Source organism: Phoenix dactylifera, chromosome 10 (assembly GCF_051530095.1).
Source record: "Phoenix dactylifera cultivar Ajwa chromosome 10, Ajwa_hap1_PhDact_Kaust_v1.1, whole genome shotgun sequence".
NCBI classification, from domain to species: domain Eukaryota; kingdom Viridiplantae; phylum Streptophyta; class Magnoliopsida; order Arecales; family Arecaceae; genus Phoenix; species Phoenix dactylifera.
In genome coordinates, this window is record NC_143199.1 from 7,720,361 (window position 1) to 7,792,449 (window position 72,089).

At 38.8% G+C, this 72,089-nt stretch overlaps 1 protein-coding gene and 1 long non-coding RNA gene across 2 annotated transcripts; both read right to left on the minus strand.

Moving 5' to 3' along the window:
• Nucleotides 1–28,445: 28,445 nt before the first annotated feature.
• LOC149752677 (uncharacterized) lies at nucleotides 28,446–36,983 on the minus strand. Its single transcript, XR_016396601.1, has 2 exons — nucleotides 33,035–36,983; nucleotides 28,446–30,491 (listed from the first exon to the last, which is right to left on the minus strand). It is a non-coding gene; the product is annotated as an uncharacterized LOC149752677 (long non-coding RNA).
• A 9,736-nt stretch (nucleotides 36,984–46,719) lies between these two features.
• LOC103720072 (uncharacterized) lies at nucleotides 46,720–55,441 on the minus strand. Its single transcript, XM_039119806.3, has 3 exons — nucleotides 54,364–55,441; nucleotides 47,205–47,401; nucleotides 46,720–47,061 (listed from the first exon to the last, which is right to left on the minus strand). The coding sequence occupies exons 1-3, from the start codon at nucleotides 55,225–55,227 to the stop codon at nucleotides 46,941–46,943; spliced, it is 1,182 nt and encodes a 393-aa protein (XP_038975734.2). The 5' UTR covers nucleotides 55,228–55,441; the 3' UTR covers nucleotides 46,720–46,940.
• Nucleotides 55,442–72,089: the final 16,648 nt, after the last annotated feature.

A 72,089-nucleotide genomic window follows, 5' to 3' on the forward strand; every position in this document is an offset into this window, starting at 1 on the left:
ACCTGCACTATTACTTCAGTGTCACCACACTGTGGACTCGAGTCTCGTCCATCCATAAGGAAAGCAATGTGTGCATTGATCGGATCGATCACCGTCCTTGTGATGATTCATTGATCAGGAGCATTCAGAAATTAATCACCAATGATGCGTGGCTCAAATTCTTAACTCTTAAGAATACGCATCATCATCTTATTAATTCTTGGACGATTCATAGACACATAAATAATATGAATAGAAAGATGCCTTTATTTATTCAATAATAAATAGTCAAGTACAAAATTATGTCCCTAGAATTAATAATGTGTCAGCCAAAATTGGCTTCTAGGGCATACATCTAACAATCTCCCACTTGCACTAAAGCCAATCAGTCATATATCTGAGTCCCATCTTCTCAAGGTGGGCTTCAATCTTTTGTTGACTTAACTGCTTAGTGAATGGGTCTGCCACGTTGTCCACGGAGTCTACTCTCTGCACCTCGACATACTTCTTCTCAACATAGTCGCGTATGAGGTGGAAGCGCCGCTCTGATGATCCTCCAAAAACTAAGAATAAATCTTTAGTTCTTCTCAAGTACTTAAGAATATTCTTCACAGCTGTCCAGTGTTCTTCACCTGGATTCGACTGATATCTGCTTGTGACACTCACAGCAAGGGCTATATCAGATCGTGTACATAGCATGGCATACATGAGGCTCCCTATTGCTAATGCATAGGGGATCTTGCTCATGCGTTGAATCTCTTCAGATGTGTTGGGGCACATCTTCTTGGAGAGATGAATTCCATGCCTTAGGGGTAAGAGACCCCTTTTAGAGTTTTCCATGCTGAACCTTTTCAGCACTTCCTCTATGTACATCTTCTGTGATAGGCCAAGCATCCTTTTAGATCTATCTCTATAGACCTTTATTCCCAAAATATAGGATGCTTCCCAAGGTCTTTCATGGAGAACTCTTTTGACAACCAGACCTTGACCGAGGTTAGCATGGGAATATCATTCCCTATCAGGAGGATGTCGTCCACGTATAGTACGAGAAACACGACAGCACTCCCACTAACCTTTTTGTAAACACACGGTTCCTCTTCGTTTTTGATGAAATCAAACGTTTTGATTGCGTCATCGAAATGAGTGTTCCAACTCTGAGATGCTTGCTTTAGTCCATAGATGGACCTTTGCAGCTTGCAGACCTTGTGATCTCCATCACTGGAAGTGAACCCAAAGGCTGTTCCATATAGATATCTTCATCAAGATATCCATTCAAAAAAACAGTTTTCACATCCATCTGCCAGATTTCATAATCATGAAATGCTGCAATGGCAAGCAATGTTCGGATGGATTTTAGCATGGCTACAGGTGAAAAGGTCTCTTGATAGTCAATGCCTTCGCGTTGACTGTACCCTTTCACCACTAGCCTTGCTTTATAGGTCTCTACCTCTCCATCCGAACCTATCTTCCTTTTGTAGATCCATTTGCATCCAATAGGTACAATACCTTCTGGTGGATCTACTAAGGTCCAGACTTGGTTGGAATGCATGGAGTCTAACTCTGACTTCATAGCTTCCAACCATTTCTCGGAATCGATATCAGATATCGCCTCGTCGTAGGTTTTGGGATCCTTGTATGTGATCCCTATCTCCCACTAGGAACATTTCCTTCGGTATCCTCTTCTAGTATACCTAAGTATCTATCGGGAGGATGGGAGACCCTACGAGATCTGCGAGGTGGTTGAGGGACATCGTGTACTGGCTCTGTATGAATGGGTTCGATAGGATCCATGACTCGTTGCTTTTCAGAGACTTTCTCTTCAAGCTCAATTTTCCTCCCACTGCCTCTATCAAGGATAAACTGGTTTTCCAAGAAGATGGCATGACGGCTCACAAACACATTGTGATCCTCTGAGACGTAAAAATTGTATCCTAATGACTCTTTAGGATATCCTATAAAACGAGCACTTATGGTCCTAGCCTCTAGCTTGTTCGCCTGTAGTCTTTTGGCGTGGGCCGGACATCCCCAAATCTTGAGATGACCAAGACTTGGTTTCTTACCATGCCATATCTCATACGGTGTGGTAGGAACGGATTTAGAGGGAACTCTATTCAGTAGATATACTGCGGTAAGTAAGGTATCTCCCCAAAGAAATATAGGTAAATCAGTGAAGCTCATCATGGACCGGACCATATCCAATAGAGTCCGATTTCTTCTCTCTGACACCCCGTTGAGTTGAGGTGTACCCGGAGGAGTCCATTGTGAGACTATGCCATTGTCCTTGAGATAGTCCCGAAATTCTCCACTAAGGTATTCTCCTCCTCGATCTGATCGAAGAGCCTTAAGAGGTTTTCCAGTTTGTTTTTCTACTTCATTTCTGAACTCTTTGAACTTTTCAAAAGATTCAGATTTGTGTCTCATAAGATACACATACCCATACCGTGAATAATCATCGGTAAAGGTAATGAAGTACGAATAACATCTCCTGGCTAGCACATCGAATGGGCCACATACATCTGTATGTACTAGGGTAAGTATTTCAGTGGTCCTCTCCCCATGTCCTACAAAGGGCAATCTAGCCATTTTTTCTTGAAGACAGGACTCACAAACTGGATATGACTCGGAAGTCAATAAGCCGAGAAGCCCATCTTTATCCATTTTGTTCATTCTGTCCTCTCCAATATGGCCAAGCCTGAGGTGCCACAAGTATTTTTGGTTTATCTCATCCCTGGATCTCTTGGATCCTTTGGCACTCACTTCTTGCTCAGACACATTTACAGATACATCCATATGCAAATGATAGAGACTGTCAATCATAAAACCACGTGCGACTATTTTATTTCTGAAATAAATAGAACAGCAGTCTTTGTCAAATGTAAAAACATGACCTTCCTGTGCTAGACATGAAACAGAAATCAAATTTCTGCTAGCAGCAGGTACATAATAGCAGTCTCTAAGTAATAAACTAAAACCAGACGGTAGTCGCAGATGGTAGGTGCCCACAGCCACAGCAGCAACTTTTGCCCCGTTGCCAACCCGAAGGGTTACCGCACCTTCCGCCAGCCTTCTACTTTTCTTTAGACCCTGCATGGTAGTGCACAAATGAGCACTAGAACCAGAATCTATAACCCAACTAGAAGTAGAAGAAACCGTTAGATTAGTTTCAATTATGAGCAAGTCTATACCTTCTGAAGGTGTGTCACCTTTCTTGTTCTTCAGGCTCTCGAGGTATGAAGGACAGTTTCTCTTCCATTGGCCGTCGACGTTGCAGTGGAAACATTTTCCTTTGTCATTAGCCTTTTTCTTTTGAACTTCCTTCTTTGGCTTCTTGTCTTTCTTCTGCTTCTTAGCAGGCTTCTTTTTCTTCCAAGTAGACTTTCTCTTGGAACCAGAAGTCAACTCAGCAGCAAGGACATTGCCCCTTGAACCTTTCAAGGCTCCCTCAGCAGTTACCAACATATTTATCAGTTCAGTCTTAGTGCATTCATTCTTATTCATGTGGTAGTTTACTATAAACTGTCCAAATGAATCAGGTAGGGATTGAAGGATCAGATCTACTTGCAATTCCTTGTGCATGTTCATACCGAGCTTCTCAAGCTCGTCTAGGTCCTTGATCATAGTCAGACCGTGATCATGGACAGACTGCCCCTCGCGCATCTTTGCTTTGAAGAGCCTCTTGGATACTTCAAAACGAGCTGTGCGACTCTGCTCACCATACAACTCTTGCAGGTGTGCTAGTATGTCCCTAGCAGTCTTCATATTCTCATGCTGGCATTGGAGTTCATTGGACATGGATGCCATCATATAGCACTTGACTCTAATGTCATCATCCATCCACTTTTGATGCATCTCACGCTGAACATCGGTAGCACGTGTTGGTAGTGTGGGGATATCTAAATCGAGTATGTAGCCTATTTTCTCACAGTTCAAAATAATTTTGAGGTTTCTTAGCCAGTCTTTGTAATTGGTACCGGTCAATCGGTTGGTCTCAAGAATACGGGTCAAAGGGTTTGAGGCTGACATTATGATCTGCAGAGAGTAAAGATTCTAGTTAGACTTTTGTACTTGATCATTAATCTGTTCTAAGGTCTTTTAGAACAAATGTATCTCCCACTATTTTCTCGAATTCCTTACACTCCCCTGGTAAGAAAACGGAAATCCTACGCGACTAGGGTTTCTAGTGGGTACTGCGGTCTCACCAATTTACATGGCACCTCACCTAACAGTTATTGGTGACACATAGATGGATGAGTGTACAACTCTTGTACAATGCTTCTCAAGTATGTTGCAGTGCTACTTGGTCTCTAAGACATGAAGACCTCACCTAACAGTTATTGGTCCCATTTCTTAGTTAAGTCAGACCCACCGTATAACTGCAGGAATAAGGTCGTCATTGGGTCCTCACCTAACAGTTATTGGTGCCCAACCCCACCTTTACCCTACAACATCTCATGTCTATAGAGAGGTCCAGCCCCCCGATGCAACTTGACCACTGTATCCAGCCGAGACAAATCAACATCAGAAAGACCTTAGCAGCTCTATTACGGCGGAAGACCTATGGACTTAATATCGGTTAATCAGGTCTTAGTGTTTGCAACTTGAGCTCTTCATAAGAGGTAATCGAACAATTGGCCAGGTAAGCAGGTGGGAGGCTCCCCTTACTCAGAGAGTAAGGTCCTAATTAAGTAACCACCTTTCATGCTTTCCTAGACACCAATTAGATCAATTAATCTAATATGACTTGCTCATGTTGGTTCACTCTTGACTTGATTGAGAAGGTTTTAATTTAGGTCTCAATTGGGTTTGTTACATCACATATAAACCTATCTACCCCGCTCTCATTCACATCACATGCAAACGGCACATCACAGGCAGTTATAATCGCAGCATCAAATAAAGCTAAACTTTAACTAGGTGATGATCATGGATTCTAATTAGGTCGTATTACAAGCACATGCACGTCAATCGATCAATTGGTCTTCAACTCTTGAATTGGTTCCAAGCCTCCTTGATTCGATCCTTGATCAACTCTTGATCCCATCGTCATCAACCGCTTAGATCACCGTTCATCTCATGCCTTGTCTTTAACTTGATCGTTAACGTACATCACATTACAGAAATACAACCAGATGTAAAATAAAAATAACAATAAATTACATCCTCTTTTAGGAGGCACGCAGGCCTCTCAAAACATCAAATAAGATGCATGCAAGCATCTGAAAAATTACATGACATTACAGATCACATTGCAGGTCATTATATTTGATACCAAAAGGGTTTGAATCCTATGATCATCACCACATGCAGCAATTATAATTTTCAGATCTGAAATCTAATTGATTATCTCATGACATAGGTTGCTGATCATGCTAATCATGATTCTAAACTTTGTAATCCCATTAACAATGCAATTAGAATCATCTTTTTATCACATAAAAATCAGCATGCAAAAATCAGCACCCTAGAAAAAATCTGCATGCAGAAAAATTTTCAGCATGCATAACCATTTAAATTTCAGATCTAATAAGCCTATTAATAATTAATCCTTACCTTAATCTACGATGCCTAGGCTCTGATACCACTGTTAGAAAACCCACCCATGCCGCAGAAAAATTTCAAAAATTTCAGATGCAGCGGAAGAGGCATGCGTGGGATCAACCGTTCATCGCATGAACGTTGTTCAAAAACCGTTCATAGATAGATAAGGATTAAAAACTTTTAAAAACATTAGAAGATCAGATCTTCACCTTGTGCGGGTAGATGATCACTGCAAACTGATGATCGTGGTTTTGGATGAAGGTTCGCTTGAAGCCGTTCAAGTGTCCGGCCTCTACGGGTATCCACACGAAGCAGGAACCGATCAAGCTTCTTTGTCTCCCCGGGGTGCTAGCTCCCTTGCAGAGACAACTTTTAATGGCTGATCTTCTCTCCTTTTTCAACTCTTGAATGTGCTTGAGAGGAGGAAGAAGAAGGATAAAGAATAGTAAAGGAACAAAACCTCTGCAGCCTTCTTTCTTTTCCTTGCGTTGGAAGGAGGAAGGGAGGATGAAGAGGCCACCTTTCTTTTTCTTCCTTTGCTTGCGGCTGAACCAAGGAAAGGGGAGGAGAGGGGGCCACGAATTGGAGAGGGAGAGGGCTTCAATGATACCCTAGGTCAGCCCCCACGCCTCCTCTTAAATAGCATGTGGAGCTCCTACTTTGTAGGAGCTCCTTGATAAACTTCCAAGAGGGGCGCCGGCCCCTCTTCTTTGCCGCACCAAGCAAGGAAAAGGAGGAGGGGCGTGTGCCCCTCCTTCATGGTTAACCTAATCCTCCTTTAGGGAGGATTAGGAAGGTCACTCATGGTTAGGTCCTAATCTAATTAGGCTTGGACCAAGGGTGAACCAATTTGGGTTTAATCTAGGTAAGTCCTAATCCAATTAGAACTTAATGAACCATGACTCAATTGACCCCTTCAATCCTAATCCAATTAGGAGTCTTGTTGATTCATTAGATTAATAATTAATTAGGACTTAAGAAATCCTAATCCAATTAGGACTTATTTAATTTTGGTCCTAATCCAATTAGGACTCTAATTTGAATCCGAAATCCTAATCCGATTAGGACTCTAGGAATCCTATTCCAAGTAGAAATCCAATTTTAATTCAAAAAATCCTAATCTAATTAGGATTATAGGAATCCTACTCCAAGTAGGAATCCTAGTCCTACTCCAAATAGGATTTCCAGTCCAAGTAGGAATCCCAGTCCAAGTAGGATTCCTAGTCCTAATCCAATTAGAACTCTACGAATCCTACTCCAAGTAGGACTCTTGTTTTAAGTCCAATTAATCAATTCCCTTTGTTCCTTCTTCAACTTATTATCAATCGAATTGATTACTTATGATTCCTAATCACGATTCAACCATCGGATCGGTCAATGCCTCTAGTGTGTGTGACCCCATAGGTTCTACTCTGACTGGTAGTGAGATATATTGTGATCTCTATCATAATATCATTGAAAACTCCTTTCAATGGGTCGGAACGATTCCAACTCTACTCATTAGGGTTTATCGATCATCAAGATAATCCCTATGAGTCCCACCATCCACTAGTGACACCTAGCAGCATGTAGTGGCTACCCAGCAGAATAGAATGATGAACCTCTAGGTGCAGTTATCATGTGATACAGTCCTTCTATCGTGGATCCCTACAGGACGGAGGTCATGGATAACTCGTCAAACCCCTTCGTCTGTCATATGTCAAGATTTATTCAACTTAAGTTCGAGAGTGAAAAACTCTTTCTCCACTATGCAATCTGCCCCGGCCGAGGTCTTACGAACTCAGTCTTATAAATCACATAGGATCTCTCCTTTTCTATCAAGGTCGATAGATTCTTTGTAGATGCATACCCTACTCCTACAGTGAACCTACTGCAGCCAATCTACACTGCATGGACCCATATGGCTAGAGACCATGTATTTGTGCAGTCAAACTACAATAACCTCACTGTGAGCAGCCGAAGCATCGCAGGTCAAAGGACTAGTCACACTACTGCAACATCAAGCAAGTCACTGACGAGTGGATAGACATCCAACTGACTTCTTGTGTTGGTCACACTCAGTACCCTTGTTCTCTAACAAGCACCTGCACTATTACTTCAGTGTCACCACACTGTGGACTCGAGTCTCGTCCATCCATAAGGAAAGCAATGTGTGCACTGATCGGATCGATCACCGTCCTTGTGATGATTCATTGATCAGGAGCATTCAGAAATTAATCACCAATGATGCATGGCTCAAATTCTTAACTCTTAAGAATACGCATCATCATCTTATTAATTCTTGGACGATTCATAGACACATAAATAATATGAATAGAAAGATGCCTTTATTTATTCAATAATAAATAGTCAAGTACAAAATTATGTCCCTAGAATTAATAATGTGTCAGCCAAAATTGGCTTCTAGGGCATACATCTAACAGGCTTGACTTGAGCTCGGGCTGCCGGGCATTGGGCTCAAACCCAATGTTATTGGGTTTCTTGGATTACTTGCACTCAAACACAAATACAATGTTAATTAGTTAATTTTATTATTAATGATTAGCTATAATACTAATTAAGATGGTATGACGATTGCACTTTTGTGCTCTCATCACATCCCCCCAACCAGCTTATTGCTAGTCTCTAGCAATTTAGTGCAGAAATGAGAGTGCAAAAGTATTAATTATTATTATATATATACATGAAATAAAATACTCACTTTCGTAGAGCATTATGATTACACTTAGCACGTGCAACAAGCCGTTAAACCCCTAGGTTACCCTAGTGGACGAGACAAACTTCAATCCCATATTTTTTTTTTTTTATGGAATGAAAGTCTAATTTCAAGTACATAACTGATAAGAATTTCAAAAGCACACAAGGTTTTAATTACTAAGTAGCCCAAATTCTAGATTAGTATGCAATTTAAGTTGAAGTCATTAAGTTTTCCATTAGGAAGTTGTAAGACTTATTTATACTTGAGTGCTCAGTGAAGTCTGGACCATGCATAAGCTAAGGTTTTGGATCTCCAAAATATCGCTAATGCTAGTAGTTTCCAAGAATTGGTCGGACAAGACCTATTTGCTGATTCAAAATTATCTTATCTGCAGGATTTCGAGAGCTGTGGATGTTTACTTTAATACTTCATGGGCTTTATCTGTAATATTCCAGTTTACTCGAATTTTTGCAACGACGGCTTTCACACTATTGTCTTCTTAAGGTCAATATACATAATTTTTTTTTCAAGAAACATGATAATGTATATATTGTGTACTTTTACTCCTATGATAATTCCTCCATGTAGCGAGCAATTAGTCGACAATTCTCACACCAGTTGGCATGAGGTGTCGGGCATCAAGACTCCCCTACGGACCTATGCTTGGGTTCCTCATCACAAGCCCGCTGACCTTTGACAATAGGTAGCCCTTTTCGATGTACCTGACTAAATCCACCATTTTTTTTTATTTTTTTTTGTGAATCAGAAAAAGATGGTTCATCAGGATTCAAGGTTGCTACCATATTCTCAACACAATGTTGACCTTATACCCTAGAAATGCAGGTCAGATGTGTTGTGAAATTCAAAGCACTAATTAGCTTACAACTCACTAAAAAGAACTTAATAAAAAGAACTCACTTTGCACTACTTCCGACTAGTCATTGGGCTCTTAGATTTTATATACCTTGTGTGTTGTATAGAAATTAAATTTTTTTTTATTTTAAATGCTTAAAAACACCCCCAATCCTAAATCTAACATTGTCCTCAATGTTAAAGAGAATTTAAAGCAGTAATAGGACAGAGGAGAAGTTACCTGATATGGATAGGTAAATTGACAATTGGGGCAAAAACCCCCAAACCTGCATGTTAGTAAATTTTTATTTTTTATTTTTTTGTATTATATATATATATTATAATATTTATATGTTGGGTTGCCTCCCAAGAGCGCTAAGTTTTATGTCTTCAGCCAGACAAAATGTAGATTCATTTTTTTTTCAACCATTATCTAAGAATGGTTTTGGAAGAGTTCGAGGAAGAACAGTCGGCTGATGACAATCTATGCTAATAAGGGGAACAGAATTAGGGAGCGCATGCTCGACCCCTTCCTCGGAATGGGCAAGGTAAGCCTCTAAAGGGTCCTTACTATAAGTTTGTAAGAAAGTCTCCTGAACCAGACTTTCAATCATGTCAACTTCATTGATTTCTTCATCGTCTGGTGGTTGTTTACTTATGTTGAAGACATGAAGCTCAACTTTCATGTTGCCAAAAGATAACTTCAGCATGCCATTTCGACAATTTATCACAGCATTTGCTGTGGCTAAGAAAGGTCTACCTAAAATTATAAGTGTGTGACTATCTGGATGTATTACAAATTCGGTCTCAAAGATAACGAAGTCCACAGGATAGTAAAACTCGTTTACCTTCACTATTACATCCTCTACAATCCCCTTGGGGTACTTCACCATCCTATCTGCTAAGGAAAGGGTAATATTTGTGGACTTTAATTCCCCCAAGCCTAACTTTTGGTATACATAGTAGGGAAGTAGATTCACACTGGCTCCTAAATCTAATAGGGCTCTCTAGATGATCGTCTCTCCTATTTTTATTTCAATGGTGGGGCAACTAGGGTCTTTGAATTTCGGGGCAATCTGTTGTTGAATGAGAGATGAGGCTTGTGCAGCCATAACAGCTTGCCTAGGGATGCTGGTTTTTCTTTTGACCGTGGTGAGGTCTTTCAAGAATTTTGTATAGGAGGAAATTTATCGTATGGTATCGAGAAAAGGTATATTTATTTGAACAGTTTTAAAGACTTCCATTATTTCATCAAAGTTAGATTATTTCTTGGAGTCCTGAAGTCTACTGGGAAAGGGAACGTTAGGTTTGCATGTGTCACAACCCCCGCCCCATTCCCGGCGGGCCGCCGCGACGGTCCTAGGGTGCGGGTAGGCATAAGGCCACCAGCCACCGCGTAGAACCCTACTACGTATCAATCATCAATAAATCTTGAAAAATTTGGCATGATGCATGCATGATAAGTGCTAAATAATGCATAAATTAATATCTTATTCATAGCACTTATCATTATTTTAATTCACATATTTTGTAAATTTAACTAAAAAAATGTATTACTTTCATCAACACCTTTTAATAAATTAGAGGTAATTCAAGTTTGATTTGATTATTTGTTGATCGAGTCTAATGTATACAGGTCAAGTCAAACTCATGTGGGATGATCACTGAACTCGAATAGCATGCATCCCGTGAAGTAGATTCTCTCGGTTCTAATTCGGCCATTCATCTCAATTCTTCTGCATCACATCTCAACCATTCGCATTTAATTTCTTCACATCATTCACTCATTAAAACAAGTCCCTTTCTTCCATGTGTGCATGGATCTTGTCCTAGCCCCCTGCTTCAAAATAGAACCAAACCGCATCCTATTCTTTTGGCTTCATCCTAGCATCCATGTTTGATCCCATGAAATGTCCCAAACAGAGACTCTTCCTTCCCTCCCATGTCCGAAGAACAAAGTTGTTCTAGATTTCTTCCCAACTGAATGGATATGTTCCAGGACCACATGATTCCCTGCATCTCAAAATAGAGTCCCATGATCCACGAGATGAACCCAAATCCCATCTTTCGGCTTGATCCCAGGAGTCATCCTCATCCCGTGAGCATCCCCTGTTTTCCAGCCATGCCGAGCATCACGGAAGAAGCTCACGCGTGCATGACCCACATCCTCCCGAGTCGACCCAATCTCCTTCTCCACATTTCCTCCACGTCTCTCTACCGAAACATCCCCTGTTCTTCGTCATGTGATCCCAGCCGAACACATTCATTCACATCTCAGCGTCATCTTCTCCCGCGACGCATGCCAAGCAAACCAACTTTTATCTTCATCCATGTCCTCAACCGAATCCAGACCCGATCCGGATTTGCGCCCAATCTTTACGTGATTCCTCCCTAACCTCTCAACTCCACGCTCCCAGCTTTATCCCTTCCGTATTCCAAATTCCAGCATCCCATGGATCATCTCCTCGGATCTCAGCCAACCGCAAATCAAATTCAAAGCCTCCCTTATCCCCCTACTTTGGAACAGAACCAGGATCTTCTCAACGTCCTTGGCAGCCCATGCATATGCGAACCAGCTTGCATCCTATCCCATCTTCGGAACAACATCTTCCCAGCTCCCCTGCATTCACGGCATCCAAGTTTCTCAGTTCCCGTGTCCCACAACAAGACCTCCCGCATGATCCGGGATGAATTCAAAGAAAAACCCGGCTTCTTCCGCTAGATCCCAGCATCCCAAGATCATTCGTATCCAGCTGAATCTATCCTTCTAATATCCCACAGATCAGCCCTTCCTCCCAACTTCTGAATCCAACTACTCCACGTCCTTCCCAAGCTTCACGGACCAGCATTTCACATCTTCCCTTCATCTCGATCACACCCAGCCAGCTTCCGATCTTTTCTCCTTTCGAAACAGAGTATCAGCTTATCCACTATATCCGGATTCATCCCAGCATCAGCTCCGCATTCATCCTTATCCTTCTCAGCCGAATCAAGCATCTCAGCCGGATTCCCACGCTTCCTCGTAGCCGTTCCAACTCCCCTGTTCCAGCTGCAACCTTATCCCAAAAAAAAAAACAGAGCCACATGTGATCTCCTCTTCATCCCGTTCGGATTGGTTCCATCTCCACGGGATAAATTCAAATCCCCTGTTCCGGATTACTCCCAACGTCCCAAGCTTCCCGAACTTCCTCTCGTTCCAGATCAACTTGTATCTGAGATTTCCTCTCACAAATCCAAACCGAACAACCACCCAGTCGTTTTTTCCTCCGCTCATCTCATTTCGTGTTCATCTTCCCATCGCCCAGCTCGCTCCCAACTGTTTCATCCATGACGTCGTTCCATCATCCAGCTTCCACACGCGACGGATTCTTCCCACGTTATCCATAGCACGTCCGGAGATCAAGCAAGAATCTTTCAGCCTTATCCCGCTGCCGTTGATCCATCTTTATCTCAACTTGAAACAGGGGAGAGACGGGGAGAAACGCAGCCTATAAAAGGCCCAGGCGTGAACCGAGAAGTAGATTCCTCCTTCCCCACCGGGGGGGGGGGGGGGGGGGGGCTGCTCCCATCAACTTCTATTCGGAAGGAGGGAGCCGGCTGGTCCCAAGCTTTGGGGGTCCGGTTCCAGGATCTCTTCGGAACAGGGGAGAAGCCAAGTTCTCACGGGAGACAGAGAAGAGAGGAGAGAGCCGACGGGAGGAAGGAGCCAATCATTATGAAGTCCCCCTGCAGTGCAGCTGTTCAATTTTCCATGGAAGGCTGATCTCCTCACTAGGGCTGGATGCAGCCCTAACAAAGGGCCAAGGGTTTTTATATTTTTAATTTCTATTCTTGGAGTTGTATAAACCTTATTCTGCTTCTAATGAATATTTTATTTCATCTCATATTTAATTTCTGTGATTTTAAATATGAAGTTTATACAACTGCTCTTCATGATCATTGAAGTAAAAATAAGATAGTTCATGCTTAAGGAAGATGCGATGTGCTACCACCTTAGATTAGGGTAGACATTTCATGCTAAACTAAAGATGGATTATGCCTAAATTACTTTTGTGAATTTCTATTCAAATGCTCATTAGGCTTGTAGCCAATTTGCATGTTTATCCAAGAATAAATTAAAATATAATTAATCCTTGTTCCGATGTAAGTGGTGAATTCCTTGCCCTAGGTTCTCCCAAACTGATATCATTTTAATTGCATTTTCTTTTATTAAATTGCTTAGTTTAGTAGTTTTCACAAATTCTCTTTTTCAAATATTTTTATTTTTAAAGAAAAACAATTATACCCCAATCCCTGTGGATCGATACTCGTAATCACTATCCTACCAGATACGTGCTATTGCGTGGTCTTTAAAGTTGACTATCAATTTTTGGCGCCGTTGCCGGGGATTGGTAGCATAGTTGTTTTTCTTTTTATTATAAAAAAAAACAAAATTCAAAAAAAAAAATAAAATAAAATAAAAATAGTTTCTATTTTTACTTTCTTTATCCCCTTCTTCTCTCTTACTAATTTTTGATTTTTCTTGGTATCATTTGATCAGGAACCGAAGGGGAAGTTTGGAACAATCAGAAAGGGAATGGCTGAAAAAGAAATACTGTAAAGGTTTGCTTTAAAAATTGCTGGGGAAATTCCTCTTGGTAACATCTGAACCTTTCTTATTTAAATTGATTCCCAATTAGCCTGAAATTTTGTGGTGATTGTTTGATTTTAAATTCAGCAAAAGTGTGAATGCATGCCTGATACACATACACAAATTAATCCGCACATAGTAAGGGCAATCACCCCAACAAGATAAGAACTGGATTTCATCACCAGATTCTTGCCCAAATTAGGTGAATCAATTCTCACATAGCTATCACGTTAAATAAAATCAATTAGAAGTTGGCCCCTAGGGACATTCGAGCTCAATAGGACGAAGATCACCGAAAGTTGCACCAATTTCGCTCTGTGGCTCAGTTGATGTCTAGGCAAGCTTTGTCCCAAGGGAGACAGTTCATCTGTTCGAGGCAAGTGGTTTTTTAGTGGGACCTTTGCAACGTATCGTGACCCCCCCACTTACCTGGGAGCTTACCTGGTCAACTCAGTTCATTAGACCGGATTGGAGGCTTAGGTGCCCTCTTCAAACCAGTTAGGAGCTGTCTAGTGATTTTAGGGCAAACATGAGGAATTGATGTGTTTTTCTTTTAATGCATGCTTAACTGCACCTGATGCGTCTGGCTGAAGACGTTAAACTTAGCGCTTGTTGGGAGGCAACCCAATTTCCATAGATTATTTTTGCACATTTTCTTGTTATTTTTTTTTTTCAGAAGTCCTCATATTACTGATGCAACTAAGGTACAATGCTTCTATCCTCCATATGCATCATATTTTCGTAAAAAAAAATATAATAATAATAATAATAATAATAAAATATTTAAAAAAAATTTAAAAAAAATAATAATATAATATTCAAAAAAAAAACATTGAGGACAATGTCTGATCTAGGTTGGGGGGTTATAGGATTCGAATTTTTGAAGAAATTTTTCGCATTTTCACATTTTTAAGTGAATTTAAAAAAAAAAAGTGAATTTCAAAAAAAAAAAAAACTAATTTCTATGCTTTAGTGCTGAAATGATAAACACACAAAGTATACAAAATCTAAAAAAGCCCAATAACTAGTCAGGAGTAAGTCAATTTGAGTTCTTTTTATTAAAAATTCTTTTAGCGAGTTGTAAGATAATTTTTACTTTGGAATTTCACAACACACATGGCCTGCACTTCTAAGGATTAGGTTCAACATTATGTTACTAAGTCTAGTAGCAACCTTGAGTCCTGATGAATCATTCATATCTAATTCACTATTATCCCGTATTTATTGTTAAAAATAAAAAAAGTGAATTTAGTCAGGTACATCGAAAATGGCTACCTATCGTCAAAGGTCAGCGGGCTTGTAATGAGGAACCCGAGCATAGGTCTGTAGGGGAGTCTTGATGCCCAACACCTTACGCCATCTGGTGTGGGAGTGTTGACTGAGTGCTCGCTACACGGAGGAATCATTACAAGAGTAAAAGTGCATAATAAATATAAAATAAAAAAAATATAATAAAAAAATAATAAAAAAATAAAAAAATAGAGAAAAAGAGAAAATAATATTGACCTTGAAAAAGACGATAGTGTGAAAGCCGTCGTTGTAAAAATTCGAGTAAACTGGAATATTACAGATAAAGCCCATGAGGTATTAAAGTAAACATCCACAACTCTCGAAATCCTGCAAGGTATGATGGTTTTGAATCAGTGATTAGGTCTTATCTGACCAATTCTTGGAAACTACTAGTTTTAGCAGTATTTTGGAGAATCTAAAGCCTTAGCTTGTGTATGGTCCAGACATCACCGAGCACCCAAGTATAAATTAGCCTTACAACTCTCTAACAAAAACTTAATGACTTCAACTTAAATTGCATACTGATTTAGGATTTGGGCTGACTTAGTAATTAAAACTTTATGTGCTTTTGAAATTTTTAGCACTTATGCATTTGAAATTAGATTTTATAAAATAATAAAATAAATTCTTTCGACAGCAGTTTGTGGGTATCTGAGCCGGAAACCCTCACGAGACAAAACTCGTCCACTAGGGCCACCTAGGGGTTTAAAGCCTTATTGCATACGGTAAATGCAATCGCGATTCCTGCGAAAGTGAGTTAGTTTTTATTTTTTGCTCGAGGACTAGCAAAATGTAGGTTGGGGGGTGTGATAAGTGCTAAATAATGCATAAATTAATATCTTATTCATAGCACTTATCATTATTTTAATTCACATATTTTGTAAATTTAACTAAAAAAATGTATTACTTTTATCAACACCTTTTAATAAATTAGAGGTAATTCAAGTTTGATTTGATTATTTGTTGATCGAGTCTAATGTATACAGGTCAAGTCAAACTCATGTGGGATGATCACTGAACCCGAATAGCATGCATCCCGTGAAGTAGATTCTCTCGGTTCTAATTCGGCCATTCATCTCAATTCTTCTGCATCACATCTCAACCATTCGCATTTAATTTCTTCACATCATTCACTCATTAAAACAAGTCCCTTTCTTCCATGTGTGCATGGATCTTGTCCTAGCCCCCTGCTTCAAAATAGAACCAAACCGCATCCTATTCTTTTGGCTTCATCCTAGCATCCATGTTTGATCCCATGAAATGTCCCAAACAGAGACTCTTCCTTCCCTCCCATGTCCGAAGAGCAAAGTTGTTCTAGATTTCTTCCCAACTGAATGGATATGTTCCAGGACCACATGATTCCCTGCATCTCAAAATAGAGTCCCATGATCCACGAGATGAACCCAAATCCCATCTTTCGGCTTGATCCCAGGAGTCATCCTCATCCCGTGAGCATCCCCTGTTTTCCAGCCATGCCGAGCATCACGGAAGAAGCTCACGCGTGCATGACCCACATCCTCCCGAGTCGACCCAATCTCCTTCTCCACATTTCCTCCACGTCTCTCTACCGAAACATCCCCTGTTCTTCGTCATGTGATCCCAGCCGAACACATTCATTCACATCTCAGCGTCATCTTCTCCCGCGACGCATGCCAAGCAAACCAACTTTTATCTTCATCCATGTCCTCAACCGAATCCAGACCCGATCCGGATTTGCGCCCAATCTTTACGTGATTCCTCCCTAACCTCTCAACTCCACGCTCCCAGCTTTATCCCTTCCGTATTCCAAATTCCAGCATCCCATGGATCATCTCCTCGGATCTCAGCCAACCGCAAATCAAATTCAAAGCCTCCCTTATCCCCCTACTTTGGAACAGAACCAGGATCTTCTCAACGTCCTTGGCAGCCCATGCATATGCGAACCAGCTTGCATCCTATCCCATCTTCGGAACAACATCTTCCCAGCTCCCCTGCATTCACGGCATCCAAGTTTCTCAGTTCCCGTGTCCCACAACAAGACCTCCCGCATGATCCGGGATGAATTCAAAGAAAAACCCGGCTTCTTCCGCTAGATCCCAGCATCCCAAGATCATTCGTATCCAGCTGAATCTATCCTTCTAATATCCCACAGATCAGCCCTTCCTCCCAACTTCTGAATCCAACTACTCCACGTCCTTCCCAAGCTTCACGGACCAGCATTTCACATCTTCCCTTCATCTCGATCACACCCAGCCAGCTTCCGATCTTTTCTCCTTTCGAAACAGAGTATCAGCTTATCCACTATATCCGGATTCATCCCAGCATCAGCTCCGCATTCATCCTTATCCTTCTCAGCCGAATCAAGCATCTCAGCCGGATTCCCACGCTTCCTCGTAGCCGTTCCAACTCCCCTGTTCCAGCTGCAACCTTATCCCAAAAAAAAAAACAGAGCCACATGTGATCTCCTCTTCATCCCGTTCGGATTGGTTCCATCTCCACGGGATAAATTCAAATCCCCTGTTCCGGATTACTCCCAACGTCCCAAGCTTCCCGAACTTCCTCTCGTTCCAGATCAACTTGTATCTGAGATTTCCTCTCACAAATCCAAACCGAACAACCACCCAGTCGTTTTTTCCTCCGCTCATCTCATTTCGTGTTCATCTTCCCATCGCCCAGCTCGCTCCCAACTGTTTCATCCATGACGTCGTTCCATCATCCAGCTTCCACACGCGACGGATTCTTCCCACGTTATCCATAGCACGTCCGGAGATCAAGCAAGAATCTTTCAGCCTTATCCCGCTGCCGTTGATCCATCTTTATCTCAACTTGAAACAGGGGAGAGACGGGGAGAAACGCAGCCTATAAAAGGCCCAGGCGTGAACCGAGAAGTAGATTCCTCCTTCCCCACCGGGGGGGGGGGGGGGGGGGTGGGGGGGGCTGCTCCCATCAACTTCTATTCGGAAGGAGGGAGCCGGCTGGTCCCAAGCTTTGGGGGTCCGGTTCCAGGATCTCTTCGGAACAGGGGAGAAGCCAAGTTCTCACGGGAGACAGAGAAGAGAGGAGAGAGCCGACGGGAGGAAGGAGCCAATCATTATGAAGTCCCCCTGCAGTGCAGCTGTTCAATTTTCCATGGAAGGCTGATCTCCTCACTAGGGCTGGATGCAGCCCTAACAAAGGGCCAAGGATTTTTATATTTTTAATTTCTATTCTTGGAGTTGTATAAACCTTATTCTGCGTCTAATGAATATTTTATTTCATCTCATATTTAATTTCTGTGATTTTAAATATGAAGTTTATACAACTGCTCTTCATGATCATTGAAGTAAAAATAAGATAGTTCATGCTTAAGGAAGATGCGATGTGCTACCACCTTAGATTAGGGTAGACATTTCATGCTAAACTAAAGATGGATTATGCCTAAATTACTTTTGTGAATTTCTATTCAAATGCTCATTAGGCTTGTAGCCAATTTGCATGTTTATCCAAGAATAAATTAAAATATAATTAATCCTTGTTCCGATGTTAGTGGTGAATTCCTTGCCCTAGGTTCTCCCAAACTGATATCATTTTAATTGCATTTTCTTTTATTAAATTGCTTATTTTAGTAGTTTTCACGAATTCTCTTTTTCAAATATTTTTATTTTTAAAGAAAAACAATTATACCCCAATCCCTGTGGATCGATACTCGTAATCACTATCCTACCAGATACGTGCTATTGCGTGGTCTTTAAAGTTGACTATCAATGCACAAAATGATCACTTTTCCTATAGTGACCTGTCAAGATTATCTCAATACATACAACACACTACCTGTCAGAGCAGCAATCACATAATCTGTCACATAATAAACCTGGACAATATATATCAATACATCATCTCAAGGATATAACTCATCTGCACACATATATATATACCTGCTTCCTAATCCATCCATGGTCAAACCCATATCCACAACAGGATCTATGACTGTAACTATGCACTATATACAATAGAAGGTTTATAATACACCAAAATGTATAAACCTTTATCTACATTATACTATACTATACTATACTATGGAGCGGCACAGCTAGCAGGCAATCTCTAACCCTGCTCTTCTCTATACAATACCTGCCCTGCAATCAAAAACACCAAACTGGGGAGTGAGTATATAAATACTCGGTGAGTGGAGTAGAGAGTACTATGCACATGAGACCAGATATAATCATGGCTCGAGGTGAAATCTCAAGAACAATAACAAGATGAACATGATCTCAACATAAAGAATATGGAGTAAGTCATCAATACCACCACAATCAATATCAACTCATCTGAAGCATATATGGAATAATCAAGTAAACATATATGCTACTCATGAATATGCTCAACAGGTCATAGTACTGAATCATATAAATCAGGTGTCAATAGGCTGAATCATCAACAAGACAGCTATCGGGAGGTGGGTTTTACGCCCCAGGCAAACCAGCAACAACTCCCTACTGCCATATGCATATATCGAATATGACACCACACCAATATGTAAATAATCACTAGACAGCTGTCGGGAGGTAGGTTTTACGCCCCAGGCGAACTAACAACAACTCCCCACTGTCACATGCATATGCAGGATAAGACACCATATCAATAATGTAAATGCTAAACAGCTATCGGAAGGTGGGTTTTACGCCCCAGGCGAACCAGCAACAACTCCCCACTGTCACATACATATGCAGGATAAGATACCACACTGATCATGTAAATGTTGGCTAGTATCCAGAACAGAAATCCATCTCACATCTATATACTAAACGGCACCTCGCGGAAATTCTACATCCGCGGAAAGCCGTACTGCACCTCGCGGGGTCTTACTATGCCCGGCGGCAAGCAGAATATAAGTCATAGGACCGGGCGATCCTACGCCTAGGGCCGTGTCCCCCCAGGAAGGGACTGGGCTCCGCCCACCCAGAAGGCTACTATGTGCACAAAGGCCGATGTTCAACCCCCATCGACTATAGGTGTCCTGCAGATACTGCCAAGCCATGCATAAATGCCATAATGCACCCTCCCAATACTCTACTAAAAAGGAGTATAATCAAGACTACCACTCACTTGATCATGATCCAATCATAAACTAACATCAGGGTTAGAAGTGAGGGTCAAGGAAGTGCAATACAACTCAATATACCACTAAAAAGGCTCTACAAATCTTTGAAATAGATGAAATAAAATCAATTTACAAAAGAAATCATTTCACAAATCGGAATCAATTTGATTACTCATCAACCCCTCGTAATTCCTCTCAATGTTCCCTCAAATGCATGTACAGAATAATCAAGCATAGAGAATCAAGATTATAGAGGAATCTACTACAATATCAGTCAATATGCACAAGTGGAATCAATTCACACTTGGCGACATTCATGAAAATGAATTAAGAATGCTCATGGTGCAAAGTACATGACTCCCACTCACCTGTCAATCTGGCACGGCCTCGATACGCCTCCAAAACTTTATGGTAGGCAGTAGGGGGCTTCTTTTTCTTGCTCCCTAACTTCTTGCCCAACTGTGACATGCATTTACAATACATTTAGTCTTGTATCAAGGGTCATAATCTACGTGCCAATTATAACATAGGGAAATTTAATTGATTCAGCTTCCCCGTTTCCTAAATCTTTTCTTTTCTTTCTTTTTTTTCTTTTTAATTAATTAACTCACCATTTATGTGTATTAGGAACTCCCTTGCATGAGTACAAGGTCCCTTTTAGCTTGATCTAGGCTTAATACCCTATTATAGCATGAAATCCCCTATTTTCCACCCGAATAAACAGTAACCTGGACCGACAGCCGGTTACTTCATCCCGGGTTTGATCCACTTTTCAGACTCCAAATTTGATGAAATTTTTATCTAACATCCTACGCTCATAGAGAATTCCAGAATGATAATATGCATCACTATCGGAGGCCGTTTGACCCCCGAAATAATTCGCCGAAGTTGGAACTTCGACACAGTTTTTCCGTAGTGCCGGAAAAATTTGTCGAAATCCGATTCTTCCTCTTTTAACCACCTCTACAACCCTTATCCGACCCCTCTAGACTACATCCACCCTTTGTATAGCCTAATATCATCAAAAGACTAGATAATGATGGATATTTACCTTTTTCTTTTTGGAAATCGAGGTCCTTGCGTAGAGGGGAAGGAGATCTACACTTTTTCCTTCAGCTGGCAGCGCAACCGGGATCTCCTTCCTTTTCTTTTTCTTCTTCTTCTTCCTCTTCCTTTCTTCCTTTCCTTTCCTCTCCTTCTTTTTCTTCCTCTCTGTTGCCGTCTGAGAACCCTCCCCCTCTCCTCTCTGTTTCACTCCCGTGAGCCAGCTCAAACCCTCCAATTAAATCACATCAAGATACTATTCACCCTTTTTTTAATATTATTAAATTCTCATTTTGCCCCTAACACTTCAACATATCTACTGTTATGCCATTAACTTTTGATTCCTTTCCAATTTTACCCTTACCACTTCAACGCATCTACAACTATGCCATTATCTTTTCATTCCTTCCAATTTTACCCCTCATATCAATTTTAAAGAACTATTCTATCTTTTTTTATATAAAAAAAATATTTTGGGGTTATTACATCCTCCCCCCCTTATATAAAATTCGTCCTCGAATTTAAAAGAGTAAATTATCTGATTACTCAAAGGGGTGAGTGTATTTGCTCTTCATATTCTGCTCGGTATGGTATTGGGAATCAAATAAATTAGGAGTGTTTTACCTTCTATCTCTACCACATAGGTAGGATATACATTCTTCGCTTTTATACTATCCCCTACAGGTGTATTAATAGCTAAGAAAATATGCATCAATATCTTATCCTTAGCTAACTTTTTAGCAAAATAAGGGGACACAAATGAATGGGTAGCTCCAGAATCAAATATCACTCTAGCTTTAATCTTATCAATGAAACGCATACCTGTCACAGCTGCATTCAATGCCTGTGCCTCCTATGGATTTACCGTGAACACCCTTCCTTGCCCTCTGCCTACTGGAGCTGACAGTTGAGATGGTCCAGCACTCTGCTGTGATGTTTGTGCTTGACCTCTGCCTTTGCCTACAGGCTCTCTACTACTAGGCCTGTCCATCTGCACAGAAGGGTATGATGCCAAAGGCACAAACTGCTGGGTGGCACCCTGCGGGCATTCTCTGGCAAAATGACCCGGCTGTCCACATCTGTAGCACACTTCCTGACCCATTCTGCATCTGCCAGGGTGCTGCTTCCACATATGCCACATACTGGCCATGATTGGAACCTAGATTCAGTTCTGGCCATAGTGACTGGAGGACGAGGTACTGATGGTAGAAAAGTATCTTGTGATTGACCTCTTTCCCTCCATTTCCTCTTACGTGGGGCAGGTGGAGCTGAGCGTACAGACTGCTCCGTCAGGCCCTCCGAGAGATCTACTTCCTCATATCTACCTCTGCTACTTTGCCCTTTCCCCATACTTATTTTCCTCTGTTCTCTTTCAGCTCTTTCTTCTTTGTTTCTGGTCTTCCACTGTTTTGCTTTATCTATCAGCCTAGACAAGGTGGGGACCTCTACTGCCAGTACTGCATTATAAAGCGGGGAAATCAGACCCCGCCTGAATCTTTCTATCCTGGCAGCTTCAGTGGGGATGATGTAAGGAGCATACTTCCCCAATCTAGTGAACTCACGAGCATACTCAGATACGCTCATTCCGGGCATCTGCTTTAGCCTCTCAAACTGAAGAGCCCGATTTTGCCTCTCAGCCGGAGACAAAAACTCATCCACCATTGCTTGCCTGAACTATTCCCAGGTTGGAGGATTCCTACTGTACAATCTGTTCTCCACTTGTCTCTGGTACCAGTCCCAGGCATCTTCCTTCATTGTAAGCCCTACAAGTTCTATAGCTCTTGCATCAGAACAGGGCAGTCTCCGTATCATCTTTTCAGTCTCCTCCAGAAATCTCTGAGGATCTTCACCTTCTTCCCCCTAAACTCCGGGGTTCTGAGCCTAAGAAATTTCTGTACAGTAATCCCCTCATCATCTAGAGTCCGCCTGGCCAAACTTCTTGGCACAGGTACAGGAGGTGGGATGGATACTACTGACGGGGCAGGAGATTTTCCCCGAGCAATCTGCTCCCTCAGAGCCTGATTCTCCGCCAGTAACTGTTCCATCAATGCATCTCTACTTCCTACCTCTCCTTGATCATCAACTCTCTGCCTGTCTGCAGGAGGAGATTTTTCTCTTTAGGGCTCGACATGTGCGGAACCCGCATCCAATGCTATATCTGGCTCCATCCTCTTTCCAAGACGAGCAGGTCCTCTCCTTGGAGGTATTCTTTATATGTCTCTAAAAGAGTTAAAAAGAGAGGGCAGTCGTTACACACTGAGTCATAATATATTTTATTGAATTGTAAATGACTCATAAATTAACATACAGAAAAACCTTATGCTCCATAGTATAATCCTATACTTAATCCTAACTCACCCTATTGCTCTGACAGGACTTTTCTTAACCTTTGCTCTGATACCAAGCTTTGTCACGACCCCCGCCCCGTTCCCGGCGGGCCGCCGCGACGGTCCTAGGGTGCGGGTAGGCATAAGGCCACCAGCCACCGCGTAGAACCCTACTACCTATCAATCATCAATAAATCTTGAAAAATTTGGCATGATGCATGCACAAAATGATCACTTTTCCTATAGTGACCTGTCAGGATTATCTCAATACATACAACACACTACCTGTTAGAGCAGCAATCACATAATCTGTCACATAATAAACCTGGACAATATATATCAATACATCATCTCAGGCATATAACTCATCTGCACACATATATATATACCTGCTTCCTAATCCATCCATGGTCAAACCCATATCCACAACAGGATCTATGACTGTAACTATGCACTATATACAATAGAAGGTTTATAATACACCAAAATGTATAAACATTTATCTACATTATACTATACTATACTATACTATGGAGCGGCACAGCTAGCAGGCAATCTCTAACCCTGCTCTTCTCTATACAATACCTGCCCTGCAATCAAAAACACCAAACTGGAGAGTGAGTATATAAATACTCAGTGAGTGAAGTAGAGAGTACTATGCACATGAGACCAGATATAATCATGGCTCGAGGTGAAATCTCAAAATCAATAACAAGATGAACATTGTTGCCCAAGGTGACAACCCAAGAGGGGGGGGTGAATTGGGTCTTTTAAAACCTTTTAAACTACTTCTAATCTTTTAGATTAATTATGCTAAGTTGTATGGATGCTTAGTGAAGCTTAACCTTAGCAAGAGTATGATTCTAATCTAATCAACTATTAAGCAGTGGGTTCAATAAAAGATTAGTCTAATTTTGCCCTAGTATGCTATTCAATTTAATGATTGAGTAAATTGATTATGCTTGCAACTAAAGGATGCACGAAGAAGAGTTAAGCAAGCTTAATATCTAAGTAAGTGAGTGAGGAGGTCAGTCAACAAAGAGCATCACAAACACAACAAAAATATAGTGGTTCGGTGCACCCCAGCACCTACATCCACTCCCCAAGACCTCTTGGGAATTTCACTATAATCCTAGCGATTACAGCCGGTTGTTTTACAAGCTCACAACCCAACTTGTTGTTTTACGAGCGCACAACGAACTCGGTCGGTTTTCCCAGGCTCACCGACTAGAACCACTCCGATTGTTTTCCCGGGCTCACAATCAAACCCTTACACGTTGGTTTTACCCTCGGCTCACCAACAAACCTAAACCCCGTTGGTTTTCCCTTTGGCTCACCAACAAACCTTACACCGTTGGTTTTCCCTTTGGCTCACCAACAAACCTTTACCCCTTGATTCAATCCCGTGATTGAATCAAGTTACAAGATATTATAACAAAGTTTAAGATAAATCAAAGCTTCTTAAACAAGCAAATATAACACTATAAGCAAATAGAGTAAAGTGAAGTCCTCAAACGAGTTTGGAAGATGAAGGAGCTCGACTTCTTCTTTACTTGACCCTCTTCTGATTTGGCACGAAGTGGAGGATCACTGAGGCAGCACACGGATGGAGAGGAAGCTTTGGGATTCACTTGGATGCTCTTCTTCCCTCTATTTCACTTTGAATGGCCCTTTTGTGCTTTTGGGAGATTTCCCTTGTAATCTGTTTGGAATCTCTTCCCTAAAAGTTCTCTCCCACTTCCATGAGTTCTCCCCTAGCTCTCTTCTTGTTTTTATAGCTTTAGATGGAGTGGAAACAAGAATATAGCCGTTAGAGACAAAAATATAGCCGTTGGAACCAGTCTGCACCTCCTGACAATATTACCGTTGGGATCGGAGTCGACTCGCGCGATCAGGAGTCGACTCGGCTGTAGCGGGAGTCGACTCAAGCTTTTCCGGAGTCGACTCGGCAACTGTTCCAAATTTGAATTTTGTCCACTCGAGTCGACTCGACTATCCTGGGAGTCGACTCGAATCCCAGAGTCCGAACTCCCGATCCTCTGTCTTTTGGCTCGTCCAGTCTTGGAGTCGACTCGAACTTCCTTGGAGTCGACTCGGCTCTCAGTTTTCGAAAGTTGGTCTTCTGCCATCTTAGTGTAGTGCTGCCTTGGAGTCGACTCGAGCTGTCTGGGAGTCGACTCGAATCTCAGAGTCGGAAAACTGATCCTCTGTATTTTGGAGCCGCGCTGCCTTGGAGTCGACTCGACTTGTCTTGGAGTCGACTCGCCTCTCAGAGACGAAAATACCGTCTTCTGTCTTGGGGTTGCGCTGTCTTTGGAGTCGACTCGGACTTTGTGGGAGTCGACTCGAATCTCAGTGTCCAAAAACTGCTTCTCTGAGTTTTCCCTTGTGTACCACTGAGAGTCGACTCTCGCTTTCTTTGGAGTCGACCCGACAACCATTGGAGTCGACTCGCATTCCTCAGGAGTCGACTCGAATCTCAGGGTCGAAAATCCCTCTCTGACTTTTCTGCCTTTTACACCCTGGAGTCGACTCGTTCTACTCTCGAGTTGACTCGCCAAGCATTGGAGTCGACTCGAATTCCTCAGGAGTCGACTCGAAGACTATTCTTTTAAATTTTCCTTGAATTTGCTCCTCCAATTTGAATCTTTTGAACTTGAGACTTGGGCCAATAACTTGTAGCTTTCTTCCAACTTTTCTTGAGTGCTTTTAGAGGCCTTCTTGTGTTCTTCCAACTTGCTATGTTCCTTGCAACATAAATATCTTTCTCCTTGCAACATAAACATTAGTATCTATACTTCAAGGTTTTGTGATCATCAAAATCAATCTATGAATCAATCTTTGGGTCATCAATCTCCCCCTTTTTGATGATGACAAAACTTGGAGTATATGCAATATAAAAGATATTGTTTTCTAGAAGTAATACATAGCTAAGTTGCATGAAGTAGAAAACATATATATTTGAAACATACTTCATGATACTGCTTTAGATTCAATCAGCTTAACACAATCAATTTAAGCTGATTTGTACTCAATACAAAAAGCATTATAAGCATATACTTAAATATTTCTCCCCCTTTTTGACAACATCAAAAAAAAATAGGGAAACATTAAGCACAAATATTTCTTTTCCTTATTGTACTCTGATTTGAATGTTGAATTATTGCAAGAATATGAATCATATAACTCAAGGCAATAATATTGGAATCAGATTAGTGAGCACAGATCAGAGCCAATTAAGATAATTTCAGAGCAGAACACATTGAATGTGATTTCAAGAAGTTTTCTAATTTGATACCACAGATAGTTTTCTAATCAAGTGTGGGTGGAATCTCTCTTAGGTTAATTCAAGAAGTACCACAAATGATATTCAATGAAAAGCACGAATGGAAGTCTAACATCTCTTCAATAATAAGTATGAAAGCTTGTTCATTTAAGATCTTTTGCCCAATCTATTAAGTGTTTTATCAACAGGAGAGCAATTTAATTAATTTTCAGAGTAACAGGTCAAAACCTATATATGTAAAAGACACATCATCATGTTGGATCATTAAGTCTTAATAACTTCAAAGTTCTTTAATGATAATAAGATCATTGGGGCACAAACACCAAAATATGAAATCATGCAACATGATTTCTTTAGAGACTTTCTTTTATCTCTGTAGAAAGTAAGCACAATTTGATACATAACAATATGAATTGGCACACAATTTAAGTTCTAAAGTTCAAGTCAATTACACGTTATTCTCCCCCTTTTTCATTAAGTTAGAGGCTCTCAAGATTTGTAATTTGGTTCATGAGTGATGCATAAGATATACTAACCAAATAACACGCCTCAAGGTGTATCATAAAGATTTTCAGATTTAAATTTCAGATGATACATATTGGAGAGTATTAGAATCACTTTTCATTTAGTATTCTTTCTCTCTCCTTTAGTTATAGATTTATGTGATTAAGTTCCATAAGACCTCTCCTTCTGAAATTTTCTTTCTCCCCCTCAATTGATCATTCCATTTAAGAGTTTAGAATCCTAAGATAATGTTCAATAAAATTGTCAATCTCAAAAATATATTTTCTATAAGTTTCAGCTTATTTTCATAAGACTCAAGGTTTGAGATAAGACAACCTTTATAGAACTCATCTCAAGGTAATTTAAAGCATGTCTTGCAATATAAGGAAGTTCATAAAAATCAATCCATAAGATTTAAGGTATACATCAAATTGAAGTAACTTTAGGATAAGATACTGAATATCTAAAGCTCCCCCTCAAAAGATGCGTACTTCTTTAATCATTCTTAATTGTTGAATTTCAGACTTTAGTGATAAACGTGAATAACACTAAAATTCTGTAATATCAAGAATGTAGAGTAATCTAGTATTATTTCAAAATTTGTAGTAATTACTCTTTCTAATCCTTTACGAACAAGTTATGCTTTCTCATAATCTTAGAGAAAATGTGTAGAAATATTAATCAGAAAATGATTCATTTGAAGCTTAGTTTCTTTCAACCGCATTTACATTTTCTTTCTTTTAGAATCATTTGAGTGAGCTGAAATATTTCTAGCTTTAAGATCATTCACTCTATTGATAGAAGTGTTTAATAATGTAGGGGAGAAAAACATATAGATGATTATTGAAATATATATATTTTTAGAACTCAATTTCTTAATCATAGTTTTTCACCAATGTATTCATGAAACACAATAAATCTTTTTAATATCAAAATAAAATCATATATTTAGAAATTTTTGTTTGCAATCAAGATCATCGAAAAACACATCATTTGGACCAATATTAGTACACTTTGAAGATAAGAAATGATATGTTTCGGATGCGTATCGGAGCAATCAACCAAAGGCATCAGAATTAATTCTGTTTTTCTTACATTAAGATTTTATTTAGAAATCATATTGAGTTTAAGCTTGTATACAAAATCAGATTCTGAATTACATAGGATTTTCAATTGAGGCTTTCAAAATCATAATTTGAGATATGTATCTTCCACATTATAGCTCATCTTAAATCATTACGATTGAAAATACATATTTCAAACATATAAGAGCATATTCAGAATCTTTGTATTAAATGTTGAGTTTTGGTACGAATTTGAACATTATATACCAAATTTAGGCAAGTTGAAGGATAGATCAAGATTAATTCATTCTGCCTAAATAGAGATATCTTTCTCTTCTCCTTTTTACAAATTTATTTAACTTTCAGATTTTAAAGATGATTGTGAACGACAAATCTGAAATTTCTTTTCAATAGAACCAAACAAAAGATGTTATGTAGCAATTCAAACATTCAAACAAATTGTCCAAGGATGAAGCATTACAAAACATTGAGAACCAATAAATCAAGACATCATACCATATGCAAAATAAATCATGTGTTAAATCATGCATTAAAATATTAAGAACAAGCATGTCAAGGATCCAAATCAATATTTTTCAAATAAACTCCCCCTATTTAAATATAATCTTGCAATGATTTTATCCTTAAAGTGTGTTTTCAAGTGATTAAAAAAAATTGACTTAATTCTACTTTCATTAACTTTGTCTTTCATTTATAACTTTCTTATGCTCTATACTCTATTTGCTCCCTATCCGGTGGAGTTGGAAGGGGCACGAGGTACTACCACTAGCCTCCCTCTTGTGCCGTCCCTAATATGCCCTACACCGAATAGTTGGGTCAAATAGTGCCGGGTACTACCACTAGCCTCCCCATTGGCACCATCCCTATGATGAGCAATATAGAAAATTTATAAAGTTCACTTCAAACTATTCCTGTTTAAGTGTAATTAATTACGAATTTTATCCCTTCCAAATGTGCCGAATATATTATGCTTGTTTTGCTTTTCCTTAAGATTGGGGTATTTGCCTCTACTTGGATTTTACTTCTCTTGAATAATATCCATTTTCTTTTATTTATCTCTCTCTCTTCATTATTCTCAAGTAATTTACATGAAAGAACAGAATAATGAAATAATCTTATGTATCATATAGATGTATATCATGCAAACAATATTTTCATTGTGCTCAAGGATTCATAACTTCTCACAAGTTATTTTAAATCAAAATTTTATGCATAAACTTGTGTATTTCATGATTATGACATAGGCAAAGATATATTATAGTTTTGGCAAACCATGAAACAATTTCTAAAAGTATAAGTCAATCAATATATGTATATATAGACATGATATCAAAAATTAATAATTAAAGACCTTAATCATGCCATAATAAGATTTAAGTTATTGACTTTGCTCAATTAATTTGTGAGAAAGGTATCTAAAATTACCTATTCATTATATGTTCTTCAAGCCAAACTCGATTTCTTATGTGTGAACTTTTGGCTGAAGAAGATCCTCTCTCTTGTTTGCATGTGAATGTTTAGTGTATCTTACATGAAGATATCCTTCAAGTTGAAATTTCTCATTTTTCTTTCTTGAAGGAAGGTCATTAGTTTCTTTAAGATACAAAGCATTCATCCAACATATATATTTTTTTTTTAACTAGATGACTCAATATAAGATATGACAATAGTTGCATGTTGAGTCACTTTACTCAAGAGATTCCCTAAATATAAGCAAGCACATATCACTTGAACTAAAGAGATAGTTTCATTAAATCAGATGGTTCAAGGACAAGCATGTGAGGCAATAGGTAGATTTATCAAGGTCAAATCAATTTCTTATTTTCAAAATCAATTTAGTTTAGATTTTATTCAATAAGGCACGCTAGCTAAGTTTTAATCAACTTATCTTAAACAGTTATTTCTATCACAATTCAGATTATGATTTATTTGTTTATCAATAAAATATGATTCATTAAAGTTAGATTGATGTCTTGCACAAGGTCACATAATGAGCATACAACCTGGTCTACTAGCTGTATGATAAAATAATTATTCTATCATGCTTCAATACAGCTTTAAACAGTAGATCTATTTTGCTCATTCTTTTCAAATTCTACAAGATGGGGTCATAGACATACCTTCTTCATGCCAATCTTCTATGAGAGTTTTCTTGTGGACTAACATTGGTCAATGAAGATCCCCTTTCCTGTTTGTCTTAATTTGGAGTTTGAGAGAAGATGTTAATTCATTCATCATACATATTTCAAACTCACCTTGCAATATAACTCTTCATTAGTAGAACCAGAAATGATGTCATTAATGTATACTTTGAGCAAGTGAGGTGTCACACATTTTTTGATGCAAAGAATTATCACTATTACCTTCTATCAAAAAGGTTATTTAAGCTTTTATATCATGCTCTTGATGCTTGTATCAAATCATATATTGCTTTATCATATTTGTAATGAGTGTTTTCAAATATGGTGGTTATTTAACATATATCTTCTTTAATAAAGTAAGCACATAGGAGTCCATTCTACACACTCATTTGATGGACTATAAAGCTCATAAAGCAAGCAAATGATGATGGTGATCTTTACTTCTAATCATGCAAAAATTTCATCAAGATCTATTTCATCTTTTCTTAATTTAGTCTTTTAGTAGTCATCACTTTTTCTTCATTAAGAGCATATCTGAAAATCCAAGTTGGTTCTAATTATTAACAAGTTTTTCAGATTGTTATATGTAAAAGATTAACCATATACATACATAATTTAATTTTAGTATCTTGATAATAAATCATTAGTCTCATAAAGAATAAAATACCTTGATATTTTTGCAACTAAAAACTTTTCATTGAATACTCTATATGCATTGCTTGATGAATGATATCCAAGGATAGACATATCTCTATCAGATTTGGCATTATTTTCATAAGAGCATATCAAGCATAACATGTACGACTGAAAAATATGAAAGATATGCAATGGTTCATTTTTCATTTTTTTTTCAGAAGATCAAAATTTTCATCAGAAATAGATCTAATAGAAATCATATGTATGACAAGCAGTGATGATAGTCTTTTAAAAATTATTTAAGTAGATGACTATCATACATAATTGTCTTTTTCATTTCTTCAAGAATTCTATTAACCCCTTTTTACTTATGATGTCCATGGAGCTGAAATAATTGAATTTAATACTATTTTCTGTATAACCTTAATCTGGATTTTGGTTTTCAACACTGTGCCATGATCTTCACAGTTTGGAAACCTTTTTCATTTGAAACGCTTCTACAAGATTTAGTAAATACAGAAAAATACTTCAGTTTTATTCTCCAAGAACAAGTCCAATGTAAGCTTTTGAAGACTTAGAGATGGAAACAACATCTTTAGATTTAGAAATGATTTTTGTTTGTTTCCTTAGTTAGCATGCATAGCAAAACTTTGACCTTTAAGTAGATAATCTAAACAAGCCTATGGCAAGGTCTTTTGATATTAAGTACATACTAGCATGAGTTGATTCTATGTGCCAAGGATGGTTTCTTTAATCTTGGTATTCAAAAGCATACCAAGTACACATTATCATATTGATGATCAATAAAAATAATGCCATAGACAAAAATTCTTAATCAAGCATATAGAGGGTTCATAGAGTTATTTTTAATGAATTAATTAATCATTTAGCAACTTATCCAATAGTGAGTGGAGCATACAAAAAAAATGAAGTGATTTGAATATATTTTCTTTTCATACCCAAAAAGACAAATATCACTTATATCACAAAAATGATTAATACTTTCAAGTTATGTTTTAATCAACTAATAAAGTAATTTCAATACGAGAAGATGTAAGAATTACTTATTTCATCCTTTCTTTCATTTAAATCATTCTTTTTAATTACATTTTAAATTCAATTCTTTAACACATGTCTAGAGCACCCATTGTTTAGATAACATCTTTCATTAGAACCTTGGATAGCTAGACATGCTTGCTGAAAGAATAATCATATTTTCAACTTAGGAACCCAAGCTCTTTTGGGTCCTTGTAGGTTAGCTATAATTGTTCCTTTTGGAACCCATATTCTCTTAATAGCTATTTTGTCCATGAATTTACAGATTTTAGGATTACAAGGGATGTATTTCTGTATCCTCTTGTTGAATTTAACAAACTTAGATCGAACATGAGTAGTAGGAAAACTTTTAATTTTCTGTTTCTCCCTTTTTGGTTCATTAAATTTGTAATGTATAGATTTAGGGACAACAGAAGAGATTTTACTTAGCTTTTGTTTATGAGAATCTGTTTTAGAGTAACTAAAAACTGTTTTAACAAACATATTCTTAAAAGGTTTTTGGGTGTACCAAGGTTGATATCCTAATGTAACTTTATCAAATTCAGCTCCTTGATCATTTATCATTAGGTTCAATTTTTCAGAGCTGAGGGTAAATCTTTCAACAACAGGTTTTAATCTGTCAACTTCTTTAGTTAATCTTCTGTTATCTTCTGAAAGTAACTCATTGTTTTTCTTAAGTTTATCATGACTTTCAGTGAGAAGTTGATCTCTTTGATTTAGTTCTTGATTTTCTTTAATTAAGATTTCAGTTTTACTGGTTAGTTTCAGTTTTTCATCTATTAGAATTTGATTTTCAATCTTCAAGTTTTTGTTCTTACAAATAAGTTTCTTATATTCTAAATACAAATCAGAAAAGGCATCATGGAGTTCATCAAATGTAAAATTGCTTTCAGTTTCAGCATGTACCTCTTGTGCCACCAAGCATAGATTTTCAATATGATACTGCTCTCCTTCTACACATGATATTTCAGATTTGTTAGTGCATTCATATTTGTCTTCAAGCATATTCCATATTTCTTTAGCAGTCATGCAAGAAGATATGCAATTAAACTCATTCCTATCTAATGCACAATATAAAAGGTTCATGGCATCAGCATTCAATTGTGCTAAATCCTTTTCATTAAAAGTTTGAGAGAGTGTGTGAAGATCATTTATTATGATTTTCCATAAATAATAGTTTTGTGATTGAATAAAGATGCGCATGCGTATTTTCCAATGTGTATAGTTTATGCCATTAAATAGTGGTGGTGTATCAATTGATTGTCCTTCTCCTAGAAAACTATCTATTTGAGTTGTCATGATCTTTGGCTCTAGTCGGTTAAGACTACAAATAATATTTGAGCACCTGCTCTGATACCACTTGTTGCCCAAGGTGACAACCCAAGAGGGGGGGGTGAATTGGGTCTTTTAAAACCTTTTAAACTACTTCTAATCTTTTAGATTAATTATGCTAAGTTGTATGGATGCTTAGTGAAGCTTAACCTTAGCAAGAGTATGATTCTAATCTAATCAACTATTAAGCAGTGGGTTCAATAAAAGATTAGTCTAATTTTGCCCTAGTATGCTATTCAATTTAATGATTGAGTAAATTGATTATGCTTGCAACTAAAGGATGCACGAAGAAGAGTTAAGCAAGCTTAATATCTAAGTAAGTGAGTGAGGAGGTCAGTCAACAAAGAGCATCACAAACACAACAAAAATATAGTGGTTCGGTGCACCCCAGCACCTACATCCACTCCCCAAGACCTCTTGGGAATTTCACTATAATCCTAGCGATTACAGCCGGTTGTTTTACAAGCTCACAACCCAACTTGTTGTTTTACGAGCGCACAACGAACTCGGTCGGTTTTCCCAGGCTCACCGACTAGAACCACTCCGATTGTTTTCCCGGGCTCACAATCAAACCCTTACACGTTGGTTTTACCCTCGGCTCACCAACAAACCTAAACCCCGTTGGTTTTCCCTTTGGCTCACCAACAAACCTTACACCGTTGGTTTTCCCTTTGGCTCACCAACAAACCTTTACCCCTTGATTCAATCCCGTGATTGAATCAAGTTACAAGATATTATAACAAAGTTTAAGATAAATCAAAGCTTCTTAAACAAGCAAATATAACACTATAAGCAAATAGAGTAAAGTGAAGTCCTCAAACGAGTTTGGAAGATGAAGGAGCTCGACTTCTTCTTTACTTGACCCTCTTCTGATTTGGCACGAAGTGGAGGATCACTGAGGCAGCACACGGATGGAGAGGAAGCTTTGGGATTCACTTGGATGCTCTTCTTCCCTCTATTTCACTTTGAATGGCCCTTTTGTGCTTTTGGGAGATTTCCCTTGTAATCTGTTTGGAATCTCTTCCCTAAAAGTTCTCTCCCACTTCCATGAGTTCTCCCCTAGCTCTCTTCTTGTTTTTATAGCTTTAGATGGAGTGGAAACAAGAATATAGCCGTTAGAGACAAAAATATAGCCGTTGGAACCAGTCTGCACCTCCTGACAATATTACCGTTGGGATCGGAGTCGACTCGCGCGATCAGGAGTCGACTCGGCTGTAGCGGGAGTCGACTCAAGCTTTTCCGGAGTCGACTCGGCAACTGTTCCAAATTTGAATTTTGTCCACTCGAGTCGACTCGACTATCCTGGGAGTCGACTCGAATCCCAGAGTCCGAACTCCCGATCCTCTGTCTTTTGGCTCGTCCAGTCTTGGAGTCGACTCGAACTTCCTTGGAGTCGACTCGGCTCTCAGTTTTCGAAAGTTGGTCTTCTGCCATCTTAGTGTAGTGCTGCCTTGGAGTCGACTCGAGCTGTCTGGGAGTCGACTCGAATCTCAGAGTCGGAAAACTGATCCTCTGTATTTTGGAGCCGCGCTGCCTTGGAGTCGACTCGACTTGTCTTGGAGTCGACTCGCCTCTCAGAGACGAAAATACCGTCTTCTGTCTTGGGGTTGCGCTGTCTTTGGAGTCGACTCGGACTTTGTGGGAGTCGACTCGAATCTCAGTGTCCAAAAACTGCTTCTCTGAGTTTTCCCTTGTGTACCACTGAGAGTCGACTCTCGCTTTCTTTGGAGTCGACCCGACAACCATTGGAGTCGACTCGCATTCCTCAGGAGTCGACTCGAATCTCAGGGTCGAAAATCCCTCTCTGACTTTTCTGCCTTTTACACCCTGGAGTCGACTCGTTCTACTCTCGAGTTGACTCGCCAAGCATTGGAGTCGACTCGAATTCCTCAGGAGTCGACTCGAAGACTATTCTTTTAAATTTTCCTTGAATTTGCTCCTCCAATTTGAATCTTTTGAACTTGAGACTTGGGCCAATAACTTGTAGCTTTCTTCCAACTTTTCTTGAGTGCTTTTAGAGGCCTTCTTGTGTTCTTCCAACTTGCTATGTTCCTTGCAACATAAATATCTTTCTCCTTGCAACATAAACATTAGTATCTATACTTCAAGGTTTTGTGATCATCAAAATCAATCTATGAATCAATCTTTGGGTCATCAAACATGATCTCAACATAGAGAATATGGAGTAAGTCATCAATACCACCACAATCAATATTAACTCATCTGAAGCATATATGGAATAATCAAGTAAACATATATGCTACTCATGAATATGCTCAACAGGTCATAGTACTGAATCATATAAATCAGGTGTCAATAGGCTGAATCATCAACAAGACAGCTATCGGGAGGTGGGTTTTACGCCCCAGGCGAACCAGTAACAACTCCCTACTGCCATATGCATATATCGAATATGACACCACACCAATATGTAAATCATCACTAGACAGCTGTCGGGAGGTGGGTTTTACGCCCCAGGTGAACCAGCAACAACTCCCCACTGTCACATGCATATGCAGGATAAGACACCATATCGATAATGTAAAAGCTAGACAGCTATCGGAAGGTGGGTTTTACGCCCCAGGCGAACCAGCAACAACTCCCCACTGTCACATGCATATGCAGGATAAGATACCACACTGATCATGTAAATACTGGCCAGTATCCAGAACAGAAATCCATCTCACATCTATATACTAAATGGCACCTCGCGGGAATTCTACATCCGCGGAAAGTCGTACTGCACCTCGCAGGGTCTTACTATGCCCGGCGGCAAGCAGAATATAATTCGTAGGACCGGCCGATCCTACGCCTAGGGCCGTGTCCCCCCTAGGAAGGGACTGGGCTCCGCCCACCCAGAAGGCTACTATGTGCACAAAGGCTGATGTTCAACCCCCATCGACTATAGGTGTCCTACAGATACTGCCAAGCCATGCATAAATGCCATAATGCACCCTCCCAATACTCTACTAAAAAGGAGTATAATCAAGACTACCACTCACTTGATCATTACCCAATCATAAACTAACATCAGGGTTAGAAGTGAGGGTCAAGGAAGTGCAATACAACTCAATATACCACTAAAAAGGCTCTACAAATCTTTGAAATAGAGGAAATGAAATCAATTTACAAAAGAAATCATTTCACAATTCGGAATCAATTTGATTACTCATCAACCCCTCGTAATTCCTCTCAATGTTCCCTCAAATGCATGTACAGAATAATCAAGCATGGAGAATCAAGATTATAGAGGAATCTACTACAATATCAGTCAATATGCACAAGTGGAATCAATTCACACTTGGCGACATTCATGAAAATGAATTAAGAATGCTCATGGTGCAAAGTACATGACTCCCACTCACCTGTCAATCTGGCACGGCCTCGATACGCCTCCAAAACTTTATGGTAGGCAGTAGGGGGCTTCTTTTTTTTGCTCCCTAACTTCTTGCCCAACTGTGACATGCATTTACAATACATTTAGTCTTGTATCAAGGGTCATAATCTACGTGCCAATTATAACATAGGGAAATTTAATTGATTCAACTTTTCCGTTCCCTAAATCTTTTCTTTTCTTTCTTCTTTTTCTTTTTAATTAATTAACTCACCATTTATGTATATTAGGAACTCCTTTGCATGAGTACAAGGTCCCTTTTAGCTTGATCTAGGCTTAATACCCTATTATAGCATGAAATCCCCTATTTCCACCCGGATGAACAGTAACCCGGACCGATAGCCGGTTACTTCATCCCAGGTTTGATCCACTTTTCAGACTCCAAATTTGATGAAATTTTTACCTAACATCCTACGCTCATAGAGGATTCCAGAATAGTAATATGCATCACTATCGGAGGCCGTTTGACCTCCGAAATAATTCACCGAAGTTGGGACTTCGACACAGTTTTTCCGTAGTGCCGGAAAAATTTGTCGAAATCCGATTCTTCCTCTTTTAACCACCTCTACAACCCTTATCCGACCCCTCTAGACTACATCCACCCTTTGTATAGCCTAATATCATCAAAAGACTAGATAGGGATGGATATTTACCTTTTTCTTTTTGGAAATCGAGGTTCTTGCGTAGAGGGGAAGGAGATCTACACTTTTCCTTTCAGCTGGCAGCGCAACCGGGATCTCCTTCCTTTTCTTTTTCTTCTTCTTCTTCCTCTTCCTTTCTTCCTTTCCTTTCGTCTCCTTCTTTTTCTTCCTCTCTGTTGCCGTCTGAGAACCCTCCCCCTCTCCTCTCTGTTTCACTCCCGTGAGCCAGCTCAAACCCTCCAATTAAATCACATCAAGATACTATTCACCCTTTTTTAATATTATTAAATTCCCATTTTGCCCCTAATACTTCAACATATCTACTGTTATGCCATTAACTTTTGATTCCTTTCCAATTTTACCCTTACCACTTCAACGCATCTACAACTATGCCATTATCTTTTCATTCCTTCCAATTTTACCCCTCATATCAATTTTAAAGGACTATTCTATCCTTTTTTATATAAAAAAAATATTTTGGGGTTATTACAGTATGTTTCTATGGGTTCTTCCTTTTTGTCCTGTTCTTGACCCCTCTTTTGAATAGGGTTCTTATTGTATTCATTCTTATTTTCTTTTACGTGTTCAGGAATTTGGACTTTATTGTCCACTTGCTTGCCAGACCTTAAAGTGGCAATTGCCTGGACTTCATAGGTCAGATTTCCATTAGAATCGATTTGATACTGACCTCTCTGACCTTGATTTTGTTGTCTACTAGGGTTAGGCACTGGTTGACTAGGTAGTTCACCTTTCTTCCTATCCCCTAGAGAGTTTGCTATTTGGCTCAGACTAACCTCAAGTTTTGCAATTGCTTGCGTATGGAATTGGTTAGTCTGGGCTTGGGCTGTATTGGTCTGTTGTCGTTGCTTGATAAAATCTTGTTGTTGTTTCATCATATTAGCCATCATGGTTTCTAATGGTGAAGGTTGCTGTGGGATAGGGGCATTATAAGGAGGTACCGATGGAACCAAAGGTTGGTTCATTTGTGATGGACCTATCCTGGGAAAGTTGTTCTGAAAACCTAGTAGACCACCTTGATGCTGAATAGGTTCGTTCTGCTTGTATGAGAAATTTGGGTGGAACCATTATCAGGGTGGTAAACTGGGCTAAACGAGTTGGGAGTGGGCTTCTTAAAGGCACTATATGAATTTAGAGCATTTGCTTGCTCGGCCTTAATGTTGGGTAAACTAGGACAACACTCCACTAGATGCTCAGAACTGTTACACAAGATGCATAAGCCTTGTGGCTCATGTTCCACTTTCATGATGGGATTTGACTCTTTTTGTGAGTTTGAGTTAGTGGAAACCATAAAAGCATCCAACTTTTTGCTTAGATTATTCACCCCATTCACCAGATTGGACATGACATTTTTGAGTTCTGGATCTGTTTTTATTCCGTAGGTACTTGGTTCTCTAGACCCATAATCATCTCTATCTATCTCCTGACCGTAGCTACTCCAATTTTGTGCATTTTCAGCTAAGTCCACAAGGAACTCATAGGCTTGATCAGGGGTTTGGTTCATGAACCTACCCTTATGCATGGATTCAATCATGTTCCTATGTGCTGGAGGTAATCCTTTGTAAAAGAAATGTACTAGACCAGCCTTGTCAAGCCCATGGTGCGGGCACTTGACCAAAAGATCATGGAATCTTTTCCAAAGTTGGAAAAATTCCTCTCCAGATTTTTCTCTAAAAGTTCTGATGGCATCCTTAATTTTTTCAGTCTTTACCATGGGATAGAATTTAGCCATGAACTTCCTAGATAGTTGTTCCCATGATGTGATGGAATTTGAAGCAAGAGAATACAGCCATGCAGCAGCACGATCCTCTAAAGTCATGGGAAACAACCTTAATTTAATACCCTCTTCATCTAAGTTTTGATTTCTAAACGTTTGACAGATTGTCAAAAAATTGTTTAGATGAATATACGGTTGTTCACTCTCAAACCCATGAAATTTGGGTAACATGTTTATTGTTGCAGCCTGAATCTCGAATTGGGTTGCATTATTAATTGGTAATACTATGCAAGTAAGGGGACTAGCGGATGCGGGTGCAAACAACTCATTCAAAGTTCTAATATGTTCACCCATTGTAGAGATTGATGGTTGGCTTACAATTCGCTGATTGTGATGAAAAGTTCTGTCAATCTCAGGATCAAATGGTGTTAACTTACCCCTTAATGACCTTCTACCATGCATACATTATCAACAATTCAGTAGATTTGACTCCTAAAATGAACGAAATTCTAAGAGAAAAGAAGGGCTAGACACAGATGACCACAACCAATACCACACAACAATTTGACTCTATTAGTCTTAGAATTAAGTAAGGTTTAGTAGCTTCTTAAATCTAGTTGCGTGGAGAATTATTAGGTAAAAATTCCTAAAATTCTCTCCTAGATTAGACAGCTCCTAATCTCCCTTTCATATTAAGCTTGAGCTTACCAGTTAAGCGATCCAGTAACCAGTGACCAGAAAAGTTTCGGAGTGTGTGGTGGTGCCAGAAGGGATACACCAGTACCACAATACCCGTAACAGTTCTCACTGTTGTAAAATTTCCTAGACATCACCAATTACTAAATTCTCACTGGAGTGGCTTTCAGCCGCTTCTTTCCAAAAGCCTAATTGAGCTCGAAAACCCTAAGAACAACGTTTAATTGATTTTAATTTAATTTGGCTTAGGATATGTATGCAAGGTGGTGATTTTTGGGCTAAGGACAGGTAATGACTTTCCGACCTTATCTTTTTAATGGATTTTGCCCTTAAATTATTTTATGCAAATGCTTAATACTAAATGCAGTAAATATTCAATGATTTTTTTTAAAAAAAAGTTTATGAAATGTCATTAGGTTGTACTGATTAAATGAGCAAGCAAATTTTTTTATATATATATTTCTTTTTCTTTTTATTTTTTTTTATTTTATGTTTTTTTAATTTAAATTTTTATATAGGAATAACTTGAATGTAAACTAAAAATTAATCCTTATGCGCCAGTCAATCTCCGAATGTCCGTTGAATAAGCTCTAGAGATTACTCCGTGAGGAGCCCCAATAGAGGTATGATAACCTCGGGGGATTGCACCCTATCAATTACTAGCAATTTTTTTCTTTTTTTAATTAAATTTCAAATTTTGAATTTCAGAATTCAAATTTTGAATTTAAATTTTTAAATTTTAGAATTTTGATTTTTTTTTTAAATTTTTTTTCAAAATTTTAAATTCCAAATTTCAAATTTCAGAATTTAATAACTACGAAATTATTAACTAAAAATAATCAAAACAAGAAAAAATTAATAATAATAATAATAAACTTACTACCATAGTACGTTCACTCCGGACATCCAAAATTCGATTTGATCTTCGTGATCATTCTTGCTTCTCGATTTGCCTCCCCGGCAACGGCACCAAAATTTTGTTGTCCGATTTCTGTTTACCTAAAAATAAGCTAAACAGATCGTTGTTAGAACCGACAAACAAAGTTTAATTTAATTATACTCTTACCTTTTCTACTCGAAGAATAGTGGTCGTAAGAGGTCGATCCACAGGGAGGCGACTGGAGTTGCATAAAAATCAAAACATTCATTCGGATTCAAAATCGATTTTTGAATAACAAAAGAAAAACATTATGTCGGGGATGTTGAATGATTCTCTGGTCTACCAGAGAATGTTTTCTAATTAAAATTAACTAGAAGACAGGTACTTAGATTCGAAAGCATTTATATATTTAACTAATCAAAGAAGAGCTTTGGCATAGAAAATGGATGGAAGTTAAGAAGATTGAAGCCTAAAAAATAAATTGCATAAAAAAAATTAAAAGATTGCATAAAAAGTGGAAATTAAACTGAACCTAGAACAAGGATTTCATAAAAGAGAAATAATAGATTTGATAAAAATAAATTGATTACAAAAATAAAATGAAGATTGGAAGCCTAATGCTTCCTCCTTCTACAAAATAAAACGTAAAAACAAAGGAAGAAAAACCACAAAACTCCCCCTTTCTTCTCCTCCCCTAATTTTTTATTCTTTCTTTTCAAAACAGAGCCATGCTCTATCTCTTTTTTTTTCTTTCTCTCTTCTCTCCCAAACCGAGTGCTCCTTCCCCTGTTCTTTGGCCCAACCGACCTCCACCACTCCTCCTTCACCAAGCGCTCCACCCTCCTTCTTAAATAGGTCGTCCACCCCCCTAATTACGTTGAGAGGATCATCCGGGCTGCGCTTGGGATGAATCGCGTGACGCTGAGAGACTGAAACGGAAGGTTGGGAGGAGGACGTGGATCCGGATGAAGAGCGCCGCGGGATCGACGGGAGGAAGGAGAGGGCGGACGCGGGATGCTACGATGGCTGACAATGAAGGCTACCGCGGGATCTTTGGCATGATGCGGGAGGCTGGGATCATGCATGATCGCTCGGAATCGGTTTTGCTGCTGGTTTCTTCCTTTACGGATGGCTGATGAAGAGGATGGCTGGATCATGGGGAGGCTGATTCGGGAATGCTTAGATCACGGGAGATGCTTGGGGGATCCGATTGCTGGGGCACGGAAGAGATCCGGGAAGCTCGGACGCGGACGATGGGACCATTGCTCTTCCCTTTGACGCGGAAGAGGCGGGGTGCAGTGTGGGATCACGGACGGAAGAGGGGCTGGCCGCGGGATCGACAGGAGGGCGTCGTGGGATCGCTGGGACGAGCCGATCATGGCTTGATGGGCACTGGGAGAAGGACGTGAAGACATGCTGGGAGAAGAAACGGACGTGTGGTCGGCACGGCTGATCGTGGGACGTTGCTTCGATCGCGTTGATGGCGTGGAGGATTGGGAAACTGGCTGGATGGCTGTGAGGCGTGGTGGGGATGCGCTGAAGGCGCGGACGGCCTGGCACGATCAAGTTGGTGCTGCAAGGGCGGACTTGGGAGCTGGAGATGTGTCTGGGCTGATTGCGAGATCCCTGGGACGTCGTTGATGGCGTGGAGGATTGGGACGCGGTTGGGACGCGTTGGAATGTTGGCTTGACTTGAGCTCGGGCTGCCGGGCATTGGGCTCAAACCCAATGTTATTGGGTTTCTTGGATTACTTGCACTCAAATACAAATACAACGTTAATTAGTTAATTTTATTATTAATGATTAGCTATAATACTAATTAAGATGGTATGACGATTGCACTTTTATGCTCTCATCAAGTGCCAAGCGACTCGGTACCTCATGTACGAGGGCAAGCTATATCGTCTATCATTCACATCGCCACTCCTCAGATGTCTCCGCCCCTCAGAGGCCGACTACGCGATGAGGAAAGTGCACGAAGAAATCTGCGGAAGCCATCAAGGATGCAATGCTCCCTCGACCGTAGGAACATGCAATGACGCCCCGGCCCAAGCTCGAGGTGCCCTGCAGTGTCGACTACGAGCCGAAGAGGCTCCCTCAACCGCAGGAACATTCAACGACGCCCCGGCCCGAGCTCGGGGCGCCCTGCTGCGTCGACAGTGAGCTGAAGAAGCTCCCTCGACCTCAAAAAAAAATTGAGGGCGCCTCGACCTTAGTTCGAGCGCCCAAGTTAAAGCCTAAAAAGATCTACAAGGCCAAAAGGCATCAAAACTCATGATGACCTTCTACCTAAAAGATACCCTAGCGAACTGCAGTGTGAAAGTTAAACAGGATCCCAACCTTAGGTTTCGCGTTAAGGTCCGAAGCAGACCTGATGTCCGATCTCGGTGCCTGAAATGCGCCAGCGGACGAGCTCGAAAATAGTGAGCTCTTCATTGACTTTGTAAGGCTATGTATCTTACCATCAGCTTAAACCACCCCAGCTCGGCTCGAGAAGCTCGGCCTAAAGCCGTTAGCTCCAAAGATATGAGAGGTGTACCCCACTCGACACATACATCTTCACGAACATTTGGTCGTAGCATAGGACGATCGACAACTCGGCTACTTCCTTCGCTCGAGCCAAAGAACGACTCAAACTCGAAAGTCGGGAAAAAATGATCGGAGGCAAAATGGATCGTCCTACTCCAGCATGGAACCACCCAATTTCTGCCGAGCAGACCTCAGAGCCGAGTAGGCCAGGCCTCGACCCCGCTAAGAGTCGAGCCAACCTCGAATCCCACTGAAGGCCGAGCCGACCTCGGCCAGAGGCCAGGCCGATCTCGAACCTCGCTGAAGGCCGAGCCGACCTCGGCCCCGTCAAAGAACAAATCTAAAAAGATATCTCATGAATTCTCCGCCCGTGGGATTGATCTCCGTGATTCACGCCGCCTCCGGCTAATGACCAGCTGATCACAGCTCGGCCCGAGACTTCAGGTAACGGCCGAGACCCTCACCCTATAAAAAAGGAGTAGGAAAAGGCCTTCGATAAGCCATTAAAAGCAAGACAAAGCAATTCAAAACACTCAGAAACCTCTCCAAAAACTCTGCTAACTTAGCCATCGGAGGGTCCTCGCCGGAATTTCTGGCCAAGACTTTGTGCAGGTATCCCGGAGCACAGGAGGTGGCTTCCCTTCTTCCCTTTCTCCGTCCCGGCCGGCGTCTTCTCAGCTTCCTCCAGTGTGGTCACCCTCAGGCCAAATTTCAACCACAACAATCCCCATTGTTTGTTCATTACATTCCTTCTTTACTCATGGATCATCACAAAAATCGATAAGCATTTAAAATAGCTTAATGATTAAAGAAAGCCAAAAATTAATGGCAAACTTGTAGCTCATGTCCTTCATTTCTCCATACCCTGTCTTGATGTTGCCAAACACTGATGTACATAGCCTGGGATGGTGTGAGCTTGGCGAGCACGCCCTAAATTGCCTAGATGGAGAGCCACCACCTTCTCATCCATGTGCATGGTCATCACATAAACCTTCTTCTCATCTTGCTGCTGCCTCTCCTTCAACATAAACTACTTCGAAAAGATGTCGCCTTTCTTTAGCTCTGGCTAAGCTATCACCTACAGCCAATTAAGCCACATAATCCCATTACAGACCAATATGGATGCAGGCACATGCCACTTTTTGCATATAGATGCTGGATAATCTTAAAGGGTGATGAAATTCTACTAAGGACTTCTCAATGTCTACAGTCATGCTTGGAGCAAAATTTAAAGATAATGAACATGGAATCATCAAGAGTTATTAAAATAAAATGTCTGGAATATTTACTTATGGCGAAAATTTTCAATTCATTTACCACTTTAGTTACTCAAACTCACCGAATATTATAACATTTAAAATACAGAAAAAATTAAATTTTTAGTAGGCCCCAAATTGAGTACGACTCAGATCCAAACTTGACTCGACTCGCCTCGACTATTACCAACCTTGAGTCGATCTTGAGTAGCTCGAATAGTTTTTTGAGTCAAGCTCGAGTAGCAAAATATTTGACATGAAACTTGTGAGCCTAATCGACTATATATATTTTTAATAATATTATATTTATAATAATATATATTATTAAGTTAATATTTTAAAATATAATATTTATTTTTAAATCTGACCTAACTTCTAACTTTTGTCTATACCTTTTAATTATGACCAAGGCTCGAATTCGAGCTCAAGGTTGAGCTCGAATATAGCTTGATTGATAATCGAGTCGAGACAAGTCAATTTCAAGTATTGTTTTTTTCTAATTGAATCAACTTTGAGCTTGGATATTAAGACTGGATCGACCTCGAATTGAGTTTTGAGTCTAACTATTTTGAATCGAGTTGAGCTCGAGCCTCTAACTACTCGACTCGGCTCGGCTCAGTTGAACCTCTATCCAAAACTGTGTTGTTCCTAATTATTCTCTGTCATATATAATTGCAATTGCATAGGAACGTAGGGTGAAACTGTCTTGGCTTATATTATTGGTTTTCTGATGTTCACTGGTCCTCAGCGTATGCATTTGAAAACATACGGTAGTGTTTTGCTTCCAAGTGGGTGATTTGCATTTCCACTTACAGGCGAATAAAGTGTACGAAAGGAATGATATAAATTTGAAAAAGACAACCATCTTGATTCTCTTGCAACCTGTCTATTTTATTGCTATCCTTAATATACGGAAATCATTTCTTGGCCTTTTGTGTTCATCCTTAAGTATGTTATTGTTGATAAGTAAATATGGTTTTGAAACCGACAAAATATGCTAATTAAAGTCACACGTTCATTTTGGTGCTGATATTATTTCGAATTCTGGTTTGTCTTACGAAATCTTTCATATGTTATTTTCTGATCTTTTGGCACTAATTCATTGCTGATATTCCATCAAAGTTGCCAGGCTACTTGATGAATCTATGCTTCCTTCTACAGGTAGTACCCTGGAACCATATGTTTTGTTTCATGGCAGCCAAGTTCCCGGTCCTGGTACTGATTGCAGTGCAATCAATTGGGAAGTGATGAACAGTTTGCACATCAAACATTGTCCTGTGATTCTGATGTGTCCTGTAGCGCCAATATGGATTCTGCCACCAAACAGACAGAAAGCTCTAACTGATTAGCATTAACCAGAACATTTATAGTTGCTTCTAACTGATTAGCATTAACCAAAACATTTATAGTTGCTTCCAAAGAGAAACAAGATTATTCTAAAGCCAATGCTCGAAGCAAGCTATTTATAGTACCGTGCTGTGTGTAGGAAACTATGAAAAGAATGATAGTAAAGGGGACTTGCCCTTTTTAGTAATCTTGCAAGTGATTCCTTTGTTAGACTCATAATTACAGAAGATGGATCATAGCACAGTAAACACCCTGATGAATTTTCTGCAAATATACAAGAACCCCAGTCAATTGCCTGCAATGCACAGGGTAAGCAAACTAACGAAGAAGCACAACTGTCTCAAAATGAATTATTATCCAAGGCAGGATCATGCCTTATGGAAAATAGTGACGGTGACTACGTGGATGCTTCTATTCATTCTGATCAATCAGAGTATCAAAATGGGAATCCTGACAAATGGAAAATGAATAGGAATGAACTGGAGAATGTAAGTGCTTTACAAATGCCATCAAACACTTACTGAGGGAGAAATTTCACAATTATCTAGAAAGGGGAAAAATCTAGTCTCCAACATAAAAAAGAAAAATGAAGAGCAACAAAGTCCAATTTCGACCAATAAATCACAAACGATCAGTCATCCCATGTAGTACATGTATAGTTTAACAAGAGCTAAACATAGTCCTCTCACATGCATCATACGACACAAACTAGTTATTAGCAATTCCAAAGCATAAACCTAACCAATGAGAGAACATAAACCCAAGCAGTGCCATCAGCATAGAGACAATCAGTAACCTGAACCATAGACGCACGAAATCATAGCTTACAAAACTAGATAAAGCCAAACCAGATGCATACCTCTTGTCATTCCTTACATCAAAAGAGAGAACTCAGATGCCTCTAACTGGCTGTCAAGCGTTCATGCCAACTGGCACCTCAAAAGTAAACAAAACATCCACCATTACAAACATAAAACTAAGCTCCAAAAGGACTCGTGACAGTCAGCTTTTTCTGCATAACATCTCGCCAACTTCCTTCCAGTATTCAACTAATTTATGGTCTTGGGGTTTCACCTGTTCTAGCTTGCCTGCAGCAAATATGGCGTATGCATCAGCAGCATACCTGTGGAGTAGACAAGACAGCAGCAAAACATGTCAGTCCACTATGAATATTCTAGCCAGATGTTGGGGAAATTGAACAAGAAACACAAAAATAACCTCAAATAATTTGATGGAAACAAAGAGGTTAAAGTTAGATCCACTCACTTGCCAATGCCAGGGAGCTGGGTCACATGAGTCCAGTCACCTTTCAAGTAACGTTCAGAAAGATCAATGATCAACTGAGCACGCTTCCACTGCAAGCCCAGGCTCCGCAACTTATCCACTATCTGCTCCTTCAGTTTCTTGTTCACGGACTTTGCATCAGGAAACTGAAGGAAAAAACCTGGCAATACTTTTCGAACCTGCACCCGAGGTGACACGTGAATCGGCCGACGGCCATGACAAGTACAATCTATATGCATGTTCAATTTTTGTTTGGAACTTGTTTCCCTTGTCTTTTTTTCCATATTAGAAAAAGACCTTTTGAAGGCTTTATTATGGGGGGCAGGGGGGATGTGGTCTCTCTACTACTCAGCATGTATATATCAGCATTTCATTCTGGCCAGTCGCTAAGGAAAGAGCAGTAGCAACCTATCTAGGAATCTAGCAAGCAAGAACACTGTGCAGGGAGAGAATTAATTCAAACAAGAAAATCCAGTTCATTCCCAGATATCAGGTATGCTATATATGCAGCTTATTTTCCCTCCTTTCTTTTCTTTTTTTGAACTTTTAGGTTTCCCATTAAGCCATTCAACTCTGCACCCAAGTTGTTTTCCCACTTTATCTTATCCTTTTAAGATTATGCGTTCGCCAAAGGTTCTATGATATATCTGCCCTCATCAGATTATTTCCAACAGTTGGAGTATGGTGCAGCATAAAACAGGATTTGAAGAACATTGAACATAAAGTTCCCAAAGATCTTGCCATTGGTCAATTTAGGAAGACCGAAAGAAAGGAAACAGAGCAACAGATCGGAACATTGTTTGTTTCTTCTTTTATGGTTATGCAATCACTTACAATGTGTTACTATAGTCAGAGTAACCAAATAATTTCTCAGCATCACCATTGCACTTGCATCCGATTGTAGGTTGGCTGTGGCACCATACATGCTCGCGTACTTGTATATCGAATTTGCTCCACCATGGTCAATAAGGAAGTCATGATCAATGTTGAAGGTCCGTTGTATTTACCATAGTTATGGCTATTTTCCTACTTTCCAAAGCTTTGACCTGAAGATCAAGATTGATCAGTACCAACTATTCTTCCACATGGTCATGATCAATATCATGCAAATCCGAGTGAATAAGCTTTGGCAAATACATTGCCTTCTTTTTGGGCTTTGCTATCAATTCGGATAACAATTTGTTCCCACCCTCCCTTCAATTTTCTTATAACCTTCCTGGTTCATTAATTTGAGCAAATTAATATAGGATTCAGCTAGTAGGAAACTTCAACTTGCTTCGACATCAGCATCATCAAGATGGAACAAGCCATCCAAGGTGAGTTTTTTCATGGTTTACAACCTTCACCAAGCTTTAATTTCACAATCAAACAATAATGGAGTCAATAATACTTTGAACCATAATGTGATTACAAGAATTGAATAATTAGTGATACATCTTCTATATTAAACAATATCCTTCAAATCACATGGGTATACCTTTTATAGTTTCTTCAATTACAACATAAATAGAAAATAATCTTGAGCCATCCCCTTTTTCTAAAAAAAATACTTATATGATATATACAAAATACGTAAAATTTATTGATATCTTCAATTATGTTAGATAGTAATTTTTTAAAATATTTTAAAAGGAATGAAATAAAACTATATCCATTTTTCATTTTATATCAAATAGAAAAAGTTAATTCTTTTTATGAAAAGAATTGATAACTAAAATGAATACCATACCCGAAGTTATATGCGGACCTCTAGAGAGTTGTTACATTCAACCTTGTCCAAATTATTGATGAGGAATTTTTTAGACATTTGGTAAGTGGTATATGTGGCCTCATTAAAATTAACAATAATGATATAGGGACGCTTGGCCAAAGGACCTCAAGTAAATTATGTGGTCTTATTTATATCCGTAGGAAGAAGGATTAGTGTGACCTCATCCGATTTACCGATTCATCAAGGAGGATTTATATGGCATCATTGAAGAATTCATACTGCCTTGTCGGCACCGAAACTAACAAATTCCACCCAAGATGCCATAAATCTATCCAAACTACCATAATAAGCCAAGCAATCCAAAAGGAGACCAAGCCATTATGGGAAACATTTTAAATATGGCAAGCTTCCATAGTAACCCAAGCATCATGGGAAACTTAAATTGACGCTTACTAAGTTGTATATTATTGATTCGAACCAAACCCAAAACGTTCGGGTTCAGGTGAGTCCATTTTGAATCGGCCCCATCCTTTCTTGACCCAAACTACACCCGAATGACATTAGGATTCAATTAGGTGAGAAAAAGATCCAGATCTGACCCAGATTTTTAGATCGGGTCCAATTTTCGAACCCAACCCAATTCACGAGTCTTCAAATATGGATTGAGTCAAGTCTAATCAAGTTGGCACCGTGTTGGCTCACAGGTTGACCAAAGCAACTTGAAGTTCTGATGCTAAGATAAAAATATTGAGAACATAGAAAATTAATATCATTAAAAAATAAAAATGAAATATTTCTGTTATATAATTTACAACATTTTAAGATTTAATTATAAGTCTAGAAATGACGCAATTATTGAAGAAGTCTATCAAGAAATCTCAACATTTTCCCACTTTATTATTTTTGTTTACTCAGATTTTACATCATCCCTCGTGAAAGGCATCAAAGGCTATTCAATGATGCTTGACTATAAGCACTAATCTTTTGTAAATCCTCTAAGCCCACTATAAAACAACTTCACACATGAATCCTATTCCGCGCTCATTCCGAAGAAAAGGAGTGGGACATCCCGGACATGATTATTGGAAATGGCTATACTAAAATCTTAATATATTTCACGTGATCTACATGTTGCATTAAACAAAGGTTACAATTATCATTTCAAATTGTACAATCTACATTCTTGTTAAAAGAGATCGTTTACATGTATCTAGTAAAAGCAATGTTCATTATGGTGAATTCAAATTGAAGTTTGTAGCATGTCAATGCTAATAATATTCAAATGTTTTTGAACTAGAGCTAAAATCTAAACATTGTTCAAAAAATTCAGAATTGCAAACATCTAAATCCTCTTTTTCAAAATTCCTAGGCCGCTTCATCGCATTTGTTCAAAACTCTAGCTCTAGGTCTTGCATCAATGCGGTATTCATTGCAAACCCAATCCATACAAAGTTTAAGATGATATCTTCTTCAATAAGAAGAAACAATTATAAAACTATGAAGGTTATCTGATGCAAAATTATTGTTACAAGAGCATAATTCCAAGTATGGTCTTCCAAAGAAGAAAGATCAATCAATTACAACTAATTCTATAGTGAAATCACAAAAGGGACATCCGTCAAACCATAGGAAGGAAGATCCACATCTTTTCCACCAAAACCTACACATCCCACTTCGAAACCTTGTCCATCATAAAGTTTTGGATAGTGTCAGGCCGCCTTTTACAAGATTTGTGCATCCATCACTTTTAGGTGTGGTGAACGAACAAAATCAAACATTTTGCCAATAAGGATTGGAAAGAAGGGATTGATAAGATTACAAGGAAAGCAAGATGTTGGTTCTAAGACCTTTCAACAAGAAACCACTTTTGATAGAAAATCTTGTCAATAGACATTGTTCTTAGACAAGCTAGTATAGGTCATCAAGAAAACATTGCTTCCAAAATCTCTTGATAACAAAGTAACATACTACTATGGATAGCGCAATCCATTCACATTGGTCCATAATGCGATGACCCAAATATATGGAGCTCCAAAACTCCCTATTTACTCTAGGCACATTGTGTTTGAGATTACAGGCATCATTTATACGTACATATATACATATATACATACAAGCATACATGCATGCATGCATGCATCCATACATGAAATGCATACATACACACATGCATGCAAGCATGTATCCATCCATCCATTTATGTGCATCATGCTTGCATGCATATAGTTTGAGCATTAGGATTTAGGGATATACCTGCTAAGTATAAGATTTTACCATAAACCTTGACAAATTAACAAATAATTCATCATCATATTTTATATACGCATGTATACATATAGATACATAGTACCAAGCTTTTAAATAATGGTGGAACAGCTTGATGTCCACCAGGAATGGGCCGAGATGGGGCGAGTCGTTTACCATCCTGAGTGTTGGTATGAAAGGTGTCTCATCCATGGAAAAAAAAAATACTAGGACAAACCTATCCCGCATTATTTAAGACCTTGATACATGCATGCATGCATACATGTGTATATAAATATATACATACATATATATGCTTGTGCATGTCTTTATTTAACCATTGTTATTAAATGACTAGATCATTAATCATAGATGTTTAAATCACTTAAAAGTTGATTAGGTGATTAAATAAAGGAAATTATGCATGTCTATATGCATGAGTTGCCTTAGCTATCAAGTTAACATGAGTCATAAAACTAAGCGTGCAAGTTGACCAAAGTCACAAATTTTCCAACCTTGTTAAACAAACTAGTTACAAAAGGTGAAAGTTACATTAAAAAGAGAAACGGAGCTATTTGTTTAACTTTTAAGAGGGAAAAAAAAGCTTCCTTTGTTAGGTTGATTTGATTAAAGAAATATTTACACTACTTTGATGTTCAATTGTATTGAAAGTGTAGTTAGCACTTGAATGAGGTGGATTTAAAATTTGGGAGGCGTGTGTGGTGTTCTATAACATAAGATGCATTGTTATCAGGACACAGCACATGAGTGTCAAATGCCCATGTGTCATAAAGTGTCTGGCATAGCAAGCTTAGAAAATTAAGGACATGGCACAAATTTCATACATATATATATGTATCTTCATATGTATATATGTTCATATGTATATATGCATGAGTGCAATGACACACACATGATACACATGTAGCACCTCACACACTAAATAAATATCAGGTCTGTTTTTGAACCACTGAGGGCAAACTTGAAGTTTCTTCTAAAATAAAGCCCAACCCTCTTGGCTCATGGTGAATCGGATCTAATAACCATTTGATCTTAAACCCACTTTCCATAAGATATGCGCTGCAGATCTTTCTACATTCTAAATCCCTAAGGATCAATAAGGTTCCTATGGCTTGCCTCCTATAGCAATGAAGGTGATAGACATGCCTATAGCAATGGGATGCCATTAAGTGTCTTGAGTAATTTTTCAAAATCAATGAATATCTAATATTGGGCTATCATGTGAGAAATAAGATTCTAATCTCAAACACGAACTAATTAGATTCGTAGCTGAGGTTAAGACCCTCAATTATATGATCGTAACTACAGATATAGAAAGCTGATGATATATGATTTGTTTGTGGCTCTATACGAACCAAAGTCAAAAGTGCAATGTAAGGAAACGATATAGACATCAGGAAAACTATTTTGATAAGGTGATAAGGTGATAAGGGCCTGTAAGTGTACAGAATGACCTTGTGTGATAATTAGAAAATAGCCAAGGCCAACAAACATAAACATATTACCTTATTCTGTTATTATGATTGGAGGATTGCTTTGTACATAAGGTGATTCCAACTTGGGAGAAGCAATGCTACACAAACCATCTGTCCATGTTGGAAAATATGCTAGCACATCAAATTAGTAAATAGAAAGGCAAGGAAGGAGAGAGAGGAAAAAAAAGTAGCTAGAATGAGAAGGGGAAGAAAAAGAGGGAAAAGCCCACAACCACCACCTTGCACAGCAATTGTTGACTACTATATGCCACTGTTGCATGGGCATTTCTACTACCCATATAGGAAAGAAGAAAGACAATCATATGGTGAGAACCTGATGAGAGTGATTTATGACAACATATAACTTAAGAAATAATTAGAGCTAGAAGTGGGCCGGGCCGGATTGGGCCATGCCCCTACTCGAACCTGGCCCAAATTTTTTCTCGAGCTTCGGGACAAGCTTAGACCCCAAAATTTTTGGATAATCCAGGCTCAATCCCGAGCCCGAGCCTATCCCAAATTATCCGTTTGGGCCAAGAATAGATTCAGCCAGACCCGATTGAAATTTAATATTTCATAATATTGCTTCACAAGGCAATAATCTAGTTAAAAATTTGGCTTTCTCCTATAGCACATGTAAATGATGCATGATACATTATTCTCAGCCAATGACATACTCGAGCCCGGCCCAAAAAACAAATGGGCTCTACATTTTAAGCCCAAACTCAATTTGAATTTTGTCGGGCCTAGCCCGAAGCCCAGCCCAAGCGCATTTCCAGCCCTTTCTATATATTACCTCTACTCTTCCTAAGCAAGTTCATGTAAAGAGGCCATGCAATGGCATGTGGCAATTCATCCATGATGTGGATAAATTAGTTTCTTTTTTAGTTCTAACAATGACAACTAGTTATACATTTTCACAAGTTTCGATAGGAACTTTGCAATTGTATGTTTCCATCAAGGAAACTCCAGGTCCAGTTAACACCGACATGGGTTCGGATGATAAAATTTTTTGAGAATCATGAATGGGCCGCATGAAGCAGCTAATTTGACATATTAGTGCAGCCTTAGCAGCTCTAAGGCTTCAAAATAAAATTGATATGTTTCAAGTAAGTCCCAAATCTTGCAAGATCTGAAATTCTTCTTATAAACAGGAAAAAAAAGAGAGGGGCTAAAGAAGAAAAGAAGATGGAATACAGGAGGAAAATAAGTCCAGAGAAATTAGGCAAGAATTGATGAAGGGCATCTGAGACTAGCACCTTCAGTAACATCAAGAACACCTCAAATTTCGAAAATATATTTGGCAAAATCATGCAATGGTCGTACCAAAACAAAATTAGGAGAACATGGCGATAGCACAAGCAGAACATTGGCTTGGAGAGGAGAGTGGAAGAAATAAGGTTTGATATGATGACACAAAAGTGATGTTTAAGGCAACTAGAAAGTGATGAAATTACACCCAAAATCTAGTGATAAAAATTCAAGAATGCAGACAACAAAACATCTAGGCATCTTTTCTAACGTCCCTAGGCTACTTCGTTGCTCATGTTTAAAGCCTTTTCTCAAGGTTTTCCGTCAATTTGGTACTCATTGCAAATGAACGAATAAAACTTTTTCTGTTATCTTCCTTATGCAAGCAAGGGCAACTCATCTCACCAATAAAACTTTTGGGGGAGAAAAGGGAAGCTACCTGATCGCCCGTTGTTACATTGAGCAGGATGCATATAACCAGGACCCTCCAGGGATCGAAGCAGTGTCTTTCTTGCAGGAGGTTGTGGGACGACCGCGGAGCATCCCACATATCGTGATCACTGACTCTCCTGTAGGCGTCCGAGTACTTCTCCTCGGCAGATAGCTGGATGCTGCGCCGCTTTCTCCTCCCCTTGCTGCGTTTCTGCGGCTGCCTGTTTGCATCCGTCCTGCCTTTGTTGCCCGTCGTCCTTGGCCTCTTCCTGGTGGCCGCGCCACTGGATGAGGCTTTCGCCTTCCCAGTGATATCTTTCTTGACATCAACGACGACAAACCTCTCGGCAGGACAGGGGAAGAAACGGGTGACCCGTCTGACGGTGGTGGTGGAGGCGGCTGTCATCTTCCTTTTCCTATTCCTGAGAGACGGCGGTGGAGGAGGAGTGCCGGGGCTAAGGAGGTCTTCTCCCTTTCCTATTCTATCATCAACCCTTCTTCCTTTGTAGGCAAAGGATGCAATGAACTCGGCAGGCGACAGGCCGTTGAGGATGCTCGCCGGTCTTGTCATGGTGGTCTTCTTCCTATTGGTAGTGCTCTGGAGCGACGATGATGGTAGTGGTGGTGGTGGAGGAGGAGTATTGTTGTTGTTGCTGTTGTTGCTGCTGCTGCTGTTAGGGCTGAGGAGGCGCCATCCCTGTCCTACTCTTTTATCAACCCTTCCTCCTCCTCCTCCTCCTCCTCCTCCTCCGCTGCTGTTCCTCTTCCTGATACCATCGTCATGTCCTCCGCCTCCTCCTTTGTAGGCGAAGGATGCGAAGAACTCTTCAAGCGATTGGCCGTCGAAGGCAGGCTTGCTGCTGGTGGCCATGGTTTCCTATCGATCTCCTCCCCTTCTTCAGGGATTTCAGCTGGGCAATTCAATTAAAAAAGAAACGGAACGAAAGAAACAAACCGCGGCAAAACGAAACTTGAATTTGAGACCAGGCGCCGAAGAGCAAAGATCGGGGGATAGGGCATCCCCGCTCGACCCGCCGTTACCCTCACCCTCCACCCTACGCACATACCTTCTCTTCCCCGTCTTTAAAACAAACAAATAAATAAATAAATAAATTTATTAATTTAATTTTCGACCCGATCTAACCATTTAATTCATCAAACTCACCAAGTCAACTTGTCATGCCCCCGACTCATAAAGAACTCTCCCCACAAGTATTCAAGACATCTCAATATGATATCATAATTATGCAGCAAAATCATTAACCAATAATATGCAAACTTTATTTTTTTAACTAACACAACTTACTATATTTCACAATTCTAACAATAGTTTTAAGATAAAACATCAATTTAAATAAACCCTAATCTAGAATAACTTGTGTCAGAGTTTTTCAAATCGTTCTCTCATATTGAAAACCCTTGTAGTCTAGTTCTATAAATCTGAAAAAAAAATAATAAATCGTATAATAAACTAAACAACCCAGTAAGCAATGAGCACTCTAGCTAGATAAATCAGGCAATAATATACAGAAAATAAGTATATACGCAATACTAAGATACAAATCAAATCTTTCTTAAATTCTGAAAATTTCTTTTTTCATGAATTCGAATTTTTTCAAATATTCAATTTATCTTATCGATCCTAAGCTATGACCACATGTTCTCTATGGCAGGGTCATAACACCAACTAATCTTTTTGCAGTAAGCTGCGCATCATCTTGCAGCAAAGTCCTTCAGGACCGTTAGTCTGCTGGCGGTATGTCACTAATCATCTTAAACACGACCTTTAAGACAAATCATATGCCAACGTATTTGTTAGATATATGCCCTAGAAGCCAATCTGACTGACACATTATTAATTCTGGGACATAGTTTTGTACTTGACTTTATTATTATTGAATAATAAATGGGCATCTTTTTCATTCATATTATTTATGTGTCTATGAATCGTCCAAGGAATTAATAAGATGGTGATATATATTCTCAAGAATTGAGAATTTGAGCCATGTATCATTGGTGATTAAATTCTAAATTCTCCTGATCAATGGATCATCACGAGGACGGTGATCGATCCGATGAGATCAGTGCACAGATCGCTTTCCTTATGGATAGACGAGACTCGAGTCCATAGTGTAGGGACACTGAAGTGATAGTGCAGGTGCTTGTTAGAGAACAAGGGTACTGAGCGTGACCAAGACAAGAAGTCACTTGGATGTCTATCCACTCGTCAGTGACTTGCTTGATGTTGCAATAGTGTAACTGGTCCTTTGACCTGCGGTGCTTCGGCTACTCACAGTGAGGTTATTGTAGTTTGACTGCACATATACATGGTCTCTAGTCATATGGGTCTTTGTAGTGTAGATTGGCTGCAGTAGGTTCACTGTAGGAGTAGGGTATTCACCTACATGGAATCTATCGACCTTGATAGATGAGGAGTGATCGTATGTGATTTATAAGACTGAGTTCTAAGACCTTGGCCGGAGCAGTATATACGGTGGAGAAAGAGTTTTTCCCTCTCGAACTCAAGTCGAATAAATCTAGACATATGACAGACGACGGGGTTTGACGAGTTATCCATGACCTCCGATCTGTAGGGATCCACGATAAAAGAACTGTATCATACGATAACTGCACCTAAAGGTTAATCATTCCATTTCGCTGGGTGGCCACTACATGCTGTTAGGTGTCACTGGTGGATGGTAAGACTCACAGGGACCATCTTGATGGTCGATGTTGCCCAAGGTGACAAGCCAAGAGGGAGAGCGTGAATTGGTTTCTCTAAAATTTTTACTACCTTAATTGAGTTAATTGATGAGTGAGTGAAGTTAAAACAATACATAATGCAAACACACAAGAAGTATAGTGGTTCGGTGCTCTCCTAAGTACCTACGTCCACTCCCCAAGCGACCCCTTGGGAATTCACTATAATCCCTCGGATTACAGTTGGATTGTTTTCCGGGCTCACAATCCAAAAACCTTTACACTTTGGTTTTCCGGGATCACCAAAAACCTATGTTGGTTTTACGGGCTCACCAACAAACCTTCACAGTTGGTTTTACGGGTTCACCAACAAACCTACACCGTTGGTTTTACGGGCTCACCAACAAACCTTTACAAGGTGATTAAGAAGAAGAAGAAAGTTGAAACTCCTAGATGAGCAAATATAACAACTATGAGCTACAAAGAAGAGTTTAGAATATAGTTATCGCTTTGATGAGACTTCTCTCTTCTTTGTCAAGATTGCTTCACTCTTCAAGGGTTGGTGGAGCTCTTAATGTCTCTTAGAATCTGCTCAACCACTTCCTTTTGGTTCTTTGAATGAAGCACTTGATGAAGAATGCTAGGGCTTTTTCTTTCTTGAATGAGCTTTGATTGATTTGCAAAAGGATCTTTTCTCTGATGAATAGTGTTACTTTAAATACTTTTCCTTATCCATTGGTCACCCCTCATTGGTTAGATTTCAAAAACTAGCCGTTACTTGCTGTTGGAAGGTCAAAAAGTACTTCTGCTGAACTAGTCGTTATGCTTCTGCCCGTGCTGGGGTCGACCCAAACTTTCCTAGGGTCGACTCAAACCACTGTTCATCATACTTGGGGTCGACTCAACTTTCACTGGGGTCGACCCAACTTTCACTGGGGTCGACTCCTGCTACATTGGGGTCGGCCCTCTTAGGAAACACAGAACCTTATATTTCAGCTATTTTTCACTGGGGTCGACTCAACCCTTTTGGGGTCGACTCAAACCATAGTGAGGTCGACTCAAGTTCCATTGGGGTCGACCCTCTCAGGGATTCCAGAGACACAATTTTGAACGACATAGCCTTAGGGTCGACTCATGTTCAGTTAGGGTCGACTCCATTGGGGTCGACTCAAGCATTCCTGGGGTCGGCTCCATCTGGGGTCGGCTCAAGGAAAGTTGGGGTCGGCCCTTTTAGTAAATTCCAGAGACTTGTTTTCTTGAGGCTTGAAGCTGGGGTCGACTCAAGGTTCCTTGGGGTCGGCTCCTCTCCTGGGGTCGACTCAAGCTTACTTAGGGTCAACTCCACTACTGTTCATCCGTGCCATTTTTGCAGAGGTGTGCCTGATGGTTCCATGATGTGCCGGGTCGATTCCACCGATGTTGGGGTCGAATCATTTCACATTTTGCTGCATCTTTAGGTTAGACTCATCTACACAATCAATAAAATATGTTTCAAGCAGTTTTGAATGTATGCCATGGTAGTGCTACATACTCTTAACAATTAAAATTACTATTTTGCCCTTAAGAGTACATTTCACTTGAAACTTTGCTAAATTAGAATTTAGAATTCTCTATCCCTTTTCTATCACAAATTTAATCTCATTATTAATCGTTGAAAGACATCTTGATCTCATTCTTCTAATGTATCGAGAGTGTCGAACTCAGTAGTGATGTATCACGTTAACTTGTAGTGCTAATTAGATATTTCCTCAATCATTGTGTTAATCATCAAAATAACACTATCATCCTCAATCTCTCCCTTTTTGATGATTACAAAACATTGAGTATAAACAGATTGATACTTATATTTGAGGATGATAGTGTTATTTTGATGATTAACAAGCAATTATCTAGAGTATATTATAAGTTAAATTGATACTTCATTTATAAGTTCATTACTCTCAGTATATTTGTATGAATTGATATAGATACATGTCTTTGTTCATTTGAATGAATCTAACCTTGAGATGCAGCAAAGTGTAGATTGAGTCGACCCAAAGGATGATTGGGTCGACCCCGGCACATCAAGAAGTCATTTGGCACACTTCTGCAAAATTGGCACAGATGAATAGTGAGTTGGGTCGACCCAAGGTAAGCATGAGTCGACCCAAACTTCAAGAACCTCAAAACATGAAAGAAATATGTTCTCTGGATTTACTGAGAGGGTCGACCCAAACAGTGGTTGAGTCGACCCAAGCTTGAGTCGACCCAAACCCTGAGAGGGTCGACCCAAAGGCAAGACAGAAAGGCAGAAAGAAAATGGTTCTCTGGAATTACTGAGAGGGTCGACCCAAGAAGAAGTTGAGTCGACCCAAGTGAACTTTGAGTCGACCCAAAGAATGGTTGGGTCGACCCATGGGAAGGAAGGCTGAAATTCAAGTTTCTGTGTTTTCTGAGAGGGTCGACCCAAGGAATGTTTGAGTCGACCCAAGTGAAAGTTGGGTCGACCCAAGGACAGGTTGAGCCGACCCAAACACGGGCTGAAGCATAACGGCTAGTTCTGCAGATGTACTTTTTGTCCTTCCCAAGGTCAGTAACGGCTAGTTTTTGAATTCTAACCATTGGGGCTTGTCCAAAGGATATGGGAAGCTATTTAAAGGGGCACTATTCATCAGATAGAACAACTTTTGCAAGGAATATCAAAGAGTACACAAGAAAACAAAAGTGCCCTAATCTTCTTCATCAAGAGCTTCATTCAAGAATCAAAGAAAGGGATTGAGCAGATTCAAAGAGGCATCAAGAGCTCCATCCTCCCTTGAAGAGTGAAGCATCCTTGACAAAGAAGAGAGAAGCCACTTCAAAGCGATAAATATTTTCTAACTCTTCTTTGTAGTTAATATTGTTTCATTTGCTCATTTAGGAGTTTGAATCTTTCTTTTTGTTTGTCGAACTATTTGTAAAGGTTCGTTGGTGAACCCGTAAAACCAACAAAGGTTTTTGGTGAACCCGAAAAACCAAAGTGTAAAGGTTCGTTGGTGAGCTCGCAAAACCAACAAAGGTTTTTGGTGAACCCGGAAAACCAAAGTGTATAGGTTCGTTGGTGAGCCCGTAAAACCAACAAAGATTTTTGGATTGTGAGCCCGAAAAACAATCCAACTGTAATCCGCGAGATTATAGTAAATTCCCAAGGGGTCGCTTGGGGAGTGGACGTAGGTGCTAAGGAGAGCACCGAACCACTATATATTGTTGTGTTTGTGTTGTGCTTGTGTTTACATTTATTCTTGCATTATCTTCCATCTTTGTTCTAGTTTAACTCATTCAAATAATCTAAGAAAGCAACCACCGCACTTAATTAAGAAAGCTTTTAAAACACCAAAATTGAGAAGAAACCAATTCACCCCCCCTCTTGGATTGTCACCTTGGGCAACAAGTGGTATCAGAGCGAGGTGCTCTAATAGTGCTCATTGATCTAACAATCAAGAGTTAAAGATCATGACAACCCAAGTGGGATGCTCTATGAGTGAGGGGCAATCCACAAATAGACCACCTCTATTTAATGGCACAAACTACACTTATTGGAAAGCTAGAATGAGGATATTCATTCAAGCTTCAGACTATGAACTGTGGTAAATCATCACTAGAGGACCTCACACACCCACACTTAACATAGAGGGCACTATCATACCCAAACCAGAAATGGATTGGAATGAAAGTGATAGAAGACTAGCACAGTTAAATGCAAAAGCTATAAATATGCTTTACTGCTCATTAGATGTTAATGAATTTAATAGAATATCTACTTGCACTACTGCCAAAGAAATTTGGGACAGACTTGAGGTCACACATGAAGGGACCAATCAAGTTAAGGAATCAAAGATAAGCATATTAGTACACAAGTATGAATTGTTTAAAATGGAATCTACCGAGTCCATAACTGATATGTTTACTCGTTTTACTGACATTATAAATGGGCTTAAGAGTTTAGGAAAGTCTTATTCTAACTCTGATTTGGTGCGAAAAATTCTCAGGTCTCTACCAAGGAATTGGGAGGCCAAGGTAACCGCTATTCAGGAAGCAAAGGACCTCAACACACTGCAGTTAGAGGAGCTTCTAGGATCACTCATGACCTATGAGTTGACAATGAGACAAAATTCAGAAGATGAGATCAAAAAAAGAAAGCCCATTGCCCTAAAGACTACCACCCCTAAACAACTAACTGAATCGGAAGATTCAGATGATGATGAAGAAATTGATGAAGAAGGGATGGCTGTGCTTGGGAGAAAATTCAGAAAATTCATGAGAGGTAAGAATAGATTCCATAAAAAGAAACCCTTCCTTAAAGGTAACTCAAGCAAAGAAAAGGGTAAGGACAAAGAAAAGGAAAAAGAAACTCCCATTTGCTATGAGTGTAACAAACCCGGGCATTATAAGATAGATTGCCCAGATTTGAAGTGGATGGCAAGAAAGTTGAAAAAGAAGAATTTCATGGCTGAATGGAGTGAAAGTGAGGAATCAAGTTCGGAGGAGGAAGATCATCAAGAGACGGCCCAAATGTGTCATATGGCCAATGATGATGAGGTAGATTCTGAACTTGACTGTGATTTTACTGTTGATGAATTACATGATGCATTCTTAGAACTCATGGAAGAACATAAGAAAGTAATTAATAAAAATAAAGCTCTAAAAGAAGAAAATCAATCTCTCCTTAAAGATAAGTTAAAATTGTCTCATAACTATGAAACATTAAGTAGGAAACTTACAAATGAAACCAAGAATCTAATTGCTGAAAATATTAAGTTAAAAGAAGATGCTGAAAAATATAAATCCTTGGTAGATAAATTTACTCTTAGTTCTACCAAATTAAATATGATTCTTGATAGTCAAAAAGCTGTATATGATAAGGCTGGTTTAGGTTATAGAACAAATAGGAAACAAAAATTCTTAAAGAATATTTTTGTAAAAGCTAAAAGTGAAAATATTACTTGTTATTGTTGCAATAAGATAGGACATAGAGCATATGAATGTAACTTTAGAAAGTCTAGTCAAAACAAATTAAGTAATAATCAAAAGATTAAATTCAAGAAAGTTTGGGTTCCAAAAGGAACATGGAGCACTAACCCTAAAGGACCCAACTTAGTTTGGGTACCTACAGTTTCTTCTTGATCTTGTTTGCAGGTGTGTCTTGCAGCTGATAAAATAGAAAAACGATGGTATCTAGATAGCGGCTGTTCAAGACACATGACCGGTGACGAAGATCAATTTGTCACCTTGGAATCAAAGAAAGGTGGAGTAGTAACCTATGGAGACAATGGTAAAGGGCATATCATTGGAAAGGGTAAAATTTTCATTGCTCCATCTATTTTTATAGAAAATGTCTTATTAGTTAAGGGTTTGAAACATAACCTTCTTAGCATAAGCCAATTTTGTGATAAAGGGTTTAAAGTTACATTTGAAGCATCTGTATGCATAATCACAAATCCTAAAGACAATAGCATTGTACTTGTAGGACAAAGGCAAAGAAATATTTACTTAGTAGATCTTCATGAGTTAGGCAAGAAAAATGGTTTATGCTTAATTACTAATGAAGAAAAGAAAAATGAAACTAGTTGGCTTTGGCATCGAAGACTAGGACATGCTAGTATGGAATTAATATCAAAACTAGTTAAGAAGGAATTAATAAAAGATGTGCCAAAATTGATCTTTGAAAAGGACAAAATATGTGGACCATGTTCATTGGGAAAACAAACTAGATCATCTTTTAAATCGAAGAATGTAGTATCAACAACTAGACCATTTGAACTCATACACATGGATTTATTTGGACCTACTAGAACTACAAGTCTAGGAGGGAAGAAGTATGGACTAGTCATTGTTGATGATTTTTCAAGGTATGCATGGGTTTCATTTTTGGCACATAAGAATGAAGCATTTTCAGAATTTTTGAAACTATATAATAATATCATAAATGAAAAGAAACTCACCTTAGTAGCAATTCGAAGTGATCATGGTATGAAATTTGAAAATCAACACTTTGAAGAATTTTGCACTAAAAATGGAATATCACATTAATTTTCAGCACCTAGAATGCCTCAACAAAATGGGGTTGTTGAAAGGAAAAACAGGACATTGGCAGAAATGGCACGCACAATGTTGTGTGAGTCAAATCTTCCAAAGTACTTTTGGGCTGAAGCTATAAACACTGCTTGCCATATTCTAAATCGAGTTTTAATACGACCAATAACCAAGAAAACCCCTTATGAACTTTGGAAAAATAAGAAACCTACTGCAAAATATTTTAAAGTATTTGGATGTAGATGTTTCATCTTAAACAATGGCAAGGAGGATCTAAGCAAATTTGATGCCAAGTCAGATGAAGGTATCTTCTTAGGATACTCCACATCTAGCAGGGCATACAGAGTATTCAATAAAAGAACCTTAGTGGTGGAAGAGTCAGTCAATATTATATTTGATGAGTCTGATAGTGAGTCTGCTAGGAAAGAAAATATTGTTGATGATGATACAGGAATTATCGATTTTGAAAAGTTGAAAATTGATGACGTGCCAAATCAAGATAAGGGAGATGATTGCGTGCCACCACAACCCCAAGACGTGCCAAAAGAATGGAGGTATGCACATGGACATCCTAAAGACTTAATCATTGGTGATCCATCTCAAGGGGTAAGAACTCGATCATCTCTTAGAAATTTAAATGATTATCTTGCTTTCGTTTCACAATTAGAACCTAAGACTTATGAAGAGGCGGAAAAAGATACTAACTGGATAAATGCCATGCAAGAAGAATTAAATCAATTCAAAAGAAGTAATGTATGGACATTAACTGAAAGACCAAAGCATAATTCAGTAATTGGAACAAAATGGGTATTTAGAAATAAATTAGATGAAAATGGATTAGTTATAAGAAATAAGGCTAGACTTGTAGCTAAGGGATACAATCAAGAAGAAGGAATAGATTTTGATGAGACATTTGCTCCTGTAGCTAGATTAGAGGCTATTAGATTACTTCTAGCATTTGCATGTTTCATGGATTTCAAATTATATCAAATGGATGTGAAGAGTGCATTCTTAAATGGTATTATTGAGGAGGAGGTATATGTAGAACAACCTCCAGGATTTGAAAATCATGAATTGCCAAATCATGTGTTTAAATTACATAAGGCATTATATGGATTAAAGCAAGCACCTAGGGCTTGGTATGATCGACTAAGCAAATTTCTGCTTAATAATGATTTTTGTAGAGGAAATGTAGATAAAACTTTATTTCTCAAAAGAAAGAACAAAAATCTATTAGTGGTACAAATATATGTAGATGACATAATCTTTGGTGCCACTAATGATACTCTGTGCAAAGAATTTGCTGATTTAATGCATGGAGAATTTGAAATGAGTTTGATGGGAGAACTAAGCTTCTTTCTAGGATTACAAATCAAACAAACCAAAGAAGGTATTTTCATTCATCAAACTAAGTATACAAAGGAAATACTGAAGAAGTTTGGGAATGAAAATCATAAGGGAATTGGCACTCCAATGAATCCTACTAGTAAGCTAGACAAAGATGAAAAAGGAAAGAGTGTTGATATTAAGCTCTATAAAGGACTAATTGGATCCTTGCTCTATCTTACTGCTAGTAGACCCGACATTGTATTTAGTGTAGGAATATGTGCTAGATACCAATCCGATCCTAAGGAGTCACACTTAAGTGCTGTTAAGAGAATCCTTAGATATTTAAGAGGAACTACCAATATAGAATTATGGTACTCGAGAGACTCCTGTCTAGATTTGCTTGCATATTCAGATGCTGATTTTGCCGGATGCAAATTAGATAGAAAGAGCACAAGTGGCACATGTCAATTCTTAGGAAATAACTTAGTATCATGGTTTAGTAAAAAGCAGAATTCAGTGGCACTCTCCACAGCTGAAGCTGAATATATAGCTGCTGGCAGTTGTTGTGCTCAAGTATTATGGCTTAAACAACAACTAGAGGACTATGGAGTTAAGGTAGACAATATTCCTATTAAATGTGATAATACTAGTGCCATCAATCTTACTAAAAATCCAGTTCAGCACTCTAAAGCCAAACACATAGAAATAAGGTACCATTTTATCAGGGATCATGTGCAAAATGGAAATATATGTATTGAGCATATATGCACTGAAAAACAATTAGCCAACATATTTACGAAACCATTGAGTGAAGATAGATTCTGCATGCTGAGGTGGGAATTAGGCATATGTGATCCTTTCTATTGAAGAAATATAAAAGGGAGCTAGTAGTCTCATGATACATTCTTCAAATTTCTAAAATCCCATGAAACATGAGTCAAATTTGTTATCTAGAGATTCCTTACTCATGTATCATTGTCCCATAAAGAGTTTATAAGGATTGGAAGCAAGGAAAATTTTTAGAAGCAAAAAGGAAGAGAAAAGAAAAAATTCTGCACTTGGGTCGACCCAACCCAGAATAGGGTCGACCCAATGTTGAGTTGACCCAAGAAAAATCTTGAGTCGACCCAACGTCGGGACCCCACTGTTAAAAGGGGACCCGAGAGCATATCTAGGGCACTGTTTACCCTTTGTCTTCTTCCGAAAAACCTAGTCCCCACTCTCCAATCTCCACTAAACTCCTCCAAACAATAGATTTCCTTAAGATCTTGGAGAAATGGGACCCAAACGAGCCGTAGCCAAGAGATCCGGAAGAGTCACACGGATCCAACGGGAGGAAAGGCAACCTACCGAGCCATCTACGGTGTCTCCACGACGTGAGGCACGTGCGGAGGCCCCTCCTCCTCCTTCCCCCTCAGTGATACTTGCAAGATTTGCGGGGAGGCCGGTTACTACGGGGAGAAGGATCCATTCCGAGTTCTTCAATCAAGAAGGGTTTCGGTTGTGGGAATGGATCCAAAGGCAAGGTTGGGAGTATCTTTGCTCCCTAGATGTGGTGATCTACCCCGGATTGGTTCAGGAGTTCTATGCCTTCCTCAAAACTGGTATGGGAGGGCTTGTTTCGGAAGTTCGAGGGGTTCGAATTCGAGTTTCCGAGGAGAGCTTGAGTGAGCTACTTCATCTACCCTGCATAGGAGCCACTCCGGAAAAGCCAGAAAACAAAATGAGAGCTCTACAGTTGATCATGAAAAATGAGAACTTCGACTTTTCCACGAAGGTAATTGTTGCCCAAGGTGACAATCCAAGAGGGGGGGGGTGAATTGGTTTCTTCTAAATTTTAGTGCTTTTAAAACTTTCTTAGTTAAATGCGATGGATGCTTTCTTAGGTTATTTGAGTGAGTTAAACTAATGCAAGAATAGAAAGTAAAGCAAGAGAAAATGAAAGCACAAACACAATCCAAACACAACAATATATAGTGGTTCGGTGCTCTCCTTAGCACCTACGTCCACTCCCCAAGCGTACCCTTGGGAATTCACTATAATCTCGCGGATTACAGTTGGATTGTTTTCCGGGCTCACAATCCAAAAACCTTGTTGGTTTTACGGGATCACCAACGAACCTATACAACTTTGGTTTTCCGGGTTCACCAAAAATCTTGTTGGTTTTGCGGGCTCACCAACGAACCTTTACAACTTTGGTTTTCCGGGTTTACCAAAAACCTTTGTTGGTTTTGCGGGCTCACCAACGAACCTTTACAAAGTATTCAAACAAATGAAAAGAAAAGATTTAAACTCCTAAATGAGTATATGAAACAATATAAACTACAAAGAAGAGTTAGAAAGTATTTATCGCTTTGAAGTGGCTTTGCTCTTCTTTGTCAAGGATGCTTCACTCTTCAAGGGAGGATGGAGCTCTTGATGCCTCTTTGAATCTGCTCAATCCCTTTCTTTGATTCTTGAATGAAGCCCTTGGATGAAGCTTGCCTTGCTAGGGTTCTCTCTTGAATGCACTTGATGTATTTTCCCAAAAGCTTGCTTCCTCTGATGAATACTCCCTCTTAAATACTTCTCCAACCTCCAAATAGTCCTTTCTGACCGTTGGATTGAAGAAACTAGCCGTTTATAGCCGTTGGGAGTCCAAAAAGCATTTCTGCACAACTAGCCGTTATGTTCAGCCCGTGTTTGGGTCGGCTCAACCTGTCCTTGGGTCGACCCAACCTTCACTTGGGTTGACTCAACCATATCTTGGGTCGACCCTCTCAGAAAACACAGAAACTTGAAATTTAGCCTTCTGTTGCCTTGGGTCGACCCAACCTTTCTTTGGGTCGACCCAAGGTCAGCTTCAGAAAATTCAGAGCCTTGAATTTCAGCCTTTCTTCACTTGGGTCGACTCAACCTTTCCTTGGGTCGACTCAAGGTTTACTTGGGTCGACTCAACTTCTTCTTGGGTCGACCCTCTCAGTAAATCCAGAGAGCATTCTTCCTTTGCATTTTGAGGTTCTTTGGAGGTTGGGTCGACTCTTGCTTACCTTGGGTCGACCCAACTCACTGTTCATTTGTGCTGTTTTTGCAGGAGTGTGCCAGATGATTCCTCGATGTGCCGGGGTCGACCCAATCAACCTATGGGTCGACTCAATCCACACTTTGCTGCATTCTCAAGGTTAGTTTCATCCAAATGAACAAGACCATATATATATTTCCAATTAAGCAAATGTACTGAGAGCAATGAACTTATAAATGAAGTATCAATTTTAACTTATAGCATACTCTAGAGAATTGCTTGTTAATCATCAAAATAACACTATCATCCTCAATCTCCCCCTTTTTGATGATTACAAAATAAAGAGTATAAGCTTATTGATACTTGTCTTTAAAATCAGTTTATAAAAGGGATTGAATTTCAGAATTTCAGCTTTTCATATATATAAGTGAAATCTCCCCCTATATCATTCAAAATTTGCCAATTTGATTTTTTTGAATGGCTCCCCCTTTCATTTATAATTCATTAGCAATGAAACTTCAAAAATTTGAGATAAAATAAGAGTTTCAGCTTATGTATCGAGGTGAGAAAGGAGCGTGCCAAATTTTGAATTTATATGTGCCAAATTCTGAATTATGATAGAAATTTTTGATTTGATGATTTTCATTGTTACAAATTGCTCCCCCTTAGATATGTAAGCTTTCTTATATGATTTTCAATTTGTTTGCCCATTTATTTCTCTTTTCTTTTCATAACTTCTTTACTCACTCTTTCTCACAAAAGTAATACTCTTTCTTCTCAAATGAAATACTCTTTCTTTTCTTAGAGTGAATACTCTATCTTTTCGTCTCCCCCTTTATATACTCTTTTCTTCTCCCTTTATATACTCTTTCCTTCTCTTCTCTTTTATATACTCTTTCCTTCTCTTCTCCTTTATATACTCTTTCCTCTTCTCCCTTTATATACTCTTTCCTTCTCTTCTCTTTTATATACTCTTTCCTTCTCTTCTCCTTTATATACTCTTTCCTTCTCTTCTCCCCCTTTTTGTTATCATCAAAAACATATATATGGGAAAAGATGCAATAAAGAACAAACTTCAGACTTCATTGATCAAAATAGGAACATTTTCATATATTAATGCTCAAAATGATGAAAAGTACAATGTTCCACAATCAAGATTTAAAGATATAAGGGAAAGACAAGATTCATAAGGAAAAAAGCAAGATATATATGAGAAAAGGCAAGATACATACGAGAACTAGATTTCTAGCCTAGGCTCTAAATATAGATGCTAAGATCAGCCTAGGGAGACTCTAATTGAGAGTGGAAAATAGGGTTTTCGAAAGAGGACAAAGGGTAAACAGTGCCCTAGATAGCTCACGGGTCCCCCTTTTAACAGTGGGGTCCCGACGTTGGGTCGACTCAAGAAATTTCTTGGGTCGACTCAACGTTGGGTCGACCCTATTCTGGGTTGGGTTGACCCAAGTGCAGAATTTTTCTTTTCTCTTCCGTTTTGCTTCTAAAATGTTTTCCTTGCTTCCAATCCTTATAAACTCTTTATGGGACAATGATACATGAGTAAGGAATCTATAGATAACAAGTTTGACTCATGTTTCATGGGTTTTTAGAAATGGGAGGAATGTATCATGAGATTGCTTGCTCCCTTTTATATCTCTTCAATAAAAAGGATCACATATGCCTAATTTCCTCCTTAGCGTGCAGACTCTATCTTCACTCAAGGGTTTTGTGAATATGTGAGCTAATTGTTTTTCAGTACATATATGCTCATATGTTTCCATTTTGCACATGATCCCTAATAAAATGATATCTTATTTCTATGTGTTTGGCTTTAGGAATGAGATATTTAGAATGTAAGCCAGAAGTGATCTCTAAATGTAGATTCCAAAGATAGTTTTGAAATCAAGTGTAGATGGAATCTTTTTCAAGTTATTTCAAGGAGTATCAAGAATAATATTCAAAGAAAGGCACGGATGAAAATCCAAATAAAAGTATTGGGGCATAGATACCAAAACATGAATTTATGTAGTGTAGGATACATAAAATTCAAGGCTTTGAAAGTTCTTTTAGAGCTCTCTTAAGGACTTTCTTTTACTCCTTTAAAGATCATAACATCAAAATCAATTAAAATGAATTGGCTCATGATTGAAACGCTAAAGTGCAAGCCAATAAGAGCTCATTAGTAGATTCCAAAGTAAATTTTCAATACTAAGACAAATGGAATCCTTTTCACTTAGTTTTCAAAACAAGTGATTTACCAATTAAGTACAGATGAAAATCCAACTTTCAAAAGATATTCAATGAAGCACAGAGTTTAATACCACTTTACATTTGGTATTCTTTCTCTCATCTTTAGTTGTGAATTTACATGATTAAGTTCTATATGATCTCTCCCTCTGAAATTTTCTTTCTCCCCCTCAATTAATCATTCCATTTGAGAGTTTAGAGTTTGAAGATAATTTTCAATAAAGAGATTGAGTATTTAAAGCTCCCCCTCAAAAGATGCATTTTCTTTTAAACTTTCTTTTCTTTTGTTGAATTTCAGATTTTAATGATAAACGTGAATAAAACTGAAACTTTATGATATCAAGAATGTAGAGTGATCTAGAGTTATTCAAAATTTATAGCAATCACTCTTTTTAATCTTTTAAGAACAAGTTATGCTTCCTCTTAATCTTTGAAAAAATGTACTGAAATATTAATCAGAAAATGATTCATTTGAAGCTCAAATTCTTTCAAAAGCATTTACATTTTCTTTCTTTTAAGAATCATTTGAGTGAGCTGAAATATTTCTAGACTTGAGATCATTCACTCTTTTAATAATATATATACATATATATTTTGATGAAAGTCTTTAACAATGTAGGAGAGGAAAAAAATATATAGATGACCATTGAAGTATATGTATTTATAGAACTCAATTTCTTAATCAAGGTTTTTCAGCAATGTATATATGAAGCACAATAAATCTTTTTAATATCAAAATAAAATCATATATTAAAAAATATTTGTTTGCAATCAAGATCATCAAAAGACACATCATTCAGACCAATATTAGTACACTTCGAAGATAAGAAATGATATGTTTCAGATGCGTATCAGGGCAAGCAATCAAGGCATCAGAATTATTCTATTTTTCTTAAGCTGTAATTTTATCTAGAAATTCATATTGAGTTATTCCCCAAAATGATGCAATCATTGAAGCATATAATGAAGGTTACAAAAATACAATGATAGAGGCATTTTTAAATTAAGTTTAAGCTTTTATACAACATCAGATTCTGAATTTCATAAAAATTTTCAAGGAGCCTTTCAGGATTATAATTTGAGATATGCATCTTCTACATTGTAGCTCATCTTAAATTATTAAGATTGAAGACACATATTTCAAGAACATTAGAGCACATCCAGAATCTTTGTAATTCATATTGAATTTTGGTACAAATTGGAGGATATTATGTACTAATGTTAGGCAAGATAAAAGATATGTCAGAATCAATCCATTTTGCCTAATTTGCAAATTCAAATAATTTTTTTTTTATTTTTCAAAATATATTCATTAAAACAAAATGATGTTGTTGTTGGTAATAACATGTTTCAATCAAAATTTATAGGCATGAAGCATTACAAGTTATATCTAGGAAAGATCTTTGCTATTTGAATATTGAAAACACATAATTCAAAATATGCAAAACATAACAAGCATGTCATGGATCAAAATCAATTCTTTTCAAATAAAATTTCCTTTATTTAAATATAATTTAGCATTGATTTTATCCTTAAGGTGTGTTTTCAAGTGATTCAAACTTCATTTGATTTTTCACAACCTTCTTATATATTTTTATTTATTTATCATTCATTCCCCAAATTTTTAATTTCTTTCTTTAACCATTCAATGAACATTTTGATTATCTTCATTTATTTTTCGGTTTTACTTTTCTATGCTCTATATTCTATTTGCTCCCTATCCGGTGGAGTTGGAAGGGGCACGAGGTACTACCACTAGCCTCCCTCTTGTGCCGTCCCTAATATGCCCTGCACCGAATAGTTGGGTCAAATAGTGCCGGGTACTACCACTAGCCTCCCCATTGGCACCATCCCTATGATGAGCAATATAGAAGGTTTAAAATGTTCACTTCAACCTTTTCCTGTAATTAATTACGGATTTTATCTCTTCCAAAGGAATGTTCATATTAGTCTCACAAATGTGCCGAATGTATTATGCTTGTTTTGCTTTTCCTTAAGATTGAAGTATTTGCCTTTACTTAGATTTTACTTCTCTTGAATAATATCCATTTTCTTTTCTTTACCTCTCTCTCTTTTTGTTATTTTCAAGTAGTTACATGAAAGAGCAGAATAAAGAATTAATCTAATATGCTGCATATAAATATATATCATGCAAACAGCATTTTCATTATGCCCAATGATTCATAGCTTATCACAAGTTATTTTGAATTAGAGATTTGAGGCATAAACTTGTGTATTTCATGGTTATGCATTATATAGGAAAAAGTAAACTTCAATTTAATCACACCATGAAACAATCATCACTAGCATGAGAATGAAGCATGATATCAAGATGATCAGCAATTAAAGGTTTAATCATGCTACCATATAATTTCAGATTATTGATTTTGCTCAACTAACTCACAAGA

Excerpts from the sequence above, each read along its gene's own strand:
- LOC103720072 (XM_039119806.3), bottom strand. The coding sequence starts at position 55,227 with ATGGCCACCAGCAGCAAGCCTGCCTTCGACGGCCAATCGCTTGAAGAG. Across the intron at positions 47,402-54,363 it reads ATGTAACAACGGGCGATCAG|GTTCGAAAAGTATTGCCAGG; the intron begins GTAGCTTCCCTT and ends CCTCGGGTGCAG. Across the intron at positions 47,062-47,204 it reads CAGCTCCCTGGCATTGGCAA|GTATGCTGCTGATGCATACG; the intron begins GTGAGTGGATCT and ends TCTACTCCACAG.